Source organism: Bos mutus, chromosome 2, assembly GCF_027580195.1.
Source record: "Bos mutus isolate GX-2022 chromosome 2, NWIPB_WYAK_1.1, whole genome shotgun sequence".
Taxonomy (NCBI): domain Eukaryota; kingdom Metazoa; phylum Chordata; class Mammalia; order Artiodactyla; family Bovidae; genus Bos; species Bos mutus.
Window position 1 is genome coordinate 43,561,487 of NC_091618.1, and position 72,089 is coordinate 43,633,575.

A 72,089-nucleotide genomic window follows, 5' to 3' on the forward strand; every position below is an offset into this window, starting at 1 on the left:
GAGGATTATTTTGAGCTAAAGGCAATTGAAAAGAAGCAGATATAAGACAATCTCTCTGTCCTCCCCTCCCCTGTTTACTTAAAATCAGAATGTAGATTTTCAAAGGTTTGACCCCTGTCCTCTCTACCAGGAAGGACAGAAGTTTATCACTGGACACTTTAGACCTTTATGAGCCCAGAGGTAACATCAGAGGAATCCACAAGACGACCTTGACTAACTAGCCCTTATCTTCCACCAGTTTTCCTGTACATTTATCTTCTCATATTTTACCACCCCAAGAAACTCAAAGTTCTCCTTTCAGTCACTCCGTTAAAAGCTCAGTGTTGTTTTGTTAAGAGGCTACATCAGCTCAAGTTCTATCCACCCATTTGAGATACTCCTCTCTGACTGCTCCCAAGCTTAAGCACAATTCACATGCTAATACATTTCCGCTTGTTTTTGTTTTGTTAATTTATCTTTGTTAGTCCAGTGTATAGTACCCATGCCAGGGAACCCAAAATGGCAATAGGAAAAAAGTTTTTCTCCTATAGTCTTGAATTCCGTATATTCATATGGTTTATCTATAGGATAACTTCTCACATACACAGTAAGATGTAAACCATTAGTGAAGGCTTCCCCCTGCTTCATATCTCTATACATTGTCTCTGATGTGAGTCCTCATGTGTCTTAGAGTATATAAGACAGGGGGTGGGAGGGAGGTTCAAGAGGGACGGGATATATGTATAATTATGGCTGATTCAAGTTGTCGTATGGAAGAAACCAATACAACATTGTAAAGCAATTATACTCCAATTAAAAATAAAAGTTTAAAAGTATTTAAAAATGTATAGAACAATGCCTTTGTTTCTTACAGTTGGATGATTTTTCTCCAATGTATATTCTCATGTGTGAATTTAGAAAACCCATTATTTTCCCTCAATTTTTCCATCCATGAGGCTTCTTCCCATTCTTAAATGTTGATTGAGGAACAATGTATTAGTTCTCTATTGCTGTATAAAAACATAACCACAAACTTTGCATCTGAGAACCACACACTTTTATTTTTTCACATTTTCTTTGAATCAAGAATCTGGGAGTGATTTACTGGGTCCTCTGCTCAGGGTCTCTCATAGCTGCAAGGAATCAGCCAGGTATCAGGTATCAGGTATCAGCCAGGCTGGGGTCTTATCTTCAGGCTCAGCTGAGGGAGGATCTACTAACAAACTCCTATGGTTGTTGTCAGGATTCGGTTCCTTGCAGGGTATTTGACTAAAGATCTCTGTTCTTGCTGACTATTGACTAGAAGCAGCCCTTAGTTTCTGGCCAACTTGGCCTCTTCAACATGTAAGCTTATTTCATTCAAGGTAGCAAAGGAGAGAGTCTGCTAGCAAGATAGAAGTCACAACCTTATGTAGCCAGATGCTATAGTCTGAATGTTTGTGGTCCCCCCAAATTTGTATGTTGAAATCCTAATCCCCACAGGTGATGGTATTAGGAGATGGGGTCTGGAAGGCTTAAGTCAGGAAGGTGAAAGCCTCATAAATGAGATTAGTGCCTTATAAGAAGAAAGGCTCCAGTAAGATCTGTAGCTCTCTGTCTTCTCCTTTCCACCATGTGAGGATACAATAAGAAGTCTGTGACCCAGAAGACTCACCCAACCATGCTGCACCCTGAACTTGGACTTCCAGCCTCCAGAACAATGAAAAATGAATTTTTTATAAGCTACCTAGTCTATAGTATTTTGTTATAGTAGTCAAAATAGACTAAAACACAGGACACAAAGATGATATTCCATTATCTTTGCTCTGTTCTATTGATAAATCTTTAGATCAGCCCAAATTCAAGAGAGGGTGACTCATTGATAAAGGATCCGCCTGCCAAGCAGGAGACCCAGTTTCAGTCCCTGAGTTGGGAAGATCTCCTGCAGAAGGAAATGGCAAATGACTCTTATATCTTTTCTGGGATAATCCCATGGACAGAGGAGCCAGTGGGCTACAATCCACGGAGTCACAAAAGAGTCAGACAAAACTTTGTGACTAAACAACAAATTCAAGAGAGGGAATTACCCAAAGATGTGAATACCAGGAAGTGGGGGTCCTTGGGGGACATCATAGAGTCTGCCTGCCACATATGAAGAATGACTAACGACTTCCCTACATTCTTTATTTTCATATATATTGAAATTTTCCATTGTGACCTCTGACGTGTACCCCAAAAGGATGAGGGACAATAGAAGGCTTTTCCACATTTAACATGCCTCTTCCTTATGAATACTCAGAGAAGTCCTTAAATATGAGAGACAATGGCAGGTTTGTCCATTCTTCTTAAACTGATAGCTTTTGTACCCAGGTGAGATCTGACATGATTCTCAAGAGAAAAATGATCCATAAAGGCATTTCCATACTTACTGAATTTATAGGATTTTACTCCAACAGAGGTACACTTTAACACAGCAAGATTTGGAAAGTAGCTAAAGTTTTTTTCCACATAGATTACATTCATTATATTCACAGAGGCTCTCCACCTTATGACTTTTTGAATGTCTTCCTTGTACTTGTGCTGAGAATTCAATACAAGGACATAATAATATTCTTAGTTTTCTCTTAAAATGGAGACTCACTAATCATTCTTTGTGATTCTTTCTGTTTTCTGTTTATTGGACTTTTTTCTCCATGAATATTCTGCCAAACAACTGACTCATGGCTTTAAGTTGAATCACACAATCTATTGAGGCCAGATTCAAAGTATTTTCCTCCAGCATCACATCTCTGTAGCGATTCCTTTGGAGCAGGAGCCAGTAAAGCCTATTCCCTCTGGGTAAATTTCACGGCTATATCCTCAAAGACCACTAAGTCCACTTCCTGGCCCAAGCTTCTGGAGGTTTCTGTGAGCATCAGTCATAGAGTCCAAGAGGGAAGAGGAAAGAAGGTGAAATGGGGGCCACGTGGGGCAATTTGAAGCCAGATGGAAAACGTTTGGCAACAGAGCACTGAATTTCTTAGTTTGCAATCATGTGGTTATACTCAATTCTAAAACTTTTGATTGCAACTTAGATGATTTGCTTTTCTCTCTTTTTCCACTTTATTCCTCTCTTCTACCTACACCTTTTCTATATACTCCCTAGTGCCATTCTTTGGAGCTACAGAAAGTTATTACACTTAAAAGAATTCTGGTAAGACTTCCCATCCTTTATAGCAGGAATCATTGGCCAAATATGTGATCTCTTGTCCAAATAGGTGTCCATTTGGACAGTGGCCAAACCATATTTGCCGAGAGAACTCTGGCCCACAATCCCCGCAGCCATCAGTTGTGAAAGCTAAATATTAACTTGTGTAGCAACTGGCCGGGAAGAGTAAGGACTAGTCAGTGACTACTACCCACTCCCTGGGCTTCCCAGGTGGCTCGGTGGTAAAGCCAGTGGTAAAGAATTCCCATCTGCCAGTGGTAAAGCCAGTGGTAAAGAATCCCCATCTGCCAAACAGGAAATTCGGATCCGACTCCTGGGTCAGGAAAATCCCTGGAGAAGGAAATGGCAACCCATTCCAGGACTCTCACCCAGGAAATCCCTTGGACAGAGGAGCCTGGCAGGCTACAGTTCACAGGGTCACCAAGAGTCAGACATGACTTAGCGACTAAACAAAAACAAGCAGTTCCCTATTTCTTGTCCATCCCCCCTTACCCCCACCATTCCAATTTAGAATCAACCAGAGAAAGCCAAATATGCTCCTAAACCAGTCACATAACATGTCCCACTTCCAGGTAGCCCACCTCCAGCTTCTCCATGTCAAAGACCTCAACCAGAATGTACTTGACGCCTTCCACTTTTTTCACTTTAAAGCTTTCCCACTCCCCTGTCTATTTTTTGAATCCCTAATAAAACACAACTGATGGTGACTGACTCCCTTGCTATACTACAGAGAAAGAAAGAGGGTGCTAAGTTGTGTCCAACTCTTTGTGACCCCATGGACTGTAGCCTGCCAGGCTCCTCTGTCCATGGGATTCTCCAGGCAAGAATACTGGAGTGGGTTGCCATTTCCTTCTCCAGGGGAACTTCCTGACCCAGGAATTGAACCCAGGTCTCTTGCATTGCAGGCATATTATAGAGATCTCTGACTAAACAGCCTCTGTTTGTTTATTTCCACAATTCTATCGTATATGTCTTTATTTTCATTATTTCAAACACTGGTTCAAAATACTTCAACCTCAGTTATCCCTCACAGATGAAGGAGACATTGAAGTTCAGATTTAGGAAAATTACATTTGTTCTATAAAGTAACAGGACTCCATCATTTCATTACATGAGAAAACTTTTACTAGAAAAAGGAAGGAAAAGCTTTTCCTTACCTTACTTTCCTTCTGAAAGATCTTTACTGAAATGTATTTCATGTACCATACAACTCACACATTCAGGGTGTACAAGTCAATGTTTTTATTATATTCGCAGAGTTGCATAGTTACTGCCACATGCATGGAGAAGGAAACGGCAACCCACTCCAGTGTTCTTGCTTGGAGAATCCCAGGGATGGGGAAGCCTGGTGGGCTGCCGTCTATGGGGTCGCACAGAGTCAGACATGACTGAAGCGACTTAGCAGCAGCAGCAGCCACATGCATTGTTTTCCCTCCTGAGTTTCAGGATTTACTAGGTTCCATCAGTTCCAGACTGAATAAAATAGTAAAAGCTAACATTAATGGAGGACTGTGCTAAGTGCTTCACACACATTAGCCTGTGGAATTCTAGAGTCAACCCTGTGAAATAGGGACTGTTATTATCACATACATTCTATGGTGAGAACAGCAAAGCACGAAGAGGTTCAGTAACTTGCCTGGAGTCACAGAGCTGATAAGTATGAAATAGGGACTGGCAGTGAGACAGTCCCACTCCAGAACTTGGCCTTAATACCATGCTACAGGTCAACTGAATTGCAACACATTAAAAAAAATTAGTCAAAAATAGAATTTGTTGTGTCTGTGAGGAAGTGTTTTCTTTTCAATTTTATTTTTTCATATTCTTACTTCTAGACATCACCCCACCAATTCTCCTTAGCAGTTGGTCTCAGTGGAGTTCGGGTATTGATAAATGATGTAAATTTCTCCACATCTTCATGTTTTAAAATAGATTTATTCTATCATTTGATTGCTAATTTCATCCTTTTTCTCTTCTTACTCTCTCCTATTAATTTAAAAACAAAATCATTTCAATGAATAGGACTCCTACATTACTATTTTCATAGTTATTTCCACTGAGATGACCATTGAACCATTTTTGTTTTAGAATGTTTTCACTTATCCTGACAATAACTAAAAGGCCTTGACTGCATCTGTAAATGACCAAGATAGTAATACAAACAGAAATACTAATCACTTGTATGTTTATGATTCTTTTAACATTTTCCAAACAGTTTTACTTCTGACCTCAAAAGTGTTCATCGTTCATCTAGATATTTCCAAATGGTTCCCATTTTAATGTTGTTTACAGTGAATGCTTCTCCTTAGATGTTACACTCTTAGAGAAAGATTTTGGGGATGGAGGGGCATGAGACACAGAGTGAGGCTTTTGTCATAAAAATGTTATATTCCTCCAACCAGGGCATCACTTCAAGAAGCAAAAATTTTGATGGATAAAAATTAAGATTTTTTGCTTTGTGCTGAGCTTCAAGAAAGGAGGGCCTTGAGAGTGGCCTGCAAGCCGTGTTCAGTGGAGCCTGGCTGAGCTCCGATTGGCATCTGTGCCTTGTTTGTTAAGACGGAGGACAGATGCCCTGCTTACTAACTTCACAGGAGGGGTTATTGGTTGGAAACTGGGTTGGCTGTTTCTCAGTGACTGAATGTGCCTTAGAAGCCTCCCCTTTTATGACTTGGACTAGTTTAGCTGCCAAACTAGCTGCTGAAATTGGCCTAGAGCACTGTGAAATTTGTTCAAACAGCAGCTAATATGCTCACAGGTCCCCTGCCTGCTCTGGACAAATCATAGAGGAACAGCCACGTCCTCTATGCAGTGGTGACTTGTAACGTCCTCTCCCTGGTCCCCACTCCATCAATGTGCAGGGGAGAAAACCATGTCAGCCCCCTCACATGTGCCAGCTGCACTAATCTTGCTGACAGAGAGTTTTGGTGGTAGGCAGGGCTAGGCAGGCAGTTAATTATACCCAGAGTTAATTGAGTGGTCATATTAACAGCCTAGTCTCCTGAGGTCTAAAAGAGGATTCGAAAAATTTCAGTGTGTCAGACCCTCAAGATGAAGTCGAATGAGACATCATGTTCTTTTTGACCTTCCCTTTCAATTTGGGATGATGATTTCATTAATCAGGATTCCTTCCCCACTGTCATTCGCTTCTAATTGACAGACGCTAATTAAAATAGCAAACGGGATCCTCACGGGCAGTTTCTTCTGTGTTTCTTCGGTGACCATTCTGTTCTTGACTGATTTAGAATGGCTCTTTCCCCTCAATTAACAGACAAGTTAAACTTTATATTCCCTTAAATTTTTATTACTCATAATTAGGAAGTGAAAAAAATCATTATGCATTTTACAACTTTAAAATGTAAAAGTAAATTGGGTACTCAAATAATGTGGGACTAATTGCCTAATTGGAGGTGAGTCAGAGTCAGGTGGCATGCCAACAGTTTCTGCACCCTGAATCTGCAGAGCCCTTTTCTCCAGCAGCCCAGACCAAACCAACTTTCACAACAGGGAGATGTTTCAAGGGACTTGATTTTAAAATATACCTAATAGTAAAATTGATTCTAAACATAAAACCATTTTACAACAACAAAAATGCTGGCTTTTCTCTTTCTGACTTATGACATGCTGTATGACAGACTCTAGGTCTATCCACATCTCTACCAATGACCCAATTTCATTCCTGTTTATGGTTGAGTAATTGTACATATGTACCACATCTTCTTTATCCATTCATCTACCATTGGACATTTAGGTTGCTTCCATTAACTACTGTTAATAGTGCTGCAATGAACATTGGGATATGTGTGTCCTTTTGAATCATGATTGACCTAGATGTTTGGGATAGAGGGGTAGGAGGGAGGTCCAAGAGTGAGGAGATACATGTATCCATATAGCTGATTCAATTTATTGTATACCAGAGACTAACACAACATTTTAAAACAATTATACTCCAAAAGAAAATATTGGCTTTAATTTTAAAGTCTGCCATATTATTTCCATTTCTGCATTAGATAAACATGGATGTACTCATGATGGTCTAAGTTTCTTGGAGCCAAGCTATGTCTTATTCAGCTTTGTAATCCCATGTAGTCTGAGCTCAGCACACAGCACCCAGCACATACTCAATGACTCAAACTCCAATGAATGACTCAACTGAATCACCCCACTCTATCACTTCAGTTCAGTTGTTCAGTTGTGTCCAGTTCTTTGTGACCCCATGGACTGCAGCATGCCAGGGCATCCCTGTCCATGAACCAACTCCGAGAGCTTGCTCAAACTCATGTCCATTGAGTTCGTGATGCCATCCAGCCATCTCATCCTCTGTCATCCTCTTCTCCTCCTGCCTTCAATCTTGCCCAGCATCAGAGTCTTCCAATGAGTCAGTTCTCATCAGATGGCCCAAGTATTGGAGCTTCAGCTTCAGCATCAGTCCTTCCAATGAATATTCAGGACTGATTTGCTTTAGGATTGACTGGTTTGATCCCCTTGAAATTCAAAGGACTCTCAAGAGTCTTCTCCAATACCACAGTTCAAAAGCATCAATTCTTCAGTGCTCAGTTTTCTTTACGGTTCAACTCTCATATCCATACATGACTACTAGGAAAACCATAGCTTTGATTATATGGACCTTTGTTGGCAAAGTAATGTCTCTGCTTTTTAATATGCTGTCTAGGTTGGTCATAGTGAGAGAGTCATTTCCTAGGCAGGTTGATAAGGAGTCTGCTGCTGCTAAGTCGATTCAGTCATGTCCGACTCTGTGTGACCCCATAGACTGAAGCCCACCAGGCTCCCCTGTCCCTGGGATTCTCCAGGCAAGAACACTGGAGTGGGTTGCCATTACCTTCTCCAATGCATGAAAGTGAAAAGTGAAAGGGAAGTCGCTCAGTCATGTTCGACTCTTAGCGACCCCATGGACTGCAGCCTACCAGGCTCCTTCATCCGTGGGATTTTCCAAGCAAGAGTACTGGAGTGGGGTGCCATTGCCTTCTCTGGATAAGGAGTCTAGGGGTCCCCAAGGAGAGAGGGGTCTGGAATTCTCAAGGAGGAAGAAAGGACAAAATTTTTTTCTTTCTCTTCATTCCTTAGGATTATATAACAATAATGTATCCTGCCTGAGGACAGTCTCTGGATTAAGGACAGTCTCTGGATTAAACCTTCTGTTATCTTAAAATGTAAATTATGGGAGTATACCTGGTCTTTACAAGGATGTATCCTGCCTGAGGACAGTCTCTGGATTAAACCTTCTGGCTAATTCTGTTATCTTAAAATGTAAATTATGGGAGTAGGTCTGGTGAGGTCTTTACAACCTCCAGACATTCTTTGGATTCATTGGAGAGTATATAACTTCATTGTTAACACGAGCAAGAGGGTACTCTTTCTGCCCCTTTCTGATGCCTATGTCAGAAGCTTTCTCTATCTCCTTTATACTTTAATAAAACTTTATTACACAAAAGCTCTGAGTGATCAAGCCTCGTCTCTGGCCCCGGATTGAATTCTTCTCCTCTGGGGGCCAAGAATCCCGGTGTCTTCACGTGCAACAACAACCTTTCAATAGCTTTTCTTCCAAGGAGTAAATGTCTTTTAATTTCATGGCTGCAATCACCATCTGCAGTGATTTTGAAGCCCCCAGACAATAAAGTCTGTCACTTTTACCATTGTTTCCCCACCTATTTGCTATGAATTGATGGGACCAGATGCCATGATCTTAGTTTTTTGAATGTTGAGTTTTAAGCCAATCTTTTCACATGATTGTACTCTGCATATAAGTTAAACAAGCAGAGTGACAATATACAGCCTTGACATACTCCTTTCCCAGTTTAGAACCAGTCCGTTGTTCCATGTCCAGTTCTAACTGTTGCTTCTTGACCTGCATACAGATTTCTTAGGAGGTAGGTTAGGTGGTCTGGTATTCCCGTCTCTTGAAGAATTTTCCACAGTTTGTTGTAATCCACACAGTCAAATGCTTGGCTTAGTCAATGAAGCAGAAGTAGATGTTTTTCTGGAATACTCTTGCTTTTTTGATGATCCAATGGATGTTGGCAATTTATCTCTCATTCCTCTGCCTTTTCTAAATCCAGCCTAAACATCTGGAAGTTCTTGGTTCATATACTGATGTAGCCTAGCTTGGAGAATTTTGAGCATTACTTTGCTAGTATGTGAGATGAATGCAATTATGTGGTAGTTTAAACATTCTTTGGCATTGCCTTTCTTTGAGATTGGAATTTAAACTGACTTTTTCCAGTCCTGTGGTCACTGCTGAGTTTTCCAAATTTGCTGGCATACTGAATGCAGAACTTTCACAGAATCATCCTTTAGGATTTGAAATAGCTCAACTGGAATTCCATCACCTCTACTGGTTTTGTTTGTAGTGATGCTTCCTAAGGCCCACCTGACTTTGCATTCCAGGGTGTCTGGTTCTAGGTGAGTGATCACACCATCATGGTTATCTGAGTTATGAAGATCTTCTTTTGTATAGTTCTTCTGTGTTTTCTTGCCACCTCTTCTTAATATCTTCTGCTTCTGTTAGGTCCATACTGTTTCTGTCCTTTATTGAGCCCATCTTTGCATGAAATGTTCCCTTGGTATCTCTTTCTCGAAGAGATCTCCAGTCTATTGTTTTCCTCTATTTCTTTGCATTGATCACTTAGGAAGGTTTTCTTATCTCGCTTTGCTATTCTTTACTCTATCATTTACCCTTAACTTAATGTTTAGTGCTCTTACATCTGCTTTTAACATTCAGCTACACTTCACATCAGTAACTTGAGCACCAAGGATCAAGGTGGAGATGCTTATAATGGCTTTCCTTAAAAGTGTTGCCTTAGTCTAGTTCCATAAGAAGAAAGCAAAAGTATTAAGTCCTAATTACACCTTACCACAAAAACAAGAGGAAATTAGCCATAAATGAAAGGATTTACATTAAAATGAAATATGCTCAGTAATTGCCTTTAATGGCATTGATTTTTTTTTAAAGAATTTTATGAAAATGGGATTTTCATTTCTTAGCCAATCCATAGACTTTTTCTCCTCTGATGGAAAATATCAGATTTCAACTGGTTACATTTTGACTCTTAACTATAACAATGCTCTTTGCCTCAGAAATGAGATTAAAAAATTACCTTTGTGGAATTACATATTTAGGAAGGAAAGGGAAGCAGGATGCTGGGGAGGAAAGTAGAATTTCTCATTCTTCATTCTTCCTCAGGAAAGGCCTTGTCATTAAATATCAACAATGATTTCCATATTACATTAGGAAAGATTGCAGTTGCCTGCAACCGCCATGCAGCTAAGGTTTTTCACAACCTTCTGAGAGAACTCAAATTTTCCAAGAACTAACAGGTATTTACACCCATGGGCAACACAAATGCATTCATGGGAATCACACCATTGTATAAATGTCTCAGGAGGCAAGAGAGTGAGTTATCCTGAAAATTGGCCCTGGCTCTAAACTAGCAGCAGGAAATCATTCTCTCCTCACCTAATTCATAGGTGTGTCAGAAGGGTACAGGCCCTGAGATCCTTCAGGACCAGGGGAAGTTTCCATGAGCATTTATACAACAGCTGGACAAGGGAGCAGCAAATATGTGTGAATATACAGCAGAAGTATTCTCTTCTGTGATGGCATCCCTAGAATAAAATTAAGGAGGTTGCCATTGTGGGATAGGGCTTCCCCGGTGGTTCAACAGTAAAGAAACTGCCTGCAATGCAAGAGCCACTGGAGACACAGGTTCAATCCCTGGGTGAGGAAGATCCCCTGGAGGTAGGGTATGGCAACCCACTCAAGTATTCTTGCCTGGAGAATCCCATGAACAGAGAAGCCTGGTGGACTACAGTCCATAAGGTTGCAAAGAGTCAGACACAACTGAAAAGACTTAGCATGCACACACTCATTGTGGGATGATCCACAACCCCTACCAGTTTGCCTGGAACTGAGGTATTTCCCCAAAAGTGGAATGTAGAATGCCAAACCTGGCAGCCTTGTGCAAGCCAGGATGATTGCTCACCCTGCATTTGCTGATAAAAACTGTCTGTTTATGATTACATGTATTTTGGAGTCCACTGAGTTAGGGCTTTTTAGACACAAAGCAACTCTTCTGGTGCAGAAAGTGAGAGCATTCTTAGATACCACTTTTGGGAATTGGAGTTAGGAGCGGAAACCTCATCTGCTGGGATAAAAAAAGAATATTGTCAGTATTTCCAGGAGAAGAAAGAGTAAGCACTAGTTTTTGTTCTTTTTTTTTTTTCCAAAGTGTTAGTCACTCAGTCATGTCCAACTCTGCGATCCCATGGTCTGTAACCCACCAGGCTCCTCTGTCCATGGAATTCTCTAGGCAAGAATACCAGAGTGGGTTCCCATTTCCTTCTCCAGGGGATCTTCCAACCCAGGGACTGAACCCGGGTTTCCTGCATTCCAGGCAGGTTCTTTACCTTCTGAGCCACCAGGGAAACCAAAGGGCTATTTAAATACAATCAGCACATGAAGGAGCCTAGCGGGCTGCCATCTATGGGGTCTGCACAGAGTCGGACACGACTGAAGCGACTTAGCAGCAGCAGCAACACATGAACTACCCCAGTGTTCCAGCCATGCCATCTCCTTATCCCAAGGAAAAAAGAAGATTCCCTTACCCCATTCTTCATCTATTTGTGTTAGGTTACATTTGTTTCCTGTAAGCTTGGTCTTAATGTCTATTCAAACTAAATCTCATATACAAATGTTGATGGAGATACATCAGGTGATTGAAACCTTACCTAGTGAAAGTGGCTTTAGGACTCACCCTACATGAACTTCCCAGCACGCAGTTACCTGACATTGACTAGAGGAACAGCTTGGCAAGCAGATGGATTCAAAGGCTCTTGGTTTAAGATTCCATCCCCTTTGTTATTCTACCTTAGGCAATGACCTAGCCTACGGTCACCTTGATGCGCTTCAGCTGTGGAGCCAGGGTCATTTCTAAAGGCAACATTTTCAGCCTCACTGTATATGTTTCAGGGTTCTCATGTATAAAATGGGGATAATGATAGTAACTGTCCCAGGGTATATGGAGAGACTGCAGTAAGAATGCATGCAGAGGGCTTAGCATAGAGCCAGGTCCATGATGTTATCAATTTTATTACAGAGCATAAGGGACTGTTGCTCTCAACTCCAGGAAGCATTTGAAAAATACTAAGATCAGGGGCTGGGGTGAGGGAGAGAGAAATAGGTAGAACACAGAGGATTTTTAGGACAATGAAAATTCTGATACTATAAAAGTGAATATATACATTTGTCCAAACTTGTAGAATATACACCAAGTATGTACCCTGGACCGGGTGATTTAATTTTTAGCTACATAATTTTCAGAATTAGTATTTTTAATGGTGTGCATATTTTGGTTCTTAAATTTTTTGCTTCTTAAACTAACAAGATCCTGATCAAACAATTTACTCCTCATTTTCTGTGGGTTACAACCCATGCATTCAAGAGCAAAACTTTGATTCTAATTTTTACGTCATAGCTCTTCAGATAAAACATTCAATCACTTAAGCACTGCATAAGAACATTATAAAATTTTTATTTTCTAGTGTTCCTCTTACATAATTGTTGATATGGAGATGATCTATAATGTATACATAATATTTAAATCATGAATAATATTGATAATGCCATTTATCATGTTGTAAAAATAGTCCACAAAAACGTTGTCACCTTACATATTTATACCTCTCATACAGAGAGTGACAATGTGCAGCTCTTTTTTGGTTGGATGCCACATCCAAAGACTCACGGCAGTATGTTACATGACAGGTTAAAGCAAAATCCAACAAATAAAAAAACTGGTGAACTTTATTTGAAACTAAATTATATATTTGGTATATTATATACCAATTATATATTTGATATATAATATTTATATATTTTCTAGGAATTTGATATTTGGAGAGAAGAAAATACAGTCAACCCTTCATATCTGCATATCCATTGATTCAATTGAAGGATGGAAAATATTTGAAAAAAAGATCCATGAAATTCCAAAGAACAAAACTTGAATTTGCCACTCATCTTCAACTATTTACATAGTATTTATATTATATTTGGGCTTCCCTGGTGGCTCAGACAGTAAATAATCTGCCCGCAATGCAGGAGACACAGGTTCGATCCGTGGGTTGGGAAGATCCTCTGGAGAAGGAAATGGCCACCCGCTCCAGTACTCTTGCCTTTAGAATTCCATGGACAGAGGAGCCTGGCTGGCTACAGTCCATGAGGTCGCAAAGAGTCAGACACAACTGAGCAACTAACACTACTAAGAATGTACCCTAATGTAAAGTATGGACTTTGAGTGATTATGCTGTGTCAATTTAGGTTAACTGATTGCAACAAATGTACCATTCTGATGGGGATGTTGATAATGGGGGAGGCTATGCATGTTAGGGGAGTATATGGGAAATCTTTGCAACTTCCTCTCAGTTTTGCTGTGAACTTAAAACTGTTCTTAAAAATGTAATAAAAAAGTAAAATGGAAAAAAATCTACTAAGAGCTAGGTCTTCCCCAGACCAGCTAAATTACAGTCATTGGAGAGTAGAGAGCCCAGGCTGTGATATGTTTTTAAAGCTCCATGGGTTGATTCTTAAGGGTAGTCAAGGCTAAGAACTACTGATTTTCAGACTCTGCTGGTTGTGGCTTATGTGTTGTTGTTCTGTTGCTAAGTAATGTCCAACTTTTTGTGACCCCATGGGTTGCAGCACGTCAGGCTCCCCTATTCTCCACCATCTCCAGGAGTCTGCTCAAATTCATGTCTGTTGAGCCATTGATGCTGTCTAACCATCTCATCCTTTGCCACCCACTTCTGCTCCTGTCCTTAATCTTTCCCAACATCAGGGTCTTTTCCAGTGAGTCAGTTCTTTGCATCAGGTGATCAAAGTATTGGCATTTCAGCTTCAGCATCAGTCTTGCCAATGAATATTCAGGGTTGATATCCTTTGGATTGACTGCTTTGATCTCCTTGCAGTCCAAGTGTGATTTATGACCTAATAGAAATCGGCTGCTTTGTGATGACCAGCCACTGAGCCGCAGGTGATTCTACTAAGTCTGTCAGGCTATATAAATGCAGGTAGAGTTCCCTGACAATGCTTTTCCACTTGACTGCCATCTTAGGCAGGGAGCTTCTCAGTGGGAGTGTCACAGAGTAAGGTACAAAGGCTCCGTAAGGGTTGAGAAAATGTGGTAGCAAATAGGAGGGAATGCTTAGCTCTTCTCAAGTGTTTTCTCAGGTTCCCCTGTTCCTTTAGGAAACAAAGTATCAGGAAGCTGAGCATTCAGAGTTCTGAGTTAATGCTAAAACTGGCCTGGGGCAAAGAGGAGATGCCAACCTGTAAGATCAGACCAAAATTGTAAATAAGCAGTTGAAAAATTGGACACAAATTCAGCATATCTAGGGACTTCCCTGGTAGTCTAGTGCTTGAGAATCTGCCTTGCAATGCAGGGGATGTGGGTTTGATCTCTGATCTGGGAAATAAGATCCTACGTGCCAGGGGCTGGCAGGGGCCGCTAAGCCTGTGCTCCACAGCTACTGAGCCTGTGTGCTGCAATGGCAATCCGGATGATGCAACTAGGGCTCAATGCAGCCAAATAAATAAAATATTTTTAAAATCTTAGCATATCCAGCTGTGGAAGATGCTAGCACAGATTTCTCCTTTCTTGCCTCTAAAGCAGGGGGTGGTTCTGAGTTCTCTTATAAACTTAGAGGGCAATCTCAAGAATGATCACATAGCTTTGGGGGGCTGGCTTAGCCTATTTAGATTGACGAAGGTATTTGGCTTTGCATTAAGCTGTTATCTGCATGTGAAAGCAGTGGTATTTATTTAAGTCAGTCTCTGAGCTTCTGTTTCCCCAACTTTAAAATAGCAGCAGTAATACCTACCCCTTACTTTCCTCAAAGGGAATTTGTGATGATAAACAAATAATGTTCCACATACAACTCAGTTTGAGCTCCTAGAAAGAAATGAGCACAACTTAAATCAAGGTAATATTATTTTCATGAAAGAAGGTGCTGAAACAAGTTAATATTTTGATTCTTATCAAAGTACCATCTTTCTGGACAAAGCTCAAAGTTTCCCAGGAGATATTTCTCTCCAGTATTAGCCAGGAAATCCCAACATTCCATTCCTTCTAATGAGCCACACATTGAAACTTGCTGCCAAAACCCACAAAGCACCCAACAACAGTAAGGCAGCCAAAAAAAGTTCATGTTAACCTTAAAATGAGTTCCAATCTATATCCTGACATGTTTAATAATGTTTCCAGTCTCCTTCTCCACTTTGAAGTGAATGCCTCATTGAGGTGAGCAACCTGTACTTTTCACACATTTGTGCTTGGTATTGTTTTTTTCAGGCCACTGACACTTTTCTTCAAGCCTAGTTTAACAGCCCTATGGGGTTGTTGATTATAGGAAATAACGTTGACTCTAGCCTCCCACATGAATCTTAAATACTTCTTTCTTTTCCATACTGGACTGTCCCAGTATTATTATACTGCAACCATCAGGAGGAAGAACTTTTCACATCTCTTTAAAATTTGCCTTTTTTTTCCCTACTTAAGTTCACTATTTCTTTTAACTAACTATTCTTTCCATAGACTCTTATTAGCATTTCAAGCCTGATAATATATTACAGCTCTAAGGCACATCAGATCTTTTGTACAGCCTGTCTTCCAAAATGTTCTCAAGAATTAAAACAGGAGAGCAAACAATGCACTCTAATTTGTTGTAAAATTCTGCTCTACAAAATTAAGACATGCAGTCTTGTTGCAGGAAGGGGAACCCCTTCCAGGGCCCGAAACTGGGTTTTTGTCTAACACTCAGAAATGAATTGTCCGAGGAGACACATGTGCTGACAAAGCAAGAGATTTTATTGGGAAAGGAAACCCGGGTGGAGAGCAGTAGGGTAAGGGAACCCAGGAGAACTGCTCTGCTGTATGGCTCGCAGTCTCAGGTTTTATGGTGATGGGATTAGTTTCTGGGTGGTCTTTGGCCAACCATTCTAATTCAGAGTCTTTCCTGGTGGCGCACACACCGCTCAGCCAAGATGGATGCTGGCGAGAGGGATTCTGGGAAGTGGATAGACATGTGGTGTCTCCTTTTTACCTTTTCCAACCTCCTCTGGTTGGTGGTGGCTTATTAGTTCCATATTCCTTATCAGGATCTCCTGTCATAAAACAACTCATACAAATGGTTACTATGGTGCCTGGCCAGGGTGGGCGGTTTCAATCAGTGTGCTTCCCCTAACAATCTGACTAAGAGCTGGAGGGGAGGGAGAGGCAGAACTGTGGGGGAAGAAATAAAACGTGGATATTTTTAAACAGTTGGGAAGACAGTTTCTGTTAGGTCCATACCATTTCTGTCCTTTATTGTGGACTTAACAGAAGCAGAAGGTATTAAGAAGAGGTGGCAAGAATACCCAGAAGAACTATACCAAAAGGATCTTCATGACCCAGATAATCACAATGGTGTGATCACTCACCTAGAACCAGACATCCTGGAATTTGAAGTCAAGGGGACCTTAGGAAGCATCACTATGAACAAAGATAGTGGAGGTGATGGAATTCCAGTTGACCTATTGCAAATCTTAAAAGATGATGCTGTGAAAGTGCTGCCCTCAATATGCCAACAAATTGGGAAAACTCAGCAGTGGCCACAGGACTGGAAAAGGTCAGTTTTCATTCCAATCCCAAAGAAAGGCAATGCCAAAGAATGCTCAAACTCCCACACAATTGCACTCATCTCACATGCTAGCAAAATAATGCTCAAAATTCTCCAAGCCAGGATTCAACAGTACGTGTACCGAGAACATCCAGATGTTCAAGCTGGATTTAGAAAGGGCAGAGGAGCCAGAGATAAATTGCCAACATCCGTTGGATCATCAAAAAAGCAAGAGTGTTCCAGAAAAGCATCTACTTCTGCTTTATTGACTATGCCAAAGCCACTGACTGTGTGGATCACAACAAACTGTGGAAAATTCTTAAAGGGATAGAAATACCAGACCACCTGACCTGCCTCCTGAGAAATCTGTATGCAGGTCAAGAAGCAACAGTTAGAACTGGACATGCAACAATAGACTGGTTGCAAATCAGGAAAGGAGTATGTCAAGGCTGTCCATCATCACCTTGCTTATTTAACTTATATGCAGAGTACCTCATGAGAAATGGTGGACTGGATGAAGCACAAGCTGGAATCAAGATTCCAGCCAATGCTGAAGTGGTAAAGAACTCTCCTGCCAATAAAGGAGGTATAAGAGATGCAGGTTCGATCCCTGGGTTGCAAGGATCCCCTGGAAGAGGGCATGGCAACCTACTCCAATATTCTCACCTGGAGAATCACATGGACAGAGGAGCTTAGAGGGCAATCCATAGGATCATAAAGAGTTGGACACGATTGAAGTGATTTAGCATGCATGCATACACAGTAACAAAATACTGTAAATTGGGTGGCTTAGTCTGAGATCATGGTGTCAAGGATTTGTTACTTCTGAGGGTTCTGAAAAAAATCTGTTCATAATCCTCTCCTACCATTTGGTGGTTTGCTGGCAATCTCTGACCATTCTTGCCTGAGAGACACATCACCTTCATCTCTGCCCTCATATTGACACAGTCTTGCCTGTGTCCATACCTATGTCCAAATATTCCTTTCTATAGGGACAAGCTGGAATCAAGATTGCCAGGAGAAATATTAATAACATCAGATAAGCAGATGATACCATGCTTATGGCATAAAGAGAAGAAGAACTAAAGAGGCTCTTGATGAAAGTGAAAGAGGAGAGTGAAAAAGTTGGCTTAAAGCTCAACATTCAGAAAACTAAGATCATGGCATCTGGTCCCATCATTTCATGGCAAATAGATGGGGAAACAATGGAAACAGTGACAGACTTTATTTTGGGGGGCTCCAAAATCACTGCATATGGTGACTTCAGCCATGAAATTAAAAGACGCTTACTCCTTGGAAGGAAAGTTATGACCAACCTAGACAACATATTAAAAAGCAGAGACATTACTTTGTCCACAAAGGTCCATATAGTCAAAGCTTTGATTTTTCCAGGAGTCACATATGGATGTGAGAGTTGGACTATAAAGAAAGCTGAACACCAAAGAATTGATGTTTTTGAACTGTGGTGTTGGAGAAGACTCTTGAAAGTCCCTTGGACAGCAAGAGGTCCAACCAGTCCATCCTAAAGGAAATCAGTCCTGGGTGTTCATTGGAAGGACTGATGTTGAAGCTGAAACTCCAATACTTTGGCCACCTGATGTGAAGAACTGACTCATTTGAAAAGACCCTGATGCTGGGAAAGATTGAAGGTGGGAGGAGAAGGGGACGACAGAGGATGAGATGGTTGGATGTCATCACTAACTCAATGATCATGAGTCTGAATAAACTCCAGGAGAGATGATGGACAGGGAGGCCTGGTGTGCTGCAGTCCATGGGGTCACAAAGAGTCAGATATGACTGAGTGACTGGATTAACTGACTGGAAAGTCAGTGAGGGAGAAGACAGGCAGAGATATTCATACAAAGAGAGCCTAGACAATGACTGGTCTTCCCTGGTGGCTCAGACTGTAAAGAATTGGCAGTGCAGGAGATCCAGATTTAGATCCCTGAATCAGGAAAATCCCCTGGAGAGACAAATGGCTACCCACTCCAGTATTCTTGCCTGGAGAATCCCATGGACAGAGGAGCCTGTTGGACTATACAGTCCATAGGGTGGCAAAGAGTCAGATACAACTGAGTGACTGACACTTTCAGTTTTCTGACAATGATTATTTGGTGGACACAGTGCTGTTTTGCAGGGCTTCCCTGGTAGCTCAGTGGTAAACAATGTACCTGCAAGGCAGGAGACATGAGTTCAATCCCTGGGTTAGGAGGATTCCCCTGGAGGAGGAAATGGCAACCTTCTCCAGTATTCTTAATGGGAAAATACCATTGACAGAGGAGCCTGGTGTGCTACAGTCTATGGGTGGCAAAAAAGTCAGACATGACTGAGCACAACCTGCTTTAGTGGGGTGATTCAAATAATTACAGTATCATCATGCTCTTCATGTATCCACTTGGGGGAATCTCCAATCAGCAGCTGGTGATCCACTGGTGGATGTCTAAGTTGCTGTTAATCACTGGAATCCTTCTGTCCTCTTGCTCTCCTGAATGCTTTACAGTTTCAGTAGGAAGGCAGTGGAAATGACAAAACATCCACTAGAATGTACTCTCCTCAAGGAAAGTAGAATAGAATTCAATATCCATACATATGGTAACAATATTTCAATATTCTTCTAAAGAGCCACTTCCTTCTGTAGATCCCGTGTTGTTTGGATGGGACTAGAACTAAATCCATCAAAGCTTTGCATTCCGCAGGAATGACTATATGGCCCGATGACAGCCAATGAGATACATGAGATTCTGCGTCTTTCCTGGAGGTTATGGTCAGTGGCAGGCATCATGCCCTACAAGATTCTTCCTTAAAAATGGTCAACATTTTGGAAAGCAGAGGTAAGAGATTAAAAAAAAAAAAAAAATTAAGAGACAGAAGCTAGAGGGAATTCCCTGGAGGTCCAGTGATTAGGATTCCATGTTTCCACTGCAGGTGGCTGTGATTTGATCCAGGGACAGGGAACTTAAAAAAAAAAATCTGGGATCTGATTGACATCACCTGAAGACAGGTCAGCCAATGTCTTATATTGTTATGTGAACCATAAAGAGTCAATCTAATATAAAGAAAGTTCAGTTCAGTTCAGTTGCTCACTAATGTCCAACTCTTTGTGACACTGTGAACCACAGCATGCCAGGCCTCCCTGTCCATCACCAACTCCCGGAGTTTACCCAAATTCATGTCCATTTAGTCGGTGATGCCATCCAACCATCTCAACCTCTGTCGTCCCCTTCTTCTCCTGCCCTCAATCTTTCCCAGCATCAGGGTCTTTTCAAATGAGTCAGTGCTTCACATCAGGTGGCCAAAGTTTCAGCTTCAACATCAGTCCTTCCAATGAACACCCAGGACTGATCTCCTTTAGGATGGACTGGTTGGACCTCCTTGCCATTCAAGGGACTCTCAACAGTCTTCTCCAACACCACAGTTCAATTCTTCGGTGCTCAGCTTTCTTCACAGTCCAATTCTCACATCCATACATGACCACTAGAAAAACCATAGCCTTACAAATTGTGAAATTATTTGTTCTAGCTCTGTGAAGAATACTGTTGGTAGCTTGATAGGGATTGCATTGAATCTATAAATTGCTTTGGGTAGTATACTCATTTTCACTATATTGATTCTTCCAATCCATGAACATGGTATATTTCTCCATCTATTAGTGTCCTCTTTGATTTCTTTCACCAGTGTTTTATAGTTTTCTATATATAGGTCTTTAGTTTCTTTAGGTAGATATATTCCTAAGTATTTTATTCTTTCCGTTGCAATGGTGAATGGAATTGTTTCCTTAATTTCTCTTTCTGTTTTCTCATTATTAGTGTATAGGAATGCAAGGGATTTCTGTGTGTTGATTTTATATCCTGCAACTTTACTATAGTCATTGATTAGTTCTAGTAATTTTCTGGTGGAGTCTTTAGGGTTTTCTATGTAGAGGATCATGTCATCTGCAGATAGTGAGAGTTTTACTTTTTCTTTTCCAATTTGGATTCCTTTTATTTCTTTTTCTGCTCTGATTGCTGTGGCCAAAACTTCCAAAACTATGTTGAATAGTAATGGTGAAAGTGGGCACCCTTGTCTTGTTCCTGACTTTAGATGAAATGCTTTCAATTTTTCACCATTGAGGATAATGTTTGCTGTGGGTTTGTCATATATAGCTTTTATTATGTTGAGGTATGTTCCTTCTATTCCTGCTTTCTGGAGAGTTTTTATCATGAATGGATGTTGAATTTTGTCAAAGGCTTTCTCTGCATCTATTGAGATAATCATATGGTTTTTATTTTTCAATTTGTTAATGTGGTGTATTACATTGATTGATTTGTGGATATTGAAGAATCCTTGCATCCCTGGGATAAATCCCACTTGGTCATGGTGTATGATCTTTTTAATGTGTTGTTGGATTCTGATTGCTAGAATTTTGTTAAGGATTTTTGCATCTATGTTCATCAGTGATATTGGCCTGTAGTTTTCTTTTTTTATGGGATATTTGTCAGGTTTTGGTATTAGGGTGATGGTGGCCTCATAGAATGAGTTTGGAAGTTTACCTTCCTCTGCAATTTTCTGGAAGAGTTTGATTAGGATAGGTGTTAGCTCTTCTCTAAATTTTTGGTAGAATTCAGCTGTGAAGCTGTCTGGACCTGGGCTTTTGTTTGCTGGAAGATTTTTGATTACAGTTTCAATTTCCGTGCTTGTGATGGGTATGTTAAGATTTTCTATTTCTTCCTGGTTGAGTTTTGGAAAGTTGTACTTTTCTAAGAATTTGTCCATTTCTTCCACGTTGTCCATTTTATTGGCATATAATTGTTGATAGTAGTCTCTTATGATCCTTTGTATTTCTGTGTTGTCTGTTGTGATCTCTCCAAAAACCTCGAATAGCGAAGCTATCTTGAGAAAGAAGAATGGAACTGGAGGAATCAACCTACCTGACTTCAGGCTCTATTACAAAGCCACAGTTATCAAGACAGTATGGTACTCGCACAAAGACAGAAATATTGATCAATGGAACAAAATAGAAAGCCCAGAGATAAATCCACGCACATATGGACACCTTATCTTTGACAAAGGAGGCAAGAATATACAATGGATTAAAGACAATCTTTTTAACAAGTGGTGCTGGGAAAACTGGTCAACCACTTGTAAAAGAATGAAACTAGAACACTTTCTAACACCATACACAAAAATAAACTCAAAATGGATTAAAGATCTCAACGTAAGACCAGAAACTATAAAACTCCTAGAGGAGAACATAGGCAAAACACTCTCCGACATACATCACATCAGGATCCTCTATGACCCACCTCAGAATATTGGAAATAAAAGCAAAAATAAACAAATGGGACCTAATTAAACTTAAAAGCTTCTGCACAGCAAAGGAAACTATTAGCAAGGTGAAAAGGCAGCCTTCAGAATGGGAGAAAATAATAGCAAATGAAGCAACGGACAAACAACTAATCTCAAAAATATACAAGCAACTCCTACAGCTCAACTCCAGAAAAATAAATGACCCAATCAAAAAATGGGCCAAAGAACTAAATAGACATTTCTCCAAAGAAGACATATAGATGGCTAACAAACACATGAAAAGATGCTCGACATCACTCATTATCAGAGAAATGCAAATCAAAACCACTATTAGGTATCATTTCACGCCAGTCAGAATGGCTGAGATCCAAAAGTCTACAAGCAATAAATGCTGGAGAGGGTGTGGAGAAAAGGGAACCCTCTTACACTGTTGGTGGGAATGCAAACTAGTATAGCCACTATGGAGAACAGTGTGGAGATTCCTTTAAAAACTGGAAATAGAACTGCCTTATGATCCAGCAATCCCACTGCTGGGCATACACACTGAGGAAACCAGAAGGGAAAGAGACACGTGTACCCCAATGTTCATCACAGCACTGTTTATAATAGCCAGGACATGGAAGCAACCTAGATGCCCATCAGCAGATGAATGGATAAGAAAACTGTGGTACATATACCCAATGGAGTATTACTCAGCCATTAAAAAGAATACATTTGAATCAGTTCTAATGAGGTGGATGAAACTAGAGCCTATTATACAGAGTGAAGTAAGCCAGAAAGAAAAACACCAATACAGTATACTAACACATATATATGGAATTTAGAAAGATGGTAACAATAACCCTGTGTATGAGACAGCAAAAGAGACACTGATGTATAGATCAGTCTTATGGACTCTGTGGGAGAGGGAGAGGGTGGGAAGATTTGGGAGAATGGCATTGAAACATGTATAATATCATGTATGAAACGAGTCACCAGTCCAGGTTCGATGCACGATACTGGATGCTTGGGGCTGGTGCACTGGGATGACCCAAAGGGAGGGTATGGGGAGGGAGGAGGGAGGAGGGTTCAGGATGGGGAACACAGGTATACCTGTGGCGGATTCATTTTGATATTTGGCAAAACTAATACAATATTGTAAAGTTTAAAAATAAAATAAAATTAAAAAAAAAAAAGAATAGAAAAACCATAGCCTTGACTAGATGGACCGTTGTTGGCAAAGTAATGTCTCTGCTTTTGAATATGCTACCTAGGTTGGTCATAAGTTTCCTTCCAAGGAGTAAGCATCTTTTAATTTCATGGCTGGAATCACCATCTGCAGTGATTTTGGAGCCCACAAAAATAGTCAGCCACTGTTTCCACTGTTTCCCCATCTATGTGCCATGAACTGACAGAACCAGATGCCATGATCTAAGTTTTCTGAATGTTGAGCTTTAAGCCAACTTTTTCACTCTCCTCTTTCACTTTCATCAAGAGACTCTTCAGTTTTCTTCACTTTCTGCCATAAGGGTGGTGTCATCTGCATATCTGAGGTTATTGATATTTCTCCCAGCAATCTTGATTCCAGCTTGTGCTTCTTCCAGCCCAGTGTTTCTCATGATGTACTCTGAATATAAGTTAAATAAGCACAGTGACAATATACAGCCTTGACATATTCATTTTCCTACTTGGAACCAGTCTGTTGTTCCATGTCCAGTTCTAACTATTGCGTCCTGACCTGCACAGGTTTCTCAAGAGGTAGATCAGGTGGCCTGGTATTCCCATCTCTTTTAGAATTTTCCACAGTTTATTGTGATCCATGTAGTCAAAGGCTTTGGCATAGTCAATAAAGCAGAAATAAATGTTTTTCTGGAACTTTCTTGCTTTTTCGATGATCCAGCAGATGTTGTCAATTTGATCTCTGGTTCCTCTGCCCTTTCTAAAACCAGCTTGAACATCTGGAAGTTCATGGTTCATGTATTGCTGAAGCCTGGCTTGGAGAATTTTGAGCATTATTTTACTAGCATGTGAGATGAGTGCAATTGTGTGGGAGTTTGAGCATTCTTTGACATTGCCTTTCTTTTGATTTGGAATGAAAACTGACCTTTTCCAGTCCTGTGGCCACTGCTGAGTTTTCCCAATTTGTTGGCATATTGAGTGCAGCACTTTCACAGCATCATCTTTCAGGATTTGAAATAGGTCAAATGGAATTCCATCACCTCCACTTGCTTTGTTCTTACTGACACTTCCTAAGGCCCACTTGACTTCACATTCCAGGATATCTGGCTCTAGGTGAGTGATCACACCATTGTGATTATCTGGGTTGTGAAGATCTTTTTTGTACAGTTCTGTGTATTCTTTTTAACATCTTCTGCTTCTGGTCCATACCATTTCTATCCTTTATTGTGCCCATCTTTGCACGAAATGTTCCCTTGGTATCTCTAATTTTCTTGAAGACATCTCTAGCCTTTCCCATTCTGTTGTTTTCCTCTATTTCTTTGCATTGATTGCTGAGGAAGGCTTTATTACCTCTCCTTGCTATTCTTTGGAACACTACATTCAAATGGGTATATCTTTCCTTTTCCGCTTTGCTTTTTGCTTCTCTTCTTTTCACAGCTCTTTGTAAGGCTTCCTCAGACAGACATTTTGCTCTTTTGCATTTCTTTTTGTCAGGGATGGTCTTTAACCCTGTCTCCTGTATAATGTCACAAACCTCTGTCCATGGTTCATCAGGCACTCTATCAGATCTAGTCCCTTGAATCTATTTCTTACTTCCACTGTATAATCATAAGGGATTTGATTTGGGTCATACCTGAATGGTATAGTGGTTTTCCCCACTTTCTTCAATTTAAGTCTGAATTTGGCAATAAGGAGTTTGTGATCTGAGCCAAAGTCAGCTCCTGGTCTTGTTTTTGCTGATTTATAGAGCTTCACCATCTTTGGCTGCAAAGAATACAATCAATCTGATTTCGGTGTTTGCCATTGGTAATGTCCATGTGTAGAGTCTTCTCTTGTGTTGTTGGAAGTGGGTGTTTGCTATGACCAGTGCATTCTCTTGGCAAAACTCTACTGGCCTTTGCCCTGCTTCATTCTGTACTCCAAGGCCAAATTTGCCTGTTCAGTTCAGTTCAGTTCAGTCGCTCAGTCGTGTCTGACTCTTTGAGACCCCATGAATCGCAGCATGCCAGGCCTCCCTGTCCATCACCAACTCCCGGAGTTCACTCAGACTCACATCCATCGAGTCAGTGATGCCATCCAGCCATCTCATCCTCTGTCATCCCCTTCTCCTCCTGCCCCCAATCCCTCCCAGCATCAGAGTCTTTTCCAATGAGTCAACTCTTCGCATGAGGTGGCCAAAGTACTAGAGTTTTAGCTTTAGCATCATTCCTTCCAAAGAAATCCCAGGGCTGATCTCCTTCAGAATGGACTGGTTGGGACTCTCAAGAGTCTTCTCCAACACCACAGTTCAAAAGCATCAATTCTTCAGCGCTCAGCTTTCTTTACAGTCCAATTCTCACATCCATACATGATCACTGGAAAAACCATAGCCTTGACTAGACGGACCTTTGTTGGCAAAGTAATGTCTCTGCTTTTGAATATGCTATCTAGGTTGGTCATAACTTTTCTTCCAAGGAGTAAGCGTCTTTTAATTTCATGGCTGCAGTCACCATCTGCAGTGATTTTGGAGCCCGAAAAACTAAAGTCTGACACTGTTTCCTCTGTTTCCCCATCTATTTCCCATGAAGTGATGGGACCAGATGCCATGATCTTCGTCTTCTGAATGTTGAGCTTTAGCCAACTTTTTCACTCTCCTCTTTCACCTTCATCAAGAGGCTTTTTAGTTCCTCTTCACTTTCTGCCATAAGGGTGGTGTCATCTGCATATCTGAGGTTATTGATATTTCTCCTGGCAATCTTGATTCCAGCTTGTGCTTCTTCCAGCCCAGCGTTTCTCATGATGTACTCTGCATATAAGTTAAATAAGTTTTTTGACTTCCTACTTTTGCATTCCAGTCCCCTATAACTAACACCTATCTTTTTTGGGTGTTAGTTTTAAAAGATCTTGTAGGTCTTTATGGGACCATTCAACTTCAGCTTCTTCAGCATTACTGGTTGGGGCATAGACTTGGATTACTGTGATATTGAATGGTTTGCCTTGAAAACGAACAGGGATCATTCTATCATTTCGGAGATTGCATCCAAGTAAGTACTGCATTTCAGACTCTTTTGTTGACTATGATGGCTACTCCATTTCTTCTAATGGATTTCTGCCCATGATAGTAGATATAATGGTCATCTGAGTTAAATTCACCCATTCCAGTCCATTTTATTTCGCTGATTCCTAGAATGTCAACGTTCACTCTTGCCATCTCCTGTTTGACCACTTTCAATTTGCCTTGATTCATGGACCTAACATTCCAGGTTCCTATGTAATATTGCTCTTCACAGCATTGGACCTTGCTTCTATCATCAGTCACAACCACAGCTGGATGTTGTTTTTGCTTTGGCTCCATCCCTGCATTCTTTCTGGATTTATTTCTCCACTGACCTCCAGTAGCATATTGGGCACCTACTGACCTGGGGAGTTCATCTTTCAGTATCCTATCATTTTGCCTTTTCATACTGTTCATGGGGTTCTCAAGGCAAGAATACTGAAGTGGTTTGCCATTCCCTTCTCCATTGGACCACATTTTGTCAGACTGTCCACCATGACCTGTCTGTCTTGGGTGGCCCCACACGTCACGGCTTAGTTTCATTGAGTTAGACAAGCCCGTGGTCCATGTGATCAGATTGGGTAGTTTTCTGTGATTGTGGTTTCAGTCTGCCTACCCGCTGATGCCCTCTTAGCACCTACTACCTAACTTGGGTTTCTCTTAGCTTGGACGTGGGGTATCTCTTCACGCCTCTTCAGCAAAGCACAACCGCCGCTCCTGACCTTGAACGTAGGGTATCTCCTCTCAGCCTCTCCTGTGCCACGCAGCCGCCACTCCTGTGGTTTATTCACTCCATTTCCCCAGAACCTAATTTGGCACATATTTGGCACCAATGAATACTTATGAAATGGTGTCAATTTTTTAAACATCCCTGTCAGCAACATAACTGTTCTTTCTCATCTTCACTCAGCACTTTATTTGTAGGATATCCAATTCCCTCAGCCAGCAGGGAAGAAAAAGCAGTGCCAAGACATTGAGGGAAATGAAAACTGTATTTCCTCATAAGACTGGGGACTCTCAGTTCCCACAGGCCTAAGACACCACCATGAACAATAGGACAACAGTTACTTAGTGTCTTCACTCATCTTTGAATTTTCCTGTCCAGTCTTCACCAGCTGAAACACTTCCCTCCTCATCACACATTGGTATTTTACCACAAGATCAAAATAAATTTCCATTCATTTCAGAAGTCGTTGCTCAGCCATTGAATCCTGAGTTTATTGACATTTGTATTTTTGACTTGGATTCCTCTACTAGCATATTGCCAAACAACTAACCCAAAAGAACATTTTTATAATAAAGCACTTGTAACTGGGAGTTGGGGGAATTTACAGAGAATCAGAAGCCTTAGATTTTGTTCTCAGTTTTGCCAGAGAAGTCCAGAAAAATTTACAAAACCATCATTTCACTCAGTTTTATTTTTTTCCCCATGTCCTAGAGAAACAGAGCTAGAAATATCTCAGTGTAGAATAGCCATGCTGATTTGGCCATGGGAGGACACTATATGAAGAAAGACTTAAATATTAGGGCTTCAGTCTGTAAAGATAATACTGGATAAACTGAACACTGATCATTAAATTCTAGGGTACCAGGAGACACATATTGACTTTGTAAGGGGCACAATTAGGTATAGCAAAGGTAAGTTCTATTTTATGTAGCAAGAGTAATGTGTTTGGTTTTTTTTTCTCATGAATATGAGATCCATAAATGGATTAAGAGGAACTATGGTGATTTGTGGTATATTCCACAGAGAGAGAGAAAGCTGGATTTGATTAATCTGGGTCTGACTCTAAAAAACCTTATGTTTATATTCTTTATCTGACTATAAAATAAATTCAAGAGCCCTAACAAGGACTTTGTTGCTGAGGCTCCGAGAATACTCAGCAAAATGAAGGCATAAATGGAAATGCTACTATCCTGACATGCAAACTTTGAGAGGCACCCAGCTTACCACCCACTCCAGTACTCTTGCCTGGAAAATCCCATGGACGGAGGAGCCTGGTAGGCTGCAGTCCATGGGGTCGCTAAGAGTCAGACACGACTGAGCGACTTCACTTTGACTTTTCACTTTCATGCATTGGAGAAGGAAATGGCAACCCACTCCAGTGTTCTTGCCTGGAGAATCCCATGGACAGAGGAGCCTGGTGGGCTGCCGTCTATGGGGTCATACAGAGTCAGACACGACTGAAGCGACTTAGCAGCAGCAGCAGCAGCAGCTTACCACTGCTTACTAGTTGGAAGGTCCTGAAAACCTATCTGTGCCTCTTTTTCTTCATCTGAAAACTGGAAGGTAATAGCAACCACCTGGATTAGATTTCTATTGTTGCTGTCACATCTTATGGTTCTCAAGGTCAGAGGTCAGAAAAAGGTCTGACTTGGCTACAGAGAGTCGGCAGGGCTGCATTTCCTCTGCAAGCTTGAGGGGAGAGGCCATTTCCTCACTTCTGTTCAAGAAGCTGCCTGATACCTCAGTTCATGGCCTTCTCCCATCTTCAAAACTGCAAACATGTCACTCCGACCTCTGCTTTCGTTGTTGCATCTTTTAATCTGACTCTGACCCTCCTGCCTCCCTCTTTCATTTATAGGTCCCTGGTTATTATGCTGGCTCACCTAGATAACCCAGGTTAATCTCCCCATGTAGGATCTTTAACTTAACCACAGCTATAAGCTCCCTTTGCCACATAAATGAACATATTGTCAGGTTCCAGGATTTGGGACATGGACATCATGGAGGGGGAATGGGCAATATTTCTATTTGCCATATGGCCGAGGGTTGAGAATAAAATGAGACAGTGTTCATAGTAAATTTAAAACAGTGTCTCAAAAGTAATAAGGATAAAATATTAATGCTAGTTGTCATCACATCCATTAGCAGTTCATATTATTAATTCAGGCTTTCTCATATGTACAGATGATCCAACTTTTCATGCTTTGAGACAAAGTTCATTTTCCTAAATAAAATATTCTTTTCTTCCTGATATTTCAGTCTTCTTTGGCTAAGACAACCTATGGACAAAACCAGCCCAATCTCCATGCTAACCAGAGACCCCTTAGTCACCTGTCCTCTGCACTAAGCCTCCTTTGATGAAGAACTCTGAGTCACACAGGAAGTTCATTCCATTCAGAAATGGCTCTGCTTGTTAGAAAGGGCTCTCCTGGGTTTGAACTGATCCATCTCCTTGTGTTTTCTCCACAGATCCTAAATCTGTAGTCTGGCCAGAATCTCTTCCAATATCTCTACCATGTTAAAGCTCCTTAGATGACTAAGGATCATATAACATCCCTGTTCCATCTTCACTTTTCCAGGCTCAAGGTACACAGGGATTCCTTAGTGTGACACCTTTGCATCTGAAATTAGAATTCAGAAATGCTTGTGATACTACAGATTTTTCTGAACACTCATCAGTTATTCCCCTCCCTTCTCACTCTCCTTAACTCCAACCTCTGAAGTTATAGCCAATCTTCCTACTATGACATACTCTACTTAAGATCATTATGAAAGTATTTTACAATAATAGTGGCCATTATTAGTATATGTCTGATTCTTCTTTCTTCTAGAGTTTGAGAAATTATTTTTGCTTTGTTTTTCCAGTGTTTTATACCACCATGATAAAGTTAAGGTAAATATAGTCCACTAACCAACAATTTGTCATTTCAAACAATTTCAATAAATTGGCTAAAAACTGGCTCTTGTACACACTGCTGATTAAAGTATAGCTAGATGCAACCTTTGTAGAAGGCAACATATGAAGAGTCTTTAAAACATCACATCTTTTCTCAGAAATTCCATTTCCCAGGACTTATCCAAAGATATGACAAAAGACATATTTATGGAAAAGGATGTTTATTATAACGTTGTTTATAATAGCAAAAGGAGAAAAGGAAACAGCCTAAATGTCCAACCACAGGGAATTGCTTAAGTGAATTATGCCATGTCATATGAGCAAGCACTCTTTTAAAGTATGTGAAAGGATATTAAAATAGTCAGTATTAAATTAAAAAAGGAAGGATGTTAAAGAGAATATACAGTCTGACCCCAGTTTGTGAAAACTAAAACAAAAACACCATGAACAAAAGTAGGGGTAGGGAGGGATAGAAAAAAGACTTGATGGAAATATCCCATGATAGTAACAGTGGTTGGCCTTTTCCAGTGGCTCAGTGGTAAAGAACCAGCCTGCAATACAGGAGCCATAGGAGATTTGGGCTCAATCCCTGGGTCAAGCAAATCCCCTAGAGGAGGGCATGGCAACCCACTCCAGTAATCTTGCCTGGAGAATCACATGGACAGAGGAGCCTGGTGGGACACAGTCCATACAGTCACAAAGAGTTGGACACGACTGAAGCGACTTAGCATGCATCAACAATGATTATCTCTGCCTAATTTCTATTCTCTATTTTATAACTTTAAAATCTACATAATGACCAACTTTTCTTATTTTTATATACAGACATTATTTCTTACAGCAGTTTTAGGCTTACAGCAAAATTGAATGGAAAGTACAGATTGTTCGCATAATTATCTCCACAATATATTCACAGCCTCCAACATCTGCACTAGAGAGGGGAAGGTAGAGGAGGAGGAGATGGAGGAGATGAAAGGATATCTGGCCAGCAGAATGTGACCTTGATGGAAGACCTCATGGATAGAGCCATGAAAACAATCACTGCCTCAGTGTAGTGGTCACCTCTGTGGGTCTATAATTAACTACTTAATGGCAGTCCTGGGGTCACTATTGGTCAATATTGCCAGGTGTCAGTGTCAGACTTTATTTTTTGGGGCTCCAAAATCACTGCAGATGGTGACTGCAGCCATGAAATTAAAAGATGCTTACTCCTTGGAAGGAAAGTTATGACCAACCTAGACAGCATATTCAAAAGCAGAGACATTGCTTTGCCAACAAAGGTCCATCTAGTCAAGGCTATGGCTTCTCCAGTGATCATGTATGGATGTGAGAATTGGACTGTGAAGAAAGCTGAGTGCCAAAGAATTGATACTTTTGAACTGTGGTGTTGGAGAAGACTCTTGAGAGTCCCTTGGACTGCAAGGAGATCCAACCAGTCCATTCTGAAGGAGATCAGCCCTGGGATTTCTTTGGAAGGAATGATGCTAAAGCTGAAACTCCAGTACTTTGGCCACCTCATGCGAAGAGTTGACTCATTGGAAAAGACTCTGATGCTGGGAGGGATTGAGGGCAGGAGGAGAAGGGGACGACAGAGGATGAGATGGCTGGATGGCATCACTGACTCGATGGATGTGAGTCTGAGTGAACTCCAGGAGTTGGTGATGGACAGGGAGACCTGGCGTGCTGTGATTCATGGGGTTGCAAAGAGTCAGACACAACTGAGTGACTGAACTGAACTGAACTGAGATGATGAACTGGATGTACACCTGAGAAAAAGAAGTTGGGGCTTACTGGGCACCTTTTGCTTGATGGTCACAGTATGTGACCATGATGACCTTCCAAAAGTATTAGTTTCTGTTTCATTTCTGCTTTCCCAATATCACACAAGTTTCTCTTGATCAACTCTAGCTTAGAATGATACAGGTATGGGAACTGTGAGAAACATGGTTCTCAGCTTTAGCCTAATTGATAAAATCTGATACAACATAATTATAGGGTGTATATCTTTTTATTTTGGGGTGTTTGGTATGTAGATATGTCATACAAACCACAGCTTGCCTCAGAAAAGCTTGCTGGTCACTATATGTGGCTCAGTCCTGTCAGGAGATGGCGTCTACTCCAAGAGTCTCACACTTTTATCCCAAGATTGACATGGGTTTGCAGAGTTTCCAGAGTTACGCACACTTCTTCCCTCTTCTCCATGCCAGACACTTCTGAACACGGTTCCCTTCCCTGTTGGAACACACATGAAAGCTACACCTTGATTACCTAAGTGAGGAAATCACATTTTTTCTCTGCTTTCCAAAGATCTCCCTAAGGTTTTGATGCCATCCTGCCTAGGACCTTTCAAAACCATTCTTTATACTTCATAGAGATGTCTATTAAAACAGGTCCTGGAATTTTCTTATCCAGATCAGATCAGATCAGATCAGTTGCTCAGTCATGTCCAACTCTTTGTGACCCCATGAATCACAGCATGCCAGGCCTCCCTGTCCATCACCAACTCCCAGAGTTCACTCTGACTCACGTCCATCGAGTCAGTGATGCCATCCAGCCATCTCATCCTCTGTCTTCCCCTTCTCCCCCTGCCCCCAATCCCTCCCAGCATCAGAGTCTTTTCCAATGAGTCAACTCTTTGCATGAGGTGGCCAACTACTGGAGTTTCAGCTTTAGCATCATTCCTTCCAAAGAAATCCCAGGGCTGATCTCCTTCAGAATGGACAGGTTGGATCTCCTTGCAGTCCAAGGGACTCTCAAGAGTCTTCTTCAACACCACAGTTCAAAAGCATCAATTCTTTGGCACTCAGCCTTCTTCACAGTCCAACTCTCACATCCATACATGATCACAGGAAAAACCATAGCCTTGACTAGACAGACCTTTGTTGGCAAAGTAATGTCTCTGCTTTTGAATATGCTATCTAGGTTGGTCATAACTTTCCTTCCAAGGAGTAAGCGTCTTTTAATTTCATGGCTGCAGTCACCATCTACAGTGATTTTGGAGCCCAGAAAAATAAAGTCAGCCACTGTTTCCACTGTTTCCCCATCTATTTCCCATGAAGTGATGGGACCAGATGCCATGATCTTCATTTTCTGAATATTGAGCTTTAAGCCAACTTTTTCACTCTCCACTTTCACTTTCATCAAGAGGCTTTTTAGTTCCTCTTCACTTTCTGCCATAAGTGTGGTGTCATCTGCATATCTGAGGTGATTGATATTTCTCCCAGCAATCTTGATTCCAGCTTGTGTTTCTTCCAGTCCAGCATTTCTCATGATGTACTCTGCATAGAAGTTAAATAAACAGGGTGACAATATACAGCCTTGTCGTACTCTTTTTAGTATTTGGAACCAGTCTGTTGTTCTATGTCCAGTTCTAACTGTTGCTTCCTGACCTGCATACAAATTTCTCAAGAGGCAGATCAGGTGGTCTGGTATTCCCATCTCTTTCAGAATTTTCCACAGTTTATTGTGATCCACACAGTCAAAGGCTTTGGCATAGTCAGTAAAGCAGAAATGATCCAGCGGATGTTGGCAATTTGATCTCTGGTTCCTCTGCCTTTTCTAAAACCAGCTTGAACATCAGGAAGTTCATGGTTCACATATTGCTGAAGCCTGGCTTGGAGAATTTTGAGCATTACTTCACTAGCGTGTGAGATGAGTGCAATGTGCAGTAGTTTGAGCATTCTTGGCATTGCCTTTCTTTGGGATTGGAATGAAAACTGACCTTTTCCAGTTCTGTGGCCACTGCTGAGTTTTCCAAATTTGCTGGCATATTGAGTGCAGCACTTTCACAACATCATCTTTCAGGATTTGGAATAGCTCAACTGGAATTCTATCACCTCCACTAGCTTTGTTCATAGTGATGCTTTCTAAGGCCCTCTTGACTTCACATTCCAGGATGTCTGGCTCTAGGTCAGTGATCACACCATCGTGATTAACTGGGTTGTGAAGCTCTTTTTTGTACAGTTCTTCTGTGTTTTCTTGCCACCTCTTCTTAATATCTTCTGCTTCTGTTAGGTCCATACCATTTCTGTCCTTTATCGAGGCCATCTTTTGCATGAAATGTTCCTTTGCTATCTCTGATTTTCTGGTTCACAATTAAAGCACAGGCTATGGAGACAGGCATTCTGAAACTTAATCCCTAGTCTTCTAATAACTAGCCATGTAATCTTAAATCATTTTACCTCCTGGGCTACAGAATATTCATTTATAAAATAGTCTGGACTTGACTCTCAGAACTCTTCCCTCTCTAAAACTATGTAAACCTAGTAGGGAAACTCTGTAAGGCAGTAGAATTTCCTTTCTGATAAAGAGCAGGATATGGGAGAATTCAAGGTGATTTGTGCGTGGTAAAGAACGATGCATGGGTTAAACGGAAAAATAAGCAAGTGTCAGTGCTCTGCTTTGCAGGCTCTTGGTTACTGTTTTGCTCTCAGAGAAGCTGGGTACTGCAGAGATCAGGAAAATGAGGATTATCTTTGCTCCTTTGTGACTGACAGTGCTGCAGGCTATGACAAGCACTCTTTCATTGCAAGACTAGATAACAATGGAAATAAGACATCCTCTACTTTTTATCAAATACAATATTTGCCATCTCTTGTTAGGGAACATGATGCAATTAAACTACCAATCTTACCCTCATACTCACAACTTGTTCAAACAAAACGTTAGCTGATACTTTAGAATCTCTGAGGCAATTCTCAAAGTTGTAAAGGTTTGCCTTATTCTGTCCTGTGTCCAACTTTCAGTTTAAAAAATAAATGAGAAGGAAGAAGGTTTTCCTTGATTGCAAATTCATATGGGAGGTTTTAAATTTTTTGCAGACAAATTGCTTTAGGTACATCGACTTCCTCATTTGTGTGTGGCTAATTGGATTGCCTGATTAAAGGACATGGCTATTGTTCCAAGATGGCAATTGCCAGACTGGGGTCCTCTGGTGGCTGGAAAGGCTTCTGGTGTGTAATCATACACCTCTGATTTGATGTGATTAGTGGTGTCTAAAGCCAAAGGAAAACCATGAGCCTTCTGAAAGCAGCTGTACTGGTACAGACAGTCTTCCCACAGGGTCAAGGACTTTCCAGAGCTCTGTAGAGCCTAGATTCAGAGTCTTACAAATAACTTATTGGATCAGGAGAGCTGCCTAGTGCAGGCATGCCCCACTGTACAAACTTTAGGACCCCGTTAATGAGTGCTGAAGAATTGATGCTTTTGAACTGTGGTGTTGGAGAAGACTCTTGAGAGTCCCTTGGACTGCAAGGAGATCCAACCAGTCCATTCTAAAGGAGATCAGTCCTGGGTGTTCATTGGAAGGACTGATGCTGAGGCTGGAACTCCAATACTTTGGCCACCTCAAGCGAAGAGTTGACTCATTGGAAAAGACCCTGATGCTAGGAGGGATTGGGGGCAGGAGGAGAAGGGGAGGACAGAGGATGAGATGGCTGGATGGTATCACTGACTCGATGGATGTGAGTCTGAGTGAACTCTGGGAGTTGGTAATGGACAGGGAGGCCTGGCGTGCTGTGATTCATGGGGTCACAAAGAGTCGGACACAACTGAGGGACTGAACTGAACTGAATGCTAGGATGTCAATAGGCTATCCAGCTTCCCTGGTAGCTCAGTGGTAAAGAATCTGCCTACTATGCAGGAGACATGGGTTTGATCCCTGGGTCAGGAAGATCCCCCAAAGAGGAAATAGAAACCCACTCCAGTATTCTTACCTGGGAAATTCCATGGACAGAGCAGCCAGGCCAGCTATAGTCCATAGGGTCGCAAAAGAGTAGGCTAACTCTTAAAGACTAAACCACCACCACCTAACTGCTAGAGGTCCTAGTTGCTTGAGGATGCCACACAATCTTGGTACCCTTGGCTATCTTTATTAAGCCATTCTTCATTAAACTTAAAATTGTTGAATTTATTAAACCAACAGCTCTAAAAGATGTTTCATTTACACCTCCTCCACTGATGCTTTGATGTGAAATGCTATTTGATCTAGATCCATTTTAAGCCTCCAATATACCAATACATGAGAGGGTAGCCTATCTCAAAATAAGGACTCAGTACATCTGATTTTGAACTATCCCATTTTTTAACCCTAATTTCTGGTATCCCCAAATAACAGTCAAGAGGATATAAGATATTACCTCAAGCAAAGCTAAAATTGCATGTTTTAAATTTTTATGTCAGGAAATGCAAAATTAATACTCTTCTTGTGATATTGCTCATTAATACTGTACTTAGACTAAGCTATGGTTTTAATGGCCTAATTCAAAAGAGTAGAAAATTTTATTTTACTTAATTTAAATCATTTAGATGTATGAGCTCTTTTATTTCCACTGGCATTTTTTCACATTAAGTGTAATAGGGAAGTAGTTCATCTCATACTCTCTCAGAGAACATAAACTCTTGATGGACTGAAATGAAGGGGAGCCTCTGAATACTTATGACATAATGAACTGAATGGATCAGGAGAGCAGGGGCATGGACATGATCCGACCCCTGACTCGCAGGTAGTGGTTTTCAGTATGACTCCCCCTTCAGAAGCTATGAAATGGGCCACAGCTTGCAAGAGCAACAAGATTTCAGAAACCTGGAGATGGTGATGATAGATATTCCAAACTGCTGTTAAACCTGACAAAGGAATAGACCAAGAATTATGGAACCAAGCCCCGCAAGCACTAGGCCCAGCTTCTAGTCAAAAGACAGTCATAATCTCCAAAACAGAGCAGGGTTATGGCTTAGGAAGTCTGATCCCTCCTCCCAGCCCTGCTTTTCTCAGTTTTCTCATCTATCATATGAGGCTCCTGGGCTGGAAGACCCCTGATATCCCTGCTAGATCTGTTAATACTGCATTGATAGTCAGAGCCTCAGTGTAGCTGACTGGGGTTCAAGACCAAACTCCAGTCCCACTGAAATTACAGAATGTGATGGGGAATGCCAGGTTCCCAAGTAGTGCTAGTGGTGAAGAACCCCGCTGCCAATGCAGGAGACATAAAAGAAGCAACTTCTAACCCTGGGTCAGGAAGATTTCCCTGGAGGAGGGCATGGCAACCCTCTCCAGTATTCTTGCCTGGAGAATCCCACGGACAGAGGAGTCTGGCGGGCTATAGTCCATGGGGGCACAGCGAGACACAACTGAAGTGACTTAGCACCCACGCACAGTGAGGAATGCTCTCCAGGGAGCACTCAGCTACTTCCTGCTTAGCACTTCCACCCTCCACCCCCACACACACACACACACACACACACACACACACACAGTCTCTGGGAAAAGGCCAGAACTGCATAGACAGATTTTCTCCAGGGCACCAGGCAAGGTGGAAGACATAGCGGGTCTTGAATACCTTGTGTCTAAAGGAGAAGTACAGAGGAGGAGATGAGGGAAAGGCAGGGAGTGTGACCAGCAGAGAGCCCTTGGATGAAGAGCCAGTGTCTCCTCTTTTAACGTTAGGGACTTAACGACGGTGGCTGTGATTTGGACAGGTATATTTATTTGCTAGGGCCCCAGGTGGCACCAGTGGTAAAGAACTCACCTGCCAATGCAGGAGATATAAGAGATGCAGTTTCGATCCCTGGGTTGCCAGGATCCCCTGGAAGAGGGCATGGCAACACATTCCAATATTCTCACCTGGAGAATCCCATAGACAGAGGGGCCTAGAGGGCTACAACTCATAGGGTCACAAAGAGTTGGACATGATTGAAGTGATTTAGCATGCACACACACACAGTAACAAAATACTGTAAATTGGGTGGCTTAGTCTGAGATTGATGCTTTTGAAGTGTGGTGTTGGAGAAGACTCTTGAGAGTCCCTTGGACTGCAAGGAGATCCAACCAGTCCATTCTGAAGGAGATCAGCCCTGGGATTTCTTTGGAAGGAATGATGCTAAAGCTGAAACTCCAGTACTTTGGCCACCTCATGCGAAGAGTTGACTCATTGGAAAAGACTCTGATGCTGGGAGGGATTGAGGGCAGGAGGAGAAGGGGACGACAGAGGATGAGATGGCTGGATGGCATCACTGACTCGATGGATGTGAGTCTGAGTGAACTCCAGGAGTTGGTGATGGACAGGGAGGCCTGGCGTGCTGTGATTCATGGGGTTGCAAAGAGTTGGACATGACTGAATGACTGAACTGAACTGAACTGAGTCTGAGATCAAGGTGTCAAGGGTTAGTTCCTTCTGAAGGCTCTGAAAAAAAAATCTGTTCATAATCCTCTCCTACCATTTGGTGGTTTGCTGGCAATCTCTGACCATCCTTGCCTGGGAGACACATTGCCTTGATCTCTGCCCTCATTTTGACACAGTCTTGCTTGTGTCCATACCTGTGTCCAAATATTCCTTTCTATAAGGACAAGCTGGAATCAAGATTGGTGGGAGAAATATCAATAACCTCAGATATGCAGATGACACCACCCTTATGGCAGAAAGCGAAAAAGAACTAAAGAGACTCTTGATGAAAGTGAAAGAGGAGAGTGAAAAAGTTGGCTTAAAGCTCAACATTCAGAAAACTAAGATCATGGCATCCAGTCCCATCATTTCATGGCAAATAGATGGGGAAACAATGGAAACAGTGACAGACTATTTTGGGGGGCTCCAAAATCACTGCAGATGGTGACTGCAGCCATGAAATTAAAAGACACTTACTCCTTGGAAGGAAAGTTATGACCACCCTAAACACCATATTCAAAAGCAGAGACATTACTTTGCTAACAAAGGTCCATCTAGTCAAAGCTATGGTTTTTCCAGTAGTCACATATGGATGTGAGAGCTGGACCATAAAGAAAGCTGAGGGCTGAAGAATTGATACTTTTGAACTGTGGTGTTGGAGAAGACTCTTGGGAGTCCCCTGGAGTGCAAGGAGATCCAACCAGTCCATCCTAAAGGAAATCAGTCCTGAATATTCATTGGAAGAACTGATGCTGAAGCTGAAACTCCAATCCTTTGGCTACCTGATGCGAAGAACTGACTCATTTGAAAAGACCCTGAGGCTGGGAAAGATTGAAGGTGGGAGAAGGGGATGACAGAGGATGAGATGGTTGGATGGCATCACACCAACTCAATGGACATGAGTTTGAGTAAGTCTGGGAGTTGGTGATGGACAGAGAAGCCTGACGTGCTGCAGTCCATGGGGCTGCAAAGACTGAGACACGACTGAGCAACTCAACTGAAATGAATAAGGACATGAGTCCTATTTGATTGGGGCCCACTCTAATATTGTTTTCACTTCTGTAAAGACTAATCTTGTTGCAACCTCTGTAAAGACTATCTCCAAATAAGAACACAATCAAAGGTACTGGAAGGTAGAACTTCAACATATGAATTTTGAGAGGAATGTAATCCAACTGACAATGACAAGCAAGAGCTGGACACCATACACCTGAATGGGCAAGATCATATTTCCAGAAGAACATGGCCCCTCCATTGTCTTTTTAGGCAGTGGATGAAGGGAGAATATATACTCATGTTAAACTGTTCACAAGGGAGTTTTGGGATGTAGAGACAAGTGTTGGAGTAGAGATGAGAAAAAGACATGAAGCATGGTTGTTGGTGGTTTTCATGTTCCAAGATGGAGATTGTAGACACATGGACCATATAGGAGTGAAGGGAAGGCTCAACGCCTGGATGCACTGAGGATGCTCTGGCCCACAAGGCTTCAGAACCCCAGGCCTGATTTGAATCCTGGCTCTAACATTTACAAACACTTTGACTTGCACAGAGTCTTGTAAACTCTCTTACCTTGTTAGTTAGTTAGTTCAGTCGCTCAGCCATGTCCGACTGTTTGCAACCCCATGAATCACAGCACGCCAGGCCTCCCTGTCCATCACCAACTCCCGGAGTTCACCCAAACTCATGTCCATCGAGTTGGTGACACCATCCAACCATCTCATCCTCTGTCATCCCCTTCTCCTCCTGCCCCCAATCCCTCCCAGCCTCAGAGTCTTTTCCAATGAGTCAACTCTTCACATGAGGTGGCCAAAATATTGGAGTTTCAGCTTTAGCATCAGTCCTTCCAATGAACACCCAGGACTGATCTCCTTTAGAATGGACTGGTTGGATCTCCTTGCAGTCCAAGGGACTCTCAAGAGTCTTCTCCAACACCACAGTTCAAAAGCATCAATTCTTTGGCGCTCAGCTTTCTTCACAGTCCAACTCTCATGTCCATACATGACCACTGGAAAAACAAAAATGAGCATGGTGGTACCTATCTCATTAGTTGGGGTAATTTAATGAAAATATGAATGTAAGGAACCTTATTTTGTTCCTGAAACATCATGAGTGCTCATTCACATTGCACTAGAATTTATGGGACAGTTATCCCAGGAGCATAGCTAATGTAGGACTTTTCCTGAAGGTAAATATGGGAAAGTGATTCCCAGGGTGTCTAAGTAAAGACAAGTTACCCAAAGCAAGAATATTTTGAATATTTATCTTAAGGAAACAGGCCACCTGGAGAGACAGACATTCATCACAGTTAGGTCTCCAAAATTGCTTGTCTTACTTCTCCAGGTTCATTTTGAAAAAGCTCTCTTCTTAATATTTTACCTTTTAAATCAGGGCAATTACCTTTATAGTCTCACTTAACAGAAACTTGTGTTTTACTTTCTTTAAAAAGTAAATCCTTCATAGTTTTCTATCCTTGAAAATGGTTAGTAACCCTATTTTAGTTAAAAAAGTGTACCCCTTAATGTGTTTAAAACAATGAGAAATGCATCATATTTTATAACAATACTAAGAGGACTTATGGTCTACTTTTTATTCTTTATGAAAATATGCAAATCTTCTTCTTTGAATTTTAAAATTTTCTTTGTTTCCATGTCAAGCAGCCATTTCCAAGTTTCTCTTTCCCAGATGGATGTGTAAAATTTAGAAAGGGATTTGAAAATCTTTTTTACTAATAAAAGCAATCAGAGCTAATACTCATAAGGACAAATAACTGAGAAGATGGATGATGTGTTTGGTATCTAGTCATATTTTATTGAGTGCATTCCATGTAACTCTATCTTGCCTTCCTTTAAATAGAAAATAAAAGAAATAATTGCGTGAAGGAAAGACCTAGTAAACATTCATACCAGAAGCCATGTGACATTCAAACCTAGTTTTCTAGGCAGTTTGGGCCTCAAATTGTGGTTTTGCCTAAAGACTGTAGAAAACTCGTTAATTCTGTGTTTCAGAAGTATGGCAGAAGATTTTGTGTAAATGTTAAGTAAACTCATTTATCTTCTCTTTTTACACATCTATGTGAGGTTTAAATGCAGAAATGGATCATGGATCTAAGAAAATGAATACTTTAAATCATGTTATATACATAGAGCTTAGCTTTTTCTAAAGCAGTTTCAAAGGCACTCACCCATTTTTTTTACCTCCCTCTTGCCCCCCATTTTGGGGCTTCCCAGGTGGTGCAGTGGTGAGGAATCTGCCTGCCAATGCAGGAGAAGCAGCAGACACCGTGCCCCCACCCTACCACACTAAAACTTCTCTCACTGAGGTCATCTCTAAGGCTAAATCCAATGGGCAATTTTCAGTCTTCTTACATCTCAATAATATTTCGTGCTCTGTTAACATCCTCTTCTCAAAACATGCTCTCTTTTTGGTTTCTAGAATACCACAGTCTACAGCATTTCTCCAACCTCAATGGCTTTTACTTTACAGTGACTTTTTTTTCAGGTTCTACTCTTTTTCTTTTATATCCTTTTGATGTTTATCAAAGTTGTATCATACATAATTTTAACAAACAGCCCTACAAAGCTTCTAGCGCAAAATGCAGCCTCTGATTCTCCCCTGCTCTCCTCTCCCCACTCTTAAAGATATTTGCTCTGATATTTGTCTCCATCTTTCTAAATAGCATGCTATTTCTGGATCTTTCCATTTTAGATTTCCAACCTCGGAAGATGAGTATTTAACTCTTTTGTACTCAGATCCTCTGGAGAAGAGAATGGCAACATACTCCAGTATTCTTGCCTGGAGAATTCCGTGGACAGAGGAGCCTGGCGGGCTACAGTCCATGGGGTCCCAAAGAATCAGACATGACTGAGCGAGTGACTAACCCTTTCATTTTCACTTCACTCTTCTCTTGCCACACTCTCACTCCTTCTCTCTATCTCCTATTTCCTTCTCTTTTATCACTTATTCTCAAGAAATTATAGCATAAATTTTGATTAAATCCATAATTAGTATTTACATTATTACAAGTATGCAAGTATTATTCATGCTAAATTATATTATACTAAGATTATAATTTCTTTTATGTACAACTTTTTTGTTTTCTCTGGTATTAGTAATAATTGCTGCACTTTCCCCCTCTAAGTTCACTAGCAGCTCAGCAGTAAAGAATCTGTCTGCAGTGCAGGAGCCGCAGGAGACCCAGGTTCCATCCCTGGGTCAGGAAGATCCCCTGGAGTAGAAAATGGTAACCTACTCCAGTATTCTTGCCTGGAGTATCCCATGGACCAAGGAGCCTTGTGGGCTATAGTCTATAGTGTGGCAAAGAGTCAGACACAACTGAAGCGACTTAGCACACATAACAAGGAAAACTTCAAATCTCAGTGGTTTAACACAGCAGCAGTTTATTTCTTAACAGTAAGAAATTCAGTGTAGGTGTTCCTAATTGGTGGGAGACCCTTTCTGGGGTGAATCAGGAACTCCTGCTCCTTCCACCTTGGTGCTCCTCTATCTCCTGGGTCTTAGAGTTTCCTGTCTGATTCTTTATATCTGCAGGCATGCTAGGTTGAGATAAGCCTAGACAACTAAGAGAAACACTTCTATAAGACAAGTTGGTAGTATGCGTAATTTCATCCATAGCCTATTTGTCGGAATTCAAAGCATACACTTTAAAAGTGAGTTGGGTTTCAGTGAACATACTGCTGTCTCTGTCATCCCAATATGTATTTCACTCTTCTTCCCACAGATAAAACATCATCAGTCCTTCTACTAGGGTACAACCACGCAGCCCTAGTAGTCCCTATTTCCTTATCAAAGAACAAGATCCTCAGATAATACACAGTCTGCTGTCGGGTTCAGTTATGACTCCTCAAGGTCTAAGAACATATGACCTAAAAATGTAAGTAGTTTTTTTGCCCTCACTCCCCCAATACACACACTCAATAGACAATGAAAGAGGAGGAAAGCTAAGAGTAGAATGCACAGAGCAGTCATTGCCATATAGCAATTATGGAATCCGGTGGGTGGGATTTCAGCTCCTGGGTATTAGCATATTCTTCGCTTAGACCCCGATTCTGTTCTTCAGAAAGAACTCCTTTGTCCATTGTTTTCCATGCCTCTTTATTCTGTCCTCTGGGAAATTCTTCCTTATTCTATTATTTTCCATTGACACACGTGAAGTAAGTGTGAATGGATGTCTTCCTTGGGGACTGCATAGGTTTTACACACAATTTCTGCTTGGGGGTTGCTTCAAGACTCACTAAATAGTCATAGGCCTTTTGAGGCTAGGTTTATCTAGATATCCTATCTAGATGTCTTTGACAATACAACTCCCTTAAAAATGTATTCGATTTTGAATCTATTTGCTGCCAGTCATTTTCCTGTACTTTCAGAATTGATTTTTAGATATGGTCCTTAATCCTGGCTTCATTATATCCCCTGTTTCTCTCTCTCTCAACTCACAGGAACTAACTGGAAGCCATCTGCACCCAGAGACTTAGATGGCATGGTAACATCTTTAATGTGGTCTTTGTTCTAAGGTTGAATTGTTTCAGTGAACTGAGAATTCTTACCCTCTTGAAGTCTAGGAATATTTCACCCTCAAACAGTCCATCAGAAATGTAAATCTTTATGTGTAAGTACATCGAGGAACCTCTTTTCATGTTTTTTCTTGAAGAGCTCACACCGGAGCCATGCTCTACTGCTTCATTTGGGACTGGTTACTCCTTAGTCTTGTTGCACCAAAGGAAGCATGGAGATCTCTCTTCATATTCACTCCAGAAACTTCTTTTTCTTGCTGATGTTTTAAAGCCCCTGTATACTGGACCCCATTATCAAGGTCTGGGATCTGATTTTACTCTCCTTATAAGGCAGTAAGTAAGCCTTACTAATGCTTAACGTTGACCTATTACTAATGTTTAAATGACTATTGGAAGGAAACAAGACTCCTGGGTCAGAAACAAAGGACTGTACTAATCATAGCGCAGCAAGCAGCATGAGCACCATGCTGTGTCAGGTCCCCTGTCCCAAATCCAAGGAGGCAGCATGTAGACACACAGGGGAATGCCAGGCACACAGTGAATAGCTTTACAGGAGACTAGGAACTTGTTTTATAGCAAACAATAAGCAAGGCCACTCCTTGTCCTAGAGGGACACATTGTCTCATCTGTGAAGGCTGCTTGCTGAAGACATAATCCTGAGACATGGCCCTAGTGAAGATGGATCAAGGTCTTGCATTCTTGGTGAAATTAAAAAGGATGTGCAGGAACACTTAGAGCCCATGCAGATTGCCTTTCCCAACACCCATATGTGCTACACCCAGTCTATGAACTTCCCAGATTTTGCTAAACAATATCTAGCCCATAGGAAGGTTATTAGGGTTAATAGCAAGGTAAGGACCAGATCTGTTTTCCAACCATTGAATCCCTAGTGCCTATCACAGTGCATGGTACATGGTAAGTAATTGATTCATAATCCAAACAAGCTAGGAGACTTAAGCAACTCACTTTATGAATGAGTTTATATTCTAGAAGCTCAGGTAAGCTATATACACACACATACATACACAAACATTCTTTTGGAAACACAAGAATGGAACTCTTTTTTAAAAGAGTACCCACTTTTTAATACTGAACATTTGTCATGGTCCCTTTTTTCTCCTACTCAATTCTTTAATCTCCAGTGCCTCTCATTGAGTAAAACTTAGCTTAGAATAAACTTAGTTTAGAATCCTTATTTGCTTGACTTTGAAACCTCGTCTTTCCCACTATGTTTTGTCTGTCATTTTATCTTACTGGAAATACCATCAAGTAAAAGTCTAATTGAATTTCTAGACTAGTCTTAGTAATTGCCCTAATGCATTGGTTCTCAAACAGCAGTCCTTTTGCTCTCCAAGGGAAAACTGGCAATGTCTGAAGACAATCTGAACGGTCACAGCTAAGGTAAGAGGTACTACTAGAAACTAGTGGGTAGAAGTCAAGGATGCTGCTCAACATCCTACAGTACATAAACCGCCCCCTGCCCCACCGCAGCAAAGAAGTACCCAGTCCAAAGTGTCAGTAGTGCTGAGGTTGAGAAAGACTGCTCTAGGGGTATGCATGAATGAAGCCCCTCCATACTTGAAATGCTGCAGACCAGTTCTTGTGCTTGCTGTACAGAAATCCATTATTTTCCCAGTTTTCCTCCATCCTTTATTACTTCAGAAACTTAAGTTTCTCTTTTCCTTAATGATAAAGTCATGGTTTCTTCTTCTTACCCTTTATTGCAGCACTTTTGTCTTTATTATACAAACAATCTCTAGAGAAGAATATAAATTAAAGTGGATTAAAGATCCACTACTATCCCAAGGATCCCCCATGACTATCTTATCCCTGTCTTGCAGCTGTATACATACCTCACTGTGTGGTCTGATTTATTACTCTCTACTGTTTGGGTAACAGGGACATAGTAGGCGTTCCATGACTATATCTTGCCTTATAGAGCAGAAGAATGGAGTTTGAGGTTATTTCTAAAGAAACCTAGCCCACCAGTTTGACCCTTTATTCAAATATTGGATCCACTCAAACCCAAAGTCCCTGGAAATTTAGGAGAGTTAACCACAGTAACTTAAATGGATGTTTCTGGATGTGTATTTAGGCTGAGTCAGGAAGCAATATAAACTATAATAATCCACCACCAGATAAGTCCTATTCACACAGCAACCTGACCTGACCTAAGTCAAGGTAAACAGGTAAATCAGTACAGGAAAGTCTGGCATGTAGGCTTAATTTCCAGACCTAAGAGATTAGAGATGAGTTTAGCAAGAGGTATAAGCACAGACCTACAAACATATACAGATTGCTTTTAAGCCAGCCGACAGAATTCCTTTGCCTCATCAGCTTATTTGCCAGCTTGACATCTCAAAGACTGGTTTATATCACCTCTTGAAAAGCATTATTACCCTGAGATTTTTCATTTATCAATCACAGTAGAAATTAAATGTTCAATTAAATATTCCACCACATGGCAGGCTAAAATCTAGCCCAGAACAGTCCAGCTCTCCCCTGGCTTCTCTCTTCTGTCCACGTAGCATACAGGTCCTTCCCTTGGCCCCACTGCATTTTTGATTTTCTTAAACACTGTTCTGGCACTCACTCCCAGCAAACCTGCTCTCTCCCCTCCAGCTGCCAACTCCTTTCCCCTGCTACCACCCTGTTTTCTGGCTCCAAAGTGATCCACTCAGCAATCATCACGACTCATAATTCAAGGGTGTAACTCCACATCCAGGAGCCATGAACTGTTTTTCCATGAAAGGATAGTTAGTGCTGGAGCTTATGCCTTGTATTACAGGAAATTACATCAAGCATTAATTTAACTTACAGGTTCTCCAACTTTCTTAAGGAGGAAGGGAAAAGGGAGGTGTGAGAAGAGGAAAAGAATCCATAAATAGATTTTTGTTGAAACATACCAGAAATGGAGCTTGAAGTGCCAGCAGAGTGTTCCAAACACCATTTTTTTTTTAATGATTTTCCATGAATGTTAAAAGTGAATCCAGCAAATAGTTTATTACTGGAATTGGAGTTTGTCTGATACGACAGTTAAAAGGCTACTCTAGCCTCCCATAACTCAAGGGGCTGAAGCCTAAATGAATGGAATGGGAAAACTGATGGCAAGCTGAAGAAATGGGTTTTTCCAGGCAGCAACATATTTCTCAAAGCTCTGAGACAGATAGGAAGTGAAGATGGATGAAAGACCAAACCGGAAAATAAAACAGTCACCTCCTTTAAGAGAAGAGGAGCTATTTTTAATACGTTTATCTTCTAAGGAAAGTGGTAAAGGATAACAAAAATTGAACATTGTACTTAAAAGCTCAGTAACAGCTTGTTCTCATTTGGTTTAATTTAGTCCACTAGATTAAGTACCACGTCCAACTCCCATACAAAATTGTCATGAGATTTTACTAGACCGAATCCCGACTTTTGTTTCCTCTTTTTCAGAGTGTGCCTTTCTCTCCTTGTCTTCCTCTCCCCGCTCCTCCTGTCCCTCTTCTGCTCCTTTCCTGGACACCAGATCCCAAGTGATGGAAACTAGAGTGCTACTAAACTTTAAAGAAAAATTCCAAGTAGCTGAAGCCATTCCAGTGAAGGATTATGAAAATGAGTGCATATGAAATGGTCCCTAGGGTCCTACTGTTACAAGGAATTGCTCTTCATCACCTCTCCCCTCACCCTGTCTACCCTCTAGCCTGCCCTGGAAAGACATTAGAAATAAAGTAAACAGTAAAGGCTATTTGATGACAAGTTTTGAAAAATGAAGAATTTTGGAATTGAGGAGAGGGGTGTGTGGATCAAGATTAGACAAAGTTGAAGGGCAATGGGACATATGTCTGTTGGCCTATAGGGAATCCCACAATTTCCACATGTTAGCTGCTAGGAGGAGGGTAAGGATTGGTACCAAACTTTCCCAAGCATCTTGACATCATGGGATAGATCTAGTTATCCTTGTGTTCAGTCTAGTGTGGGAAAAATATAAGAAAAGGAGAGAAGAAAAATACTTGTCAAGTTTGTCTGAAGACAGTATCATGAATCCACTTTGGAAAGGTTGAAAATCAATGTACAAATAGTTTGTCTTATTGTACATTTTTGTAGGCCTCTTTAAATATTTTTTAGAATAGCATATATATTTTTAAAAATTAATTTATAAAAAGTAACCTTTATTTTTATTGATGAAAGAAGTATTAGTTAAAGAATCAGACTACCTGGTATCTCTATTCAGATCTTGCTACTCATAGAAAGTAACCTAACCTTGGTCATCCTCTCATTCCTGTCTCCCTAATACTCCTTACCTAAATCTTATACAGTAATATTTACATCTGTAGCTAATTATCTCTTAATATACTTGTGTCTCTGTCCATAACCATAAGCTTTCCAAAGAAAAGGACCATTTTTTTCAGCTCAGTAACTGCCTGACATAATAGGGATTTTAAAATGTTGAATAAATGAAGCCTCTGCATCTCAATCTCCTTTCTTATTCCCCATTAAAGAGTGCTTGTGAGAATAAAATGAATGAAGGTAAGTAAAAGTGTCATTAAAAGGCAATGTATCACCAGAAATCACTTAGAGGAGAATGACAACAAGATAAATATGGAATGTGAGCAGATGAAAGGAAAAAAATACTTTAAAGCCAAATCCAACTGACAGCCCATTGACTGTCACCACAGCCATCTTACGAAGGTCTCATCTTACAAAGCTGAGGAAGACGGGACCTGAAGCTACCAAAGGCAAAGCACATAAGTGATTATTACTCATTGCATTTGTTCTCCCTGCTGCCCAATTTATGAAACCAAACTTGTGTTGTTTTTGGAAAAGTCTTCCTATCCTGATGATCCCAGTGGATGCACAGGAACATATACCTCTTCTTTGACTTGCGTTTGAGGTTGATCTAGTCCAGATGGAAAATTCTTCATAGACATTTTAAAGTATTCCATCTGTGAAGCAAACAAAAGAAAGTAAAAGATAATGAACTATATGAAAGCTGAATTACCCATTAAGGGGGTTAGACTGAGGTCTGATAGTGGATTAACTCATTGTGTGAATGCCACAGATAATGCTGAGAAATACACCTTCTTTCCTCTGCTTGCCCTTTTGAGGGTCATTGAGATTAGGAATGTCTTTTCCAGTGGTGGAAACATACACTTCCAATATATTATGTAAGTTAAATAATATTTTTAGTGGGTCTTTTAAGTCTCTTCTTTCTTTATGAGTTAGGCAAGCTTCTTGATAGCAGTGTGACCATGGGCAACTGGGTTTTTGTTTGCTTAATTTTAATCTTTTGATTTTCAGTTTCTTCATTTGTAATAGGGGATAGTATACTTACCTCACAAGATCATAAAAAAATAAATGACAAAAGCTTCTTTAAGTGGCTTAGCAGAGTACACAATGCCTATTATGCTTTCTGTATGATGATAGTAGGGTTATCAGGCTTCTGTCAATGTTTTAATATTACCATACATTGTCATTTGTTTATGCATTTTGCATTCTGCTCTGTGTTCACCACCTCAGTACCAAAAAGCAAAAAAAAAAAAGGTAATTTCCCCAAAGCTAATGGGCCACTGGTTTCCCAAGGTGATAAGAGGATAGCTAAAAACTGTGACCATCAACAGTATTGATGATAAGCTGAGAAAGACATTGTTAAAACACAGTGGTGCCCACACCCAAGAAAATAGCCAAAATTTAAAAGCTGGCTTAAAACTGAACATTCAAAAAGCTAAGATCATGGCATCCAGGCCCATCACTTTGTGGCAAATAGATGGGGGAAAAGTGGAAATAGTGATAGTTTTATTTTCTTGGGCTCCAAAATCACTGTGGATAGTGACTGCAGTCATGAAATTAAGACACTTGCTCCTTGAAAAGAAAGCTATGACAAACCTAGAGAGTGTATTTAAAAGCAGAGGTAGCACTTTGCCAACAAAGCTCTGTGTAGTCAAAGCCATGGCTTTTCTGATAGTCATATATGCAAGAGTTGGGTCATAAAGAAGACTGAGCACCAAAGAATTGATGCTTTTGAACTGCGGTGCTCAAGAAGACTCTTGAGAGTCCCTTAGACAGCAAGGAGATCACACCAGTTGATTCTAAAGGAAGTCAACAGTGAATATTCATTGGAAGGACTGATGCTAAAATTCCAATATTTTGGCCGCCCGAAGTGAAGAGCCAACTCATTGGAAAAGACCTTGATGCTGGGGAAGATTGAGGGCAGGAAGAGAAGGGAGTGACAGAGGATGAGATGGTTGGATGGCATCATCAACACGATGGACGTAAGTTTGAGCAAACTGTGGGAGATAGTGAAGGACAGGGAAGCCTGGCATGCTGTAGTCCATGGGGTCACAAAGAGTTGGACATGACTGAGTGGCTGAACAACAAAAGAATGATGACACCAAATTTTGGAGAGGTTGTGGAGCACCTGGAACTCTCATCTTTCACTGGTGAAAATGTAAAATGGTACAACAGCTTTGGAACACAATCTGGCAGTTTCTTTACACATTTAAATAAACACCTTCCCTGTAACCCAACAGGGCCACCCCTAGGTATCCACCCAAAGGAAGCAAAACCGTATGTTTACACAACATACGGCAAATACACGACAAGAATGTTCATAGCAACTTTACCCATAATGGCCAAAAACTGGAAACAGACCAAATATCCATCAATAGAACAGATAAACAAACTGTGGCATATGATGAATTACCACTCAATAAAATAGAGCCAACTACCAGTTGTTAAATAAATCTGAAACATACTGCTGAGTGAAAGAAGTCTTGTACAAAGCAGAATATATGCTATTAGTCCTTTAGTATGACATTTTATAACAAATGAAACCAATCTATAATAGAAAAAAAGTCTCAAATCAGTAGTTGTCAGGGACAGGAGCAGAATAGGAAATGTTCTGGAATGTAATTTTCTGTCTTGGTAAAAATTAGAGTTGCACAAGTATATGCATTTGAAATACTCCACAAGTGTAAATTTAAGATAGGTTTGTTTTATTGTATGTATATTTTATATCAAATAAAAAAACTAAACAAATGCCAAAGCCTAATTACATTCAGGCTTCAGTATTTGGGGAGAGATACACATGCTGATATCTGCAATCTATTTTGAAGTTCATCAAAAAATCATCAAAAAATAATATAACTAACAGATAGATGGGGTTTAGATGGATGGATAGTGATAAAGCTGAATAAATATTAATGGGAAAACTAGGTGATAAGTGTACAAAGTTCACTGTAAAATTCATTCAACTTTAATGTATGGTTAATAATTCTTGAATATTTGACTAGTTTTGAATATTTGAAATGTTGGGGAAAATATAGTGGGGGCAAAGTACTTTCCTACCTAGAGCACTAATTCTTTAACTTTCCTTTGTGTTAAAAGATCCTGCTCTATTAAACGGAGAAAGCAATGGCACCCCACTCCAGTACTCTTGCCTGGAAAATCCCATGGATGGAGGAGCCTGGTAGGCTGTAGTCCATGGGGTTGCTAAGAGTCGGACATGACTGAGCAACTTCCCTTTCACTTTTCGCTTTCATGCATTGGAAAAGGAAATGGCAACCCACTCTAGTGTTCTTGCCTGGAGAATCCCAGGGACAGGGGAGCCTGGTGGGCTTCTGTCTATGGGGTCGCACAGAGTTGGACACGACTGAAGCGACTTAGCAGCAGCAGTAGCAGCTCTATTAAAGGAAACTGTTCCTATAGTGTATGAAAAGAAGAATATATAAAATGTATACTAGCTCAGAGGTAAGGGAAGATGACCAAAGATAGCGCCTCAAAAAGCCAGAGCTAGCCAAAATTGGGTGCCCTTTCACCACCTTTGCCCTTTCGTATTTCCTTCTCATTTTCCTACTGGTGTGGTGGTGCCTATTGACTAAGAAGGGTCTTGCTTTTTTGTCTGTTAAGAAAGACCTCCATCTCAATATGAAATTGGTTTGAGAGAGAAATTGGAAGATGGTACCAATTTGCTTCGGCAGAGACAAACCTTTAAGTGAAATCAGCATGGTGACAGATTTGTGCCCTTACTACAAAGATTGAAACAGCTGTATTGCAAACATATGCGTGTATGCTAAGTCGCTTCAGTCATGTCTGACTCTTTGCGCTTCTCTGTCCATGGGATTCTCCAGGCAAGAATACTGGAGTAGGTTGCAATGCCCTCCTCCAGGGGATCGCCTCGACCCAGGGATCAAACCCATATTTCTTATGCTTTCCACGTTGGCAGGGAGGTTCCTTACCACTAGTGCCACACTGCAAACACACCCACGTGTAATAAACACTGAGGAAAGGAAAAGTGCTGTTTCTCACTGGGCCGGAGTAAGAGCCATGTATAAAAAAATGGTATTTTCTTTTTGTTAATAGAAACTGGTTTTCCATTTTTCCACATTAAGACTGGCTGGAATGGTTATTTATAAGGCCTAAGTCCAGACCAAGTAGCCATGTGCGGATTTTGATACTTCTTGTTTAAAATTTATAACAAAGTAGAAAAATATATTATTTGAAAACAAGATGAAATCTCAAGAAAGGCTGTATCAAAGCAATATAGTTTGTTTCTTAGAGCTGTCATAGGATTTTCCTTTTCATAGATGAGCATGGGATCTGCTTATTTTGGCAGAAAGGAAAGGAAAGTCAGGCAGAATTGAAGGAAATGATCATATCAGGGTTATGACTCCATAATAATAAATGGTCTGACAACACTTAATGTTAGTGAACACATGAGTGAAAGTAATTAAGCATAACTGTTAATTTTGCCTTGTATAAGTTCTAGAGTAACCACTTTCAGAAGACGGAACTTCTGCTAATGACTTCAAGGAGGCAGCCAAAGAGAATTTTCAAAGTTCAATAGCTTTCCACCAGCCTTTCTGGGAAGGTAACAGAAAGTAGCATGGCCGTCAGATATGAATACCATTTGAATCCACATGTCATTCAAGAGAGCCTCAAAACCAGCACCCACTTGGCAGAAAATTTATCTGTTCAAACTTTCTCTGCTCAACTCTAGGACTTTATTAAAGTTTCTTAACAAGAATTAAGCTATTAAATCCAATTATAATAGCTATAAGGGCAGAGAGTCAGAGGTTTAATTTTTCATGTCCACCTGAAGAAGAGAAAAATATGATACAAGTGCTTTTTTTTTTTACTTTTCTGAAGATGGAAACATAAAAACATTATTTTAGTCTATTGCTATTTGCTTTTCCTCATTTTGAAGAGAAGCCTTTTAGAAATAAGAATGATCATGAAAAAAATACACATGGTCAAGAAAAATTTTAACTGTTAATTCTCATTAACAGTATAAGAAATATAAATTAAAACAAGGGACTAGTGTTTTTGTCACCTATCAAACTGGTAAAGATTTAAAAACTGGCAAGAGAATGAACAGGGCATTCTTAAAAACAGCTTATGTGTAGGAATGTACATTTGCTATAATCTTTTGCTACATAACTTTGCTGGTGAGAAGTCTTAGTAATGTGGATTAAGAGCTTATAGGTAGTCTTGCTAAATTTTTAAACTAAATTAATAATCAGAGACGCATAGGATTTGTTTTTAAAAGTTTATTGCAGAATTTTTTATAGTAGCCAAAATTGGAAATAACCCCAAAGCCTACCCTTAGGGGATTGTTAAGAAAATTATGGTTACATCCATATATGGAAAGAGTGTGCAAAAATTATGACTTCTAAGAATATTTAGTCATGTTTATAATATACATTAAGTGAAAAGAAAAATCTGGATAGAAATTGTACTTAGAGCAGCATCCAGTTTTCTAATATATGTATATACGCATTGAAAAATCCTCCAAGGGTCAATATTTGTGTATGATGAAGCTTTGGTGATTTTTGTTTTCTTAAATTGTCTGTATTATCTGTATGTTCTACAATGAGCATATTCTGCCAGAGAACAATGAATCAATACTTTGAATTATACAAAACAGACTTTGTGCTTTGTTTTGGATCTCCCAGGCCATTGTCAGTCAATTCAGTTGAATGATGGGACAATTCAGTGAAGAAAAAAATATCAGGCAACCTGGTTGGTTGGCAGTTTGTAGACAAAGAGTTGGCTAATTTCCCATACTTGTAATTTTTCAACTAGTTGGTTTGGCATCACATAAATACAGCTAGAGTTGGAACATTTGAAAGTGAAAAAGCTTTAATGCCAAAAATCTCTTAGAACAAATTGAAAAAAGATGAACACTGATTTTTTTTTTTACTACAGTTTCTCTCATACATAAAAATGAGCTAATAAACCAAATCCCCCATCACCACCAGCTATATTTTGAGCATTTTAACTGTAAATGTAGTTCTTAACCCCATCTGGCTGCAGAAGCACTATTTGTAAAACTGAGAGGAGTGCAGTGGGGAGGTGAAGGGGTGGTGGGAAGGGTGGTTCATGAGAAAATGTAAAGTTATCTTCAGGCAGGACTGGAATTCTTTGTTCTAAATTTTCCCCTCAATCTATTGTGTTGGTAGTTCTTGATTGGTGACCTTGAATAGGTCAAATTAACCATCATGGTGCTTACCTTCAAGAGATCAGCCAAAGGACTAGCAGGAATTTCTTCCTTTTGTTCCTTGCAATGTTCCCAGTGACTAAAACAACCCCTGGCACGTAGTGGGCACTCAAACAACTACTGATCAAAATAATCAACAATCCAATGTCTATAATTCTGTAACTTTCATGCACTCCTTTAGCGTAAAGCTCTGGAAGACCTAATTGAGTCAAAATTCCCATTTATAGATTAAAAACCTTAAGTTGATATCAGTAATTTATACTTTAATCTGATGAGTTTCAATAACTTTGGAATGGGTTATGACAGCGCAAGGGAGTTCAAGAATGGTTTCAGGGCACTTAAAAGCAGACAAGGTATTTGGCTCCCCTGGTGGCTCAGAGGTTAAAGCGTCTGCTTCTAATGCGGGAGACCTGGGTTCAATCCTTGGGTCAGGAAGATCTCCTGGAGAAGGAAATGGCAACCCACTCCAGTATTCTTGCCTGGAGAATCCCATGGACAGAGGAGCCTGGTGGGCTACAGTCCACGGGGTGGCAAAGAGTCAAACACCACTGAGCGACTTAACTAACTTAACTAAAAGCAGAGAAAGGGAGAATGTTTGGGGGTATACAAAGCGTCCATCATATCTTGAATTAAGAAGAGGGTCTTGGTAAATATACAAGAAGATGGGATTGTTTTGACAGTAAATTAACCCAAAATCTTGCCAGATGCTCTCCCAAGTCATATCATTTGATCCCCACAATCATCTTTCCAGAAAGACATTTCTTATTTCCATTTGGCAGATAGGAAACTGAGACTCAAACTGAACAATTTCCTGGAGACCTAACAGTGAGAAAGTGGAAGAATATACCTGTATTTGACTCCATAGCTTCCAGCAATGGAAGAAAAAATTAAATTAAAAATGACAGACAGGGAACGCTGTAAAGATTTGGCTGTCTTCTTAGTTTTGTTCAGAGCTGCCAGTTCCATTGCACAGGTGGGAATCTCAACAAAGCTGAGCAGTTCAGGTGGGTTCATGACAGGAGAAATTCCGAGAAACACTGAGCAGACAAGACTGCTGTAAGCCCACAGCCACATTATCTTTACAAATGCTGAACCAGGGCTATACCAGCCTCCCGGGCAGTAAAAAAAAAACGTCCTCCCCCAGCATTTCTAATAGCCTTAAATAAATACTGTGAAGTTCCAAGTAAATATCCAGAAAGCAAAAGTTGAACTGAGAGCTAAACAACCTTAAATTATTTAAATTCCTGAACATCAAATAAAAGACCCAGACACTAGGTAAATTAGTGGGATGTTTACACATCAACTGGATAATTTTTAATCTAATTTGCAGGGGCATTTGGGACACCACTGACCACATGAGATAAATAAAATGTTGTTTTAGATTCAGATGATTAGAATTCTTTGAAAAGATCTGCTTTATTATACAATACCTCCCAGCAAAGAAATACCACTTGAGGAGACAACGATTGCCAAACTGGGGATTATTTGCAGAATGTACATGGCTGAGGATAATTGTGTATCATATGAATCTTATCACTACCCAGAAAGCTCAAAGAAGCTTTCCTGGATAGTAGCTGAAAGTGACATAAATATGATTTAGAGTACTTTTATTCCAGGGAGTAATTGTGCACCCTGGCCAGCAATGGAGAACTATAAACAATGTCTGGGAAGACAGAAACAAATGTCTTAAATTTTAGTGACTAAAAAAAGTTTGTGAAAGAATATCTGAAGAGAACAAGGCTGCTCTTGAAATCAAGAGTGAAAACTGACCACTCCTTCAAAAGGGCAGCTGTCCAGACAAGGGTTTTGAGAATTGGAAAGTTGGACTCAATTCAGACAAGCTTCCTCATTTCTAGAGCTCTGGTTTCCCCCTGCCAACAGAAAAGCAAGGCATACATAAAAATAGGAAATGTGCACTTCTCAGCAAGGCTTGCCAGCTTGCAGTGTTCACATGTTTCAAAGAAAAGGTCATAATGGATGATGGCAATGCTATATCATCAAGAGAGAGAATTGCAGTCTGTACATGTTTCAGAATAATTTTTAACTTTAAGTACATAAGTGGGATATGATGAAAGTTTGCAGCAATGGATTATTAGGTATAATTTTAAAGTATCGATTTTAAAAATTGACAATATTATAAACCAAGAGTACACAAATATACATATTTAATGTCAGAATTCATGGGACTGGGTCTCCAGGTCAGCCATGCTCTAGTCAATAAGTATTGATCAAGAATTATTATATGCATGTGCATGCGTTCCCAGTCACTTCAGTCATGTCCAACTCCCTGTGACCCTATGGACTGTAGCCCACCAGGCTCCTCTGTCCATGGGATTCTCCAGGCAAGAATACTGGAGTGAGTTGTCATGCCCTCCTCCAGGGGATCTTCCCATCCCCAGGGATCGAACCCAAGTCTCCTGTGTCTTCTGCATCACAGGTGGATTCTTTATCACTGAGCCACTGAGGAAGCCCAAGAATTATTGTATGCTTGGACGAAATTCCTGCTATGAAAGATGTGGTATTCTCAGCTGTAACTCCAACCCACTGATAAGGAGGAAGGGAAGACAATGGAAACTCGAGTCAACTATATGCCAAACACAGTTCTAATGAGGCAACCCTTTAAAGGAGGTACTAGAATTTCTATTTTATGAATTAATTGTGCATGAAAATAACTGGAAAATGATATAATATAGAATATAATTAAGTCTTATGTTGAATATCTTGAGGTTCTATAGTTTATGATTCTTAGGAAATAGTATGGAACATCCAGAAAAGATGAAATTATTATTTACTAAAGTGACTACAAATGACATGATGAAGGAGCTGGTGCTTAGAATGTATTTTAAAGTAAAGGTCAGATTGGAATAGATGAAACAATGTCTGGATGGGAAGAGGTTGGGAATTAGGGAAAGTGTTAGTTGCTCATTTGTGCCTGACTCTTTGAGACCCCATGGACTGCAGCCCACCAGGCTCCTCTGTCCATGGGATTTTCCAGGCAAGGATACTGGAGTACTTTGCCATTTCCTTCTCTAGGGTATTATGAGGGGCAAGAACCATATAATCAAAAGCAAAAATCCATTAAAAAAAATAGCATATAGGTCGAGGTGAATCAACTTGGTGGCCAATTTGATAGGAAGAGAAGATTAAGGAGAGCATTGTTGTTGTTGTTCAGTTGCTACTGCTGCTAAGTTGCTTCAGTCGTGTCCGACTCTGTGCGACCCCATAGACGCCAGCCCACCAGGCTCCCCCGTCCCTGGGATTCTCCAGGCAAGAACACTGGAGTGGCTTGCCATTTCCTTCTCCAATGCACGAAAGTGAAAAGTGTAAGTGAAGTCTCTCAGTCGTGTCTGGCCCTCAGCGACCCCATGGACTGCAGCCTTCCAGGCTCCTCCATCCATGGGATTTTCCAGGCAGGAGTACTGGAGTTGGGTGCCATTGCCTTAAGTAGTGTCCAGTTCTGCAACTCCATGGACTGTAGCACGCCAGACTTCCCTGTCCTTCATCGTCTCCTAGAGCTTGCTCAAACTCATGTCCATTGAGTCAGTGATGCCATCCAACCATCTCATCCTCTGTCATCCCCTTCTCCTCCTGCCTTCAATCTTTCCCAGCATCAGGGTCTCTTCTAATGAGCTGGCTCTTCACATCAGGTGGCCAAAGTATTGGAGCTTCAGTTTCAGTGTCAGTCCTTCCAATGAATATTCAGGGTTGATTTCCTTTAGGATTGACTGGTTTGATCTCCTTGCTGTCGAAGGGACTCTCAGGAGTCTTCTCCAACACCACAGTTCAAAAGCATCAGTACTTCGGCATTCAGCCTTCTTTATGGTCCAAATCTCACATCCATACATGACTACTAGAAAAACCATTGCTTTGACTAGACAGACTTTTGTTGGTACAGTAATGTCTCTGCTTTTTAATATGCTGTCTAGGTTTGTCATCGCTTTTCTTCCAAGGAGAGCACAGTAGAATAAAATTATGTAGAAGTATACTTAGATGAATGCTTAGATTCTGGTTGATCCAAAGAACAAGGGAAGGCCACCGTAAAATCTTGAGACCAAATGATACTATGATTCAAATATTCAACCCATTATGAGCTCATTTCTAATCATGGAGGCAATCCAATTTGGGATGGCATTCAGGACACGACTGCCTAGACAATGATATCATTACAGTGATGTTTTATGAAGACATCACTGTGTCCAAAGATTCATGCATAAACAAAATCTGGAACAGAGAGATCACTAAATTCTCTTTCATCGTGGAGACAATGGCTTGATCTATGGTTGCAATAGTAGACACAGAGACTAAGAAAAGCTTTTCAGCTAATTTAAAGGAACAATGTACAGGACTTTGTGATAGACAGGAGATGGCAGAGAGAAAAACATAAAAATGACTCCCAAATTATCTTGTTGGGGAAAGATAGAACCTCTAAGCAATGTAGCCATAAGTTTAGAAGAAAACACATAAAATTCAGCTCTACTATGCCAGCCCAGCGTCAATGTTTTAACTGATAGACTTGTTCTCCTGTTCTAACTCAGAGCTGGGGGCAGGAAGAAGAAATAGACAGTTGAAGGAACGATGAGTAGCATTTACCTTTTAGTCCATATATGTATCTTTCTCTAAGGGAACATGAGGCTAGGGTGGATTGTATTGCAGAGATTATGTACCTATATGTGCCCATATCAACAAGTGATCAAATGTTAGTGTAACTTTCATCCCACTTTTGACTTCCAGAATCTGTCACATCAACCTTGGGCTTTATAACCTACTATCAGTGTCCTTACCAACACCAACCACCCTTGCCTTCTTTCTACTCATTGCTATCAAATAGGAGAATATTTATTTGAGGACAATTGGACCTGTAGAAAACATTTTGTTGAATTAATAAAGTAATGCTAAAAGCAAGAATGGTGATCAAAATTGAAATGGTGGTCCTCAATAGTGCACTGTATGTCTTTGCATCAGATGCTCCAATAATGGTTGAGTGCTGGATGTAATATCTGCCACAGAATCAGAGCACAATAAATAAATAAGCTAATTTTCTTATTTTCATTTTCTTTTTGAGTTTATATGTTGCCTTGGCTTGAAAATATCCAAAGGCCTCTATCATTCTGGCAGAATGGAAGCTAACCTGATCTTCAGATGGCTGTGAACATTCTGCAGCACAGTGGAGTGGAAGAAGCATTTGTCTCAGGAGACCAGGTCTGAGTCCAGGCTTTGCCTTGTAGTACCTGTGGGACTTTTGGACAAATCACTTCCTCTCTCTAAGCCTCTATTTCCTCAGCGGTTCAAGAGGGGGCTGGATCAGGAGAAATCTCAGGCTTATTCTGCTCTAACGACCTCTGAGTCTATGCAAGCTGGCTGAATGTTACCTTGAGCCCTGCCCAGAATATCCAGTTGGCTAAAATTTCTGCTCTGGTCTTAAAATATGACTTAGTAGGATTTTCTTTTCATCACCTGACTTATGTCATTTGAAGGTCATCTGTGACCACTAGAATGAATGCGATTTTAAGCCCTTAAAAACAAAAATGATAATTATTCAGTGACATCATCAGTATGTCACCCATGAGTTTTGCCACATTGGCTATATGATTTGGTAATAATTATCTGCAAGACTCTTTCACAGGAAACACCTGCTGAGGTGTAGGTCAGCCCAGCTGCTCTAAATATGAAACACTTCTTCTGTTCCTGTCCCTGCAGAAATAGAGATAAGCAGGGCAGACTCTCAAGAAACCTCAAAGCCCCCAGCTTCCCCTTCATTCTCCCTTTCTTCCGTCAGGGTCTGCCATCTATTCTAGCCACTGCACCTTTTATTGTATTCCTAGATAGAAATGCAAAGGAACCACCATTAGGACATGTCCTTCTACCCAGTTCTATCTAATTTAATTGTCCTGGTCATATTTGATTTTTAATATTTTTTTCTTTCATATTAAAAGAAATAAAAAGTTAGTTGCTTTTAATTTAGTTGAGATTTTCCTCAGTGGGAAAACAGTGAGTATGAAGAAATGGGTAAGAACATAATGATGGTTTTAGGTCTCTGTCTCATGCTGTCTCCTACCGCGCACTTTCCATCAACTCTGGATCAAGAATTGTGTCCCTGTGACCCTGACTTCTCTTCTCTCCCCACCTCCTTGAAGTCAACTGTTTTCCTTTCAACTTTCTGCTCTAAGATGCCCAACTATTCATCCCCCATCCCCACGTTTCCCCCATCCTCCTGGGGTTCCTCGTTGGCTTAGGTTCTGCTTTGTCCACACGATGGTAATAGCACGATCCACTCACCTGTTCAGGGAATCAACAGTCTCAGACCTTAAAACTATCATAGCTTCAAGCCTCCTGGAGAGCATGCTTCTGGAAGATTAGTCTTTTAATAAATAGTTATTTTATTAATAATTATGAAATACTGATTGGGTGTAGAAACATGGCAGCAAATCAAATGGGGAGTAGGAGAGGAAAGCAGATCAAAGACCCTTCAGGAGGGTGTAGAATAGGATGGGGGCATGTGATGTGCTAAACCAGTGTCCCCCCACAAAGTTCAAGTCTACCCAGAACCTCTGAATATGACCTTATTTGACAACTGAGGCTTTGCCAATGTAATCAAGTTAAGATGAGGTCATCCTGGGTTGCTGTTATTGTTGTTCAGTCACCCAGTTGTGTCTAACTCTTTGCAACCCCCTGAACTGCAGCACACCAGGCCTCTCTGTCCCTTACCAACTCCCAGAGTTTGCACAAGTTCATGTTCATTGCATCGGTGAGGCTGTCCAGCCATCTCAGGCTCTGATGACCTCTTTTCCTGCCTTTGATCTTTCCCAGAATCAGGGACTTTTCCAATGAGTTGTCTATTTACATCAGCTGACCAAAATACTGGAGCTTCAGCACCAGTCCTTCCAGTGAAATTCAGGGTTGATCTCCCTTAAGATTGACTGGTTTGATCTTCTTGGGTGGCCCTACATGGCATGGCTCATAGCTTCATTGAGTTATGCAAGCCCCTTCGCCATGACAAGGTAGTGATCCATGAAGGGGCATCCTGGGTTAGGGGGTTCTAAATCCAGTAGGACTGGTGTCAGACAGAGACACGCAGGGAAAGCACCATGTGACAATGGAGGGGAGACTGGAGTGAGGAGAGCCAAGGTGGGGTCAGGATTGCTGGCAGTCTTGTGCAAGCTAGGAAGAAGCTGTTCTAGCGCCTTTGGAGAGAGAATGGCCCTGCTGTCACTCAGTTTGGGACCTCTAGCCTGTGAAACTACAAGAGAACAAATTTATATTGTTTTAAGCTGCTAAGATTGTGATAATTACAGTACCCCCAGGGAATTAATACAGATTATCCCAGTGACTAAGTACTGGCAGGCAAACAAATTCCTGAGAACCTCACCCTGGGCACAGGAGGATGGAGGATCTGGGACCAAGGATCCTCAATATTCAGAGTCAAATCCAAAGACTTGCTCTTCTACGAGTGATATCAGAGTATAATAGTGTGCAAGGAAAGATGATGGGAACACTAAAGACCCTGAGTGTTACTGTGATAAAGAAAAAGAGAACAAGCTGAAGAGGAAAAAGACAAAAGAAAAGAGATATGGAGAAAGGCAGGATTTTAGAGAAAAGTGATAGCATTGGTAGTGACTTTATATCAATAACCAGAGTCAAAGTAGAATGAGGAACAAAACATCAAAATTTGACTCTACCAAAATCCAAAGATACAAAACCTGCATAAAAGAATATTAATTATGCAAACTGCTTACCATTTATGCCTAATGAACTTGTAGCACAATAACAATTACGTGTACTGTTAAATGTTAGATTTAAATTATTGTAAATTTTATTTGATCAAAGCAGTAAACTCTATGCAAATAGGCTTTATAAATAGTGATTCCTACCACATGGTCACTAGCTCCACAACCTTAAAAAAAAAAACAACTGTAGGTAACAATGCTTCATATCACTCAGATAAGTACAGAAAACAGGATACAATATTGTGCTACTTATGGATTTTACCACCCAACCCTAGATTTAATAAGCATTAGGAAAAAAAAGAAGCGTGTTATTATGTGTCAGAGTGCTTATTGAAAGAATTTACCAAGTTTACAGGTGTGATACACTCTATAGAATATTCCTTGACGAAGATAAAAATGCCTGTTATGTGTTTAACCGAGGAACATTAAGCTTTCTCTGGCAAACCTCTGGCATGTCCACTGCCTGAATTTTAACAAAGACGGCTTGACGCTGCTGTGTGCTTGCTTGTGTATACCCCAGTCTCACATACAAAATAAGGTCTCTTTTCATGCTCCCACCAAGACCTAAGAAAAATATCCTGCAACTGTGAATGCACAGCCCTGTGTAACTGTTGGGGTTCAGCTGAACTTTGTCTCTTTCATTTTGAGACCATGAATGGTCCCACAGATTTCCTCTCCCAAACACGCTAGCTTTTTGTGTTTAATGATCAGTCTGGATTTAAACAAAATGCAATGTGTTTTTAGAGATATTTGAAACTAAAATAGGAAGTCTCGTTATCGGTTTATTGGTCTGTAACCAGGTTCTTTCCTGTAGAGAGATGTTTTTAAGGTTCAATGTGAAACCCACAGGTAGCGGCTCCTTTTCCAAGGATGGGATGTTGGTGCCCTCTTGAGGAAGAAGGGAAAAGGCAGAGGATAAAGAAGGGAAGGGAATGGTGGGGAAACAGAAAAGAATATTTAGATAGCTTGATGCTTCAAGTCGAATCTACCTCAAAGGACAATTGGGTTTTGGCCAAGAAGGTGGCCAATGAACTTTTTGCAGTTTTCTCAGCACAAATTCACATATCTTGATATTTATAAATATAGCCTGCTTTGCTGCTGCTCTTTTATTTACAGTGTGTTTTCCAAGGTAATGCCATTTTGATGAAGCAGTGCTTCCCTGACTTTCATATAGTTCATGGTCAAGAACAATTTTATATGATTAAATCCACACTGTCACTCTGACAGAATATTGGCCATCAATCCACTTCTATGCTAACTTGTGAATCACAAATCTCAAAAGTCTCCATCTATTTTGCCCTCCTTCCCTGGTTCATACTCTGGTTTAATCTAACCATGAAAATTCAGTAATGTTACTCTTTCCTTGCTACTCACTTTTGACAAGTTCCTAATCCTTTGTCTCACAACTCTTTGAACACACGAATTTTCTGCCCAATTTTGATTCCAGGAGTATGAGCTTTGAGAATATTTTTTATAGAGGACAAATAATATGTTTAGTTACCATCTCCACCCTCAACCTCCAAATTAAAAAAAAAAAAAAATCCTTTTAAGAGTTTTCTTGAAAGAAAATTAACTGGCTAATGAACCATTCCAGACAATTGAAGAGATTCAGAGCATTTACCTGATTTGTTTCAATAGTGTGTTAGCAACAAACCCTCTGGGTTCTAGTCTAATTCTGTGGAATGAATCTTGCCTCTACCCCAATCCTAAGCACAATTGCAGGCTTAGAGCCACCTGTACCTATTTCTTGTCACTAATTTTGCATTATCTTAGAACTGGTCAAGACAAAGATGCAAGCACGTTGGCTTCCAAGAGACCACATATTCTAGTAGATCAAAGAACCTGCTTTAAAATTATGTAATCTGAGTTCTAATTTCCTCCTCTGCCACTTTTTAATTACTTACATTTCAGCCAGATTGCTTTAAGCTTTCTGGCCCCATCTTCTCATCTGTAAAATAGGCATGGTCAGAGGATCTTCCTATGCTAAGAAACCTGGGTCAAGATTCCCAACACAGACCAAGGCTACTTTTTGGTCATTTGCTATGTAATAATTATTTCTACATCCTGGGACACATCAAATTTACAAAACGATCTTGAGAAAAGCAGAGCTTGAACCATTTCATTTCAGTAAAACAATATTAAAATAAAATAAGGGAATTAGCATAGACCATGGAGTGGCATAGGGCGTTCTTTAGCTTTGTTCTGAATTGCCAAGTTTTTGCATCCTTGCTGCTCTGTGACAACCTCTCAGTTTGCCCCAAGTGAGAAATTACAGCTTGATTTCATCAGTGTGAGTCTTCTTCGATGTCACAGGGAAGCAGGTCACCCCAAGAGAAACGGACTGTGTGTTACACACTGTACTTTTTTGTGGACAAACATATTTTTGCCTCATCTACCTACGAGGGAACAGGTTTTGGGGGTAGAGGAGGTAGTGACAGACATATATCTCAATCAGAGGCTTGGAAACCTTTATCATTTAAGGAAGGATATCAGCTTTCTGAAAACCCAGGTCATGGAGTGTCTGATTATTATGTAATATGACCTCAAGTCAAAATAAAGGAAGCTTGCTCTGAAAAACCCTTGTGACTCTATTATTTGTCTCAAAATTCTGAACCTCCTGCTCACTGTCACATAAAAAGAATCTATTATCACTTGGAAACTGAAAGGCATCTGCCCCTATTTTGGACCAAAAATTCCCCTCAAACTTCCCACGGAGAGTGGTTGTGAGGATTAAATGAAGTAACGTTATGAAGTGCTCAGCCTGGGGTCCCAGATATGACTGTATTCAGTAGATATCTGTCACTGTCTCTATTGATCATCTCATCTCTGGTTCTTTTGCAAATATCTTAGCAAGTAAAACAAAGAACTAAGTTTTTAGCCTAAGCTGATCTCCTGGGCACTGTGCTCATGGGGAGATATTTGTCCAGGGAAGGACCCTGCAGGGACAAAATGTTTATCCCTTTAAATCTGAGCAAGATCAGACGAGAGGATCAAGTGTTTCCCATAGCACTCACCAAGACGAGTCCACCTCTGTCCTGGCAGGACCTGTGGCGACATGGGCTCCGGGGTCCTGCCACTGAGATTCCTAGAGGAGTCCTTGACGTTGTCCATGGCCACGCCTCCTATGCTTGTCTCTATCTATCATTAGGCTCTTTTCCTAACAGGGCCAGAAGGAATCCCTCTTTAAATCTGTCAGAATTTCCTTTCCTACCGATTATAGAGATAAATACCTCGAGAACTGTACACGTTGTTCCATTCAAATGGCACAGGATGTTGATTATTTTATTAATGCAATTCAGAGTTCTTAGAGAAGTGTCTTTCCATGAATCAGATTTTTTCCCCCATTTTAAAAAGACAAAATTTTTTATTATTATTATTTTTTCTAGAAGCCCATATAGATCTGCCTTAAATCTTCTAGAAGTTGAAATTGGTTGAGTTTGAATACAGCTTAAAGCTTATTTCCCTCAATTTAAAAAAATAAAGAGATAGGAAAAGGCAGACAGACCTAAAATGTATTTTGATTGAAGCCAAACTTGATTGAATCCTGTTTACAATGAACTTGGATGATGTTGCCTCATTGTTCAGTGTATTACTTTTACATTAGTGTTCTGAAAATAAATTACTTGGTCAAAATAAATAAATAAAACATATTTCCCTCATACTATTATTTGCGAATGTATTTTTTGTCCCTTAGGCTTATTGCTTGAAAAGACCAGGTTTTATTGATAATAAGAAATGTTCCGTGGGTTAGTATAAAAATGTTCCAAAAGAAGATAGATCACAAAAAGCCTACTTGGTGGTAGTTTTGCTATCAGTGACACTTGAGGCAGATGCCCAAGACAACAGGACAACTACCTTCCGTTTTTATACTAACTCACAGGATGAGTCAGATGTGAAGTAGATGAGTGTATACTGAGATGTGAGAGGTCAAGCATAGCAAAAGTGGACGTTTCCCACCTCTACCTGCCCTGCCTGTTTCTTATAATTATAACCCACAAAATCAACAGTTTTCTTTTGCCTTCAGTGGGTTCATTAGCTTACAAAGGCACCCTTGAAATTTCAAGTACAATCAAGTGCAATTGCAGTTTTCACTTAAGCAATATGTGTGTGAATGAGGATGTGACAATGGGTTAAGACTTGGGTTGTTTTTTTTTTAAGAGATTCCAGTATTACATTTTAATCATCTCTCTGCTTCTCACATGTTAAAGACAAAGATCCAACATCTCAATTTTCAACATTTTTCAACATCTCAACATTCTCTCCATTGACTTGATTACTTTGCAGTCCCTATAATGTGGTATCTTCATCACTCAAAATTGCTGATTACATGTATATATTCCATTCCATGGAAATATTTTTTGAGCTAAACCTTATGTTTCTTAATGCTGGATAGCCAGAAAATAAAATTGGTTAACCAGAATCATTTAGATACCATCCATCACAGAGACTAACCAAGGCTAAAGAATGCTATTTTAATACTTTTTAAACTGAGTCCCAAATAGATTGCTCAGTCTGCAGCCACAGACTCCAAAATATGAACCAAATATGAAAACATTTTAACTTTCATGTTTTAATGATAAGAATGTTGTTGGCATTAATATTTGAACATTTCAGCATACCTAGTTCTGAAAGCTATGTCATGGCAGGCTCAGAATCCACTGGCAGACTATAAATAAAATCTTTCTATAAATATACTTCATGCCAAACTACCAGCAGAATACATTTTTCATCTTCTAAACAGATGGTATAAGAGAAAAATCATGTATGTATATGATTAATCAAATGTGCTTTTGCTGATAGAATTTTCATTACTGTTACCAGCATGGGTTTTGTGAAATTTCTGCATGTTATATTTTCTTTTGAGAATTGTTTATTTAAGGAAACGATTAATATAAATGAAGATGGAAAGATGATAGGCCTTAATATGTGTGGTTTCTTTAAGGTCTACTGGGGCTGGGATGTAAGGGTATTTTCGTACAAAGACATATCTAGGCAGCTCTTTCAGGTCTGTGGTTAATTCATGTGCTTAGGCTTCCAGCTTCTTATTCTCCCATCCCCTATCCCAAGCCCTCACTGGTCATCTGCCAGAACTCTTATTCAGCTGAGAAGTTAGTCTTTATGATTGATACGAGACACTGAAAGCAGAGAAGAATGCTTTACTGAGGGAAACACCAGGGCAAGGGATTTTGGCATATTATAAATAGCATAGTAGGGAATGGGACTCCTCTACATTCAGATCATCAGGGTTTATACCCAGTCAACCACTATGGCAAAGAGAGTGGTTGCTCACCTCCATATCTATTCTATTTCTCCTTGTATAGAACACTACAAATTTTTATCTAGGCATATCATCATCTAGAATAAAAGATTAATTCTTCAAGCCCCCTTAGTAGCTATGCGAAGCCATAGGAATAGTATGTGGCCTGGGGCTAAATTTTAGCCAAGATTTAAGTAAGGTAGGTGGCTTATTTTTTGCCCTATGGCTTTTGTCCTACTTCTGGATTGTCTTGTATGTGTATGTGATGGCTAGAACTTCAGCAGCCATTTTGGACCATGAAATAGAAGTGCTATGCTTAGATGATGTACAGAAATTTTAGATATGGAGTCTCTGAAATCACTAAGGAACTACCGTGACAACTCACGTCTACCTCCTGTTAGGCTTCTTGTATGTGAAAAAGGAACAAGGAGCAATGTTCTTATTATACTGGCTGTGGGCCTTTGGCAAGTTACTTAACTTCTCAACATCTTAGTTTGCATACTTATGAAATGGGGGTCAGAATGCCACCTAACTCAGGGGGTTGCTGTGGGCGCCAAATGAAATGACATGCAAAGTACTTAGACTAGGAACCTGTACATAGAAAGTACTTAACAAACTGTCGATCTTATTAAGGATACCTGACATTTTAGTATCTAACAGTCAATTTCAACAAATGAAAAGTGCCCTGGGAAGTTCCTCAGCCTGTTATTATTTTTAAATGTTCTAAAGTGTAAATTTCGAATCATGTCTTCTGAAGAGGAATGAGTCATCTATCTAGGTGGGGACTCTGGCATCTGCCTCCATACCACTTTGCTGCCCTTTGCTCAGACAGTAAACTCCCTCACAGTATGACTAAAACATTGTTTTTTCATGAAAACAACTCTGAAAAAAAGGCAAATATCAGTGCTTGTGACAGTAATAAAGAAAATATTAAGAAGCATAATAAGAGAGCAAAATGAAATTTCCTAGTTAGAAAATTAACTTTATGCTAATGGTTCTGAATCGTGCCGTGAGTAGAACCACCACATGCTCCATGCAGAGAAAGCTATAGATTAGAAAGGTCATTTCAAACATGAGCATTTTCAGATGGCTCTCAATGCATCATTTACAAATGTTAAAGACCTGGTCTTGCATATGATCTGCAATCAAAATATCCAGGCAACACAAGGATTAAAGCTAAAGAATTAAAGGGAAATAGAACCTGCAGAATGATGACACAGGGCAGATCCTTTGGGTTACAAGAGTTCCGTGAGTGAAGAAACTATTTTTATTGTATTCATTCCACATACTCGGGCTTCCCAGGTGGCACTAGGGTATAGAATCTGCCTGTCAATGCAGTAAACTTAAGAGATGTAGGTTCGATCCTTGGGTCGGGAAGATCCCCTGGAGGAGGGCATGGAAACCCACTCCAGTATTTTTGCCTGGAGAATCCCATGGACAGAATAGCCTGGAGGGCTACAGTCTATAATGTCACAAAGATAGGACACGACTGAAGCGACTTAGCATGCATCCATATACATAATCTTCAAAAAGACTTGTCTTTTTATAATAAAAAGCACAGAATTCATGAAACCATCACTATTGAGACAAAGGGAGAAGAATCATGAAAAAGAGTAGCTGAGAGGAAGGAATAGTTATAATCAGCTTGGTTCCCAGCCTAGGGAAGTCACTTTCTGAGATTTCACTTGGATGAGAGGTAAGGCTTGGAGAAGGTCCACTGAGAGCAGGAGGAATGGCCATGGAGCTGGATCTCTCCCACTTGCCCCTCCAGACATTCAAGCCACCCTTTTCACTCAGCCCCATGCCCGCGGAGGTTGACCTGCTTGACCATGCTCAGTCTCCCCAGTTATCTGGTTCACTGGTTGGGTTCAGCCAGTGGTGAGCCCTGGCAAAAGATCAGAGGAAGATGAAAGATTAAGACCATAGTGTTTATTCTCCAGTTTCCTTCCTGTGAGCTTGCTTGAGTTGCCTGAATCCCTAAATCAAAGCTTAGTCCTCCTCCCAGAATAGTCTGTTCTACATGACTCTTGCAGGTTCTCAAATGTTCTCTCTTCCCTTGAGTCCAAGATAAGGATGCTATATTTAACAAAGACATATAGGTTGGTCAGTTAAATGTGAATGTCAGATAAACAAATATATACTGCAATATGTGCAATATTGGGGGTCATACCTACACTAAGAGATTATTTATTGTTTATCTGAATTTCAAATTTAACAGAGCATCCTGTATTTTATCTGGCAATCCTACCCCAAGGATAATGTCAGCTGCTAAGCCCAGGTTCCTGCTGATTTTGCTCCATCCTAACCACGCCTTTGGAATGAGTCCCTTTGTCTATAAGCCATCCTTGAGTTATTCACATTATTGAGATGTGAGTGTGCCATCTGTTTTCCCTCAGGATCCTGATACAGTCATCATACCCCTTAGTTTCTCCCTGTCAAGGTTATTTTCTCTCAACCACCTCTTGTAGGTTATTTCTTTCAGAAGATTTTCACAAGGGTTCTATGACAGACAACCCAGTGAGATTGAAAGGAGATCTTTATCCTCCGGAAAATAGATGATGCAAAAGTGGCAATGCTGACATTTTGTTATGAGACTTAAAAACCCCTATTTAAATCCTTGTATCAATGCATCTGAGCTTGGCTTTCCCTGAAAGTAGAGTCTCCCCTGGAGGAGGGCACGGCAATCCACTCCAGCCTTCTTGCCTAGAGAATCCCATGGACAGAGAAGCCTTGAAGGGTGGCCATAGTCCATAGTGTCACAAAGAGTCAGACACAACTGAAGTGTCTTAGCATGCACGCATGCAAAGTCTGAATCAAAGGCTTGCTTGCAGGTAAGTCTTTCTGAATGTAACCTCAGGAAGCAGAAGTGCAAGGCAGAGAGAGTGAAACAGGGAAAGAAAGCCAGTGTGAGGACGTGCCATTAAACTGGCTAAGGATAATTGGTGTTTGATTGTGCCAAGACCATATGAAGTTCCTCATGAATGTGACAGACTCTATCCAGGGGCTCAAGGGAGAAACATCTATCAAAGCACCTGTCCCTCAGTTGCCAAGACTGACCTCATGCATGCCCTGCATTTCCAGTATAAATATTCAGGAATGCAGAGCCAGTCTCTGAGATTTCCATGCTGCAAAATCAGAGAGGCCTCAAAGGGGTGGGGGGAAATGAGAAAAGTACTTGGCATATGCCCAAAGGGCAGGGCTGTCCAGTCTTGACTCCTTGAAGGTGGTCAAAGCCTCCACAGCACTGGTTGAAACCAAGAGGATTTTTGAAGTGGTGACCAAGATGTCTCCCACACCCAGTGGAAGGCCAGTCTACTTCTACATGGAGATGAGATACATGTTTACCCAGAGACATGCAGGACATTAACAAAGACAGTCAGAAGCTAATGCTTTTGAGGAAACCTGTCCTTTCTCAGATGAGGTCACTAGAGGAATTGCCACAGTTGGCAGCAGCTAGAAGTCAGACACTCTCAAGAACAGAATATGCTTGGGAGGAGCCTACTTAGTTGAGAGGAGACAGGCTGACCTCCAATTTGAGACCTAAGCTTGTGAACTCATGGACTGCAAGCTGGCTAGGCTCCTCCATCCATGGGATTCTCCAGGCAAGAATACTGAAGTGGGTTGCCATTTCCTTCTCCAGGGAATCTTCCCTACTCAGGGATCAAACCTGTGTCTCCTGCATTGGCAGGTGGCTTCTTAACCACTGAGCCGCCAGGAAAGCCCTAACTTGAGACCATTGCCTGTCTACTGTGAATGGTTATGGCATTTGTGGGATGCCTCCAAGTGGATATACATGGGAAATTCAAAGCTTATCCAGTACGGCTGCAGTTAAGGAGGAATTTACCCCAGTTCAAGCACAAGAATTTTAAACTTAGACTGTATTAGTCCTGAATATCAGAATTAATGCTTTGTATCATGACAGGTAGTTTCTGGGTGCAAACTTGGTAGAGTCTATCTTCTCTGCCCTGGAACCTCATGTTTTCATGATAAACATGAGTAACACGGAGCATCACATCCAATCACCTCTATCTTTCCCTTGTTTTGCCAAGAACATTTATGAGAAAGAAGATTTCAACTCTATACAAGCCATTGTTCTTGCTCATCCCTGAGCCCAAACCACTTTCGTGGTCTAATGAAAAAGGCAAACACTCACTAGGAAGGCAGAAAACTCAATGGTTAGATATGGGTACAATTAAAAAGCATTATCCATATAATACAATTTATTCATAAGTCACACTATAGCTCACAAAGGTTTCCCAGGTGGCACTAGTGGTAAAGAATCCACCTGCCAATGCAAGAGATACAGGTTTGATCCCTGGGTGAGAAGATTCCCTGGAGTACGAAATAGCACCCCACTCCAGTATTCTTGCCTGGAAAATTCCATGGGCAGAGGATCCTGGTGGGCTATAGTCCGTGGGGCCGCAAAAAATCAGACATGACTGAGAGAGTACACTATAACTCACAGGCCATCCAATGGCTTGCAGTGGGGAATCCAAAAGTTCTATTATGTCTGTCACTTTATAGCGTGTGTTTGAAGGAGGACAGCTGGCAACCCTCACATCCTAGTTTAAGATATAACTACTTCTCATATAGTAAGCTAGAATAGGGCTTCTAATTATACACCGTGTAAGCTGTATGTTAGTTCAAATTATTATCAGCATGTATATAATTCAACTTTTCACTTTGTGGCAAATAAAGAAACCTGACCAGTATTTGCTTCTCCATATGAAATATACTAACATGAAACAGCCACAATAATTTTAACCTGTTACTCTGCTCACGATAGTTTAGCATTTCAAACTTCATTCTTACCCAGACACTCAAAAAATCCTTGAAAATTACTAAAATTAACCTGTTAAATAAAAAAGAGGGGAGCAGGAAGAACCGAGGCTTAAAAATACTAAAAAAAAAAAAAAAAAGGAGGGGGTTCCACTTCTTTTCACATTCTTCCAGCATTCAGAGAAGTTGAAAATTATATTAGCCATCAAATTATATGACCTCAAAGA